This window comes from Cicer arietinum, chromosome 6 (genome assembly GCF_000331145.2).
Source record: "Cicer arietinum cultivar CDC Frontier isolate Library 1 chromosome 6, Cicar.CDCFrontier_v2.0, whole genome shotgun sequence".
NCBI classification, from domain to species: Eukaryota; Viridiplantae; Streptophyta; class Magnoliopsida; order Fabales; family Fabaceae; genus Cicer; species Cicer arietinum.
This window is the reverse complement of record NC_021165.2, coordinates 51,216,443-51,288,531: the sequence shown is the minus strand read 5'-3', so window position 1 is coordinate 51,288,531 and position 72,089 is coordinate 51,216,443. Positions and strand designations below refer to the sequence as shown.

The window sequence follows — 72,089 nt, the reverse complement described above, 5'->3', positions numbered from 1 at the left end:
AATAGCACACATGTCTATTAAAATTCAATATGGACAAACAGTTTGTTAAAGTTAAGTAATAGTTATATTGTGCCTTTTTAACTTTTTTCTCATCTATAAAAGGAACATCAAAGATAAGGCAACATCAAAATTTTTTAAGGCAATCATTCCATGATTAAACCATCATACTCAAGCAAAACTCCAGCTCTCACTTACTACATTCAATTATCTCTTTATTAAGTTATTGACAATTGATCTTAAACAAGTGTTGATTAGATTTTGATTCTAAACTATTTTATCATACACATCATTTGAAACTCAAGTCTATATCTTAAGATAGTTTGAGTATGTTGTAAAAATCTTTTTTGAACCGAAAAGTAACTGTAAAAATTATTTCGAGGTTGAAAGGTAATTCTGAAACTGATCAAGTGTGATCAAGAAAGATAGTGTGAAAGCATTAACGTTTTTGTGTTAAGCACATTCGTGGAAAAACTCACAGATTGTGAGGATTGGACGTAGCCCACCTTTGATCTACTAGGATGCATCATTGTGTGATCTTCTTATCCTTATCCTTATTTATTTATAACTCACTGATTACATATCACTTAGAAATAATCTGATTTATTTATTTTTAACTCACTCAGAACGTTCATAACCTTTTTGTTTAAAATTAAGATTGATCTTGAGTTAATTTAAATTAATTTCAGGAATTAAGATTTTAAAAATGGATCACAATTCAATAGATATTGTTACTTCATGTGCTCTTAAAGTTCCAATCAGTTCATCTAATTCAAGTGTCTCAAGGGTTTTAGATTTTTATAACCATATATTTTATTTGTATCTCAACCTAGAAATTGATTTAGTATATTCTTGTTAATAAAATTTGTATGTGATATATCACTATTGCTTCAATAGTTAATTTTCAATCTATAACTTATGAAAATTAGAGTTGTGTGGGGCTCATTAATAATGAAAAAATGGCAAAGTGGTCCAATTTTTTAAAAATTATTTACTGTTAAGCAAAAAATAAATTGCCCATAAAGTGACCAAAATGTTGGGGCAAAAATATTAAATGGCCCAAAAAATACCAACATGTATGAAACTGCCAGTTTTACCTGAATCCTTGAAAGGGTGGAAATGGACTTATATTATTCATTCGCGAATTGAGCCGATTGAATATTTTGGACTCGAGATTATCCTACTCGACCCGCTGTCCACCCCTGTGTGGAGGTGATGTAGTGGAACGGTGCAATAGTTGGTGGGAAAGTAGAAAGATTTTATTAGTTTATTTATTAAACAATTATATGTTAATTAAATGAGTTTAATGAACCTATACTATCACTATAAATTCTTTTATTTACATATAAACAAATAATATTCGTTCATTTAAATCAAAAGAGTACATCAATCAAGAACAACACAAATATGAATTTAGTAAAATTGAAAAGGATGAATATGTAAACAAGCTCACAATACCTAGGTTAGCAGCATGAAACGGCAATATGTCTACAAATTTGACGAAATTAAAGTTATCAGAATATTCATGTATTCGAATATGCAACGTTAATGATGCTGAAATCATTGATTAAATTTGTATATACTAGATCAAAGTACATCTGTCAATCTAAACAAAATAAACAACGCAATAATACGAAAAAGAAAATGATTTATGTGAAAATAACTTATTTAGGTAAAACTGATAGAGAAATCGATGTAGAAGATTGATTTCAAACCAAATGTGATAATAAATCACTCATCTTCAATGATAAAGAAGATGAAGACAAAAGAGAAATTATAGCTTAATAGTTACGATATTACAACAGTTATTTCTTTTCTCTTTCAACTATACGAAATAATACATGAATTCTACTATATTTCTTACTTATTTCTCTCTTCTCACCCTCTTTTCCGTGTCTTTTTCTCTTATCAATTTCTCTTTGCAACCAAATAAACCCTTTGAGATTCGACGATAAAACATTTCATGTGACCTTTCCTTTGAGATTTGACAATAAAACCATTTCATGTAACCTTCCATTGACCACGTCTGCATATTTTGGACATACTTTGTGAAAATATTTTCTATTTTAATTTTTAAATTGTGTTTATTTTAATTTGTCAATAGAAGATGTGAGACTCTTAAGGTTTGTTTGCAGGTTGGTTTTTTGAGGGTTTTGGGAGAAATGATTTTGAGGGATAAGCTTATATTTTGATATATATTTGATAGTTTAAATAAAATAAAATACAAATATGATATCATATGCTCATTTATCATATTGTTCTTTCAAAAAATTTAAAATATCAAATATATATTAAAATATAAGTTTAACCCTACAAAATCCAACTCACAAACAGACCCTTAGGATATATATGTTTGAAAGTTTAGAAGAGAAGAGAGAAGGGTTTTATAAAAAGAAGGATTTTAGGAAGGGAAGATTTTAGGGGAATATATATTAAAATATAAGTTTAACCCTCCAAAATCCAACTCACAAACAGATCTTTAGGATATATATGTTTGAGAGTTTAGAAGAGGAGAGAGAAGGATTTTGAAAAAAAAAAAAAAGAATTTTAGAAAGGGAAGATTTTGTGGGTTTATTTCTCTCCGTAATTCAAGATCTCCATAATTTAGAAAAACCTAAAAGTTACATTGGAGGAGAATTTTGAACAGGAAGGTTTTGATAAATTTTCAAATCCAATCTATTTGCAATAAAACTTTCTCAGCAAAGAAATCCTTGTTGCTGCCACTGAGTTCATCTTTCTTGTTCCATCTTTTATTTCATCCCCCAAGAAGTTGATTTAAAGTCAATTATTGGATCAAAATCATCTCTCTATATTATTTTTTTTCTCTTTATATTAATCTAAATAAGTGATTTCTACACATTTAGTTTTTGTTTTTTTATGTTCTTGTCTTGTTGTAACGCTTTTCAATCTCTCACTTTTTGCGGTGTTTGTTTGATTCAAATTGAGATATCAGCTTCGATCAATTTAGTGAAAATTCAATCAATTACTTTGGCGTCTTTAAACTCTAGAGACATGGGTATTCAGACATTTCAATTTTGTCATATTTGTATGTTTTGTAATATTTTTAGATATTTTATGGTTTTATGTCATTAACTTGGACATTGTGAGTATGTTCTCATATTTATCTTTTTTATTTTTAGAGACTTTGAATTGTATTGTTTTCGAATGTAAATTCTTTTTTTTTCTCTACTCCCATCTCCCCAAAGTCATTATCTCCCCTCTCTTGCTCATAAACAAAGTCTTAGAGTATGTTTATGATTTTCCGAGGAGGGGAGTAGAGAAGGGCTTTCAATAAAAATAGGGATGAAATAAAAAAGAATGGAGAACTTTAAAAGGGAGAGGAATTTGGGTGTTTATTTTATTTTATGAAACAAAATCTTCTTAATTTAGGAAAATTCAAGAATGACATTGAAGAAGAATTTTGGATGGCTTTCATAAATTTTTCAAATTCAATCTATATATATTGTCATAAAACTCTCAATATTAAAAATATATTAATCATAAGTATTTATTTATCATTCTCTATAAAAATAAAAATTAAAAAAAAAAAATCCCTTCTACCACCCTCCTCCAAAGTCTTCTCCTCTAGGCAAAGCCTTAAAGTAAACTACGGTGAACATAAAAATTTTAGTTAGAGATTATATATTTTAGAAACAAAAAAAAATTCAATTATTTTGATATTTTCATTGTTTACACAAATTAACAATTGTTTACTTTACGAACACATTTTATTTTTTATTTCTTAAAATTTGTGTTAATTTTATTCATTGACGAAAAAGTAAGAGGCTTTTGAAATCGAACAATTATTTTCATTATTTTTAGAAATGCATCTTCATTAACTACTAGCGTTTCATTTTATCTCTATAACAATAATTTACTTCAAGAGTTTTTCATCAAATTAAAATGAACACACATTAATGTGGTTTAAATTGGATCAATTTTCAATTGAATCAATTAATGTGATTTAAATTGGATTAATTTTCGATGACAACTAGAAAAAAAAAAATTGATTGGATCCAAATTAACATGGTTTAAATTGAATCAATTTTTGATTAATTCAAGTTACAATTTATATAATATTATTTTAATACTAATATTATAAAATTATATCAAAGTAAAAAGTTTGATGCAAACTAATACATTATAAAATAACATTAATTATGTTTAAATTATTTAAAATAATAATAAAAATATATCAAATTAAACAAATAAATATTATTAAAAATTAATTAAGACTAAAATAATAATTTAATACAATATCTCATACTAATAAAAAAAATATATATTAAAATTTTTAATATAATTTAATTCAGTTTTTAAAAATCAATTCAAAATTCAATCAAACGAGTTTTACAAAAGATCTAAATACATTTAATATTATTCAACTTTGTTCAACTTTTTATTCTTAGTTTTTTAATTGTTTGAATGTAAAACACCTTTACCTCTCTCAATAACTCCCATTAATTCTTTAAAAAATATTAAAGGAAAAGAAAAACTAAGAATAAAAACTTAATGAGATAGAGTGGAGAGGAGTATTTGGTGTACAAGATCCAATTAGATAAAAACACTATTAACCCAAAAAAACAAAAACTGCAACAAAACACATCAAACTGAAGATAAATAATAATAGCTTTGAATCCCAATTTCTCGCAATCTAAGTGAAACTTTACAATAACCAGCATTTCATATACGCCTTCAAATATAACATGATTATATGTTCACGTCCTAAACTAGGACTACAAAACTTTTCATGGTTTAGATAACGAGAAAAAAGAATGATACAACAATTACTCTCATCATACACTAAGATTGGAACCAACATTTATGACACATAAATAACCTGAGCCCCAATCAATGGGAATTTAAGTATAAGACCATCTCAAATAATCACTCAAAAGTGAGTAGATAGATATCAACAGAGTAATATGTATATGTTTATATCTGTTTGTAGAAAAGAACATATGCTTGATCATGCAGCACCTTATTTGCTCCAATAGCAAAGACAGATGCATCGTCGAATCGTAGCCACCGACCGTTGGGGTACTGAGCATCAGCTGTGTAGTGTCCTTTTGAAGACTCCCTTCCATGATGAGTAATTGTAGCAACAAGTTCATATTTTCGACCCTGCAGAAGTATAAAGATCAGTTAGCCATAATGTACTTTTCTAATCCAATTATTTTATAATCATTAAGGCTCCAGAGTCCTGTTAAAATATACTATTCTGAAGGACAATCAAAGATATCATTATCATATATTGGTTTCACCAACATTTTATATTTTTTTTACAAAAGTTTGAAAAGAAAAACTAACTAGTCATTATTTTCTTTCTAGTCTTAGATCCTTTGGTATCTGAAAGCTGCATTGGCTTTTGACCTATGTAGCATCGACACTTCTGATTGAAAGTGTCATGATGTCTAACAAGACACCGACACATTCATTGCATTCAATTAATTCATTTGCTCAAATTATTATCATGGCAACTACTTCACCATGGCCAGTTTAGTTTCAATTAATGCGCTGCAAAGTTCTTAAAATACGAAAAGAGAAATGCACTCTGAAAAGAGCCATCCATTCACACTGTATTTTTAATGGGACCTTTCAGAGTGATGAGGGGAGTACTAAAACGTGGTCTGCCATAAGCAATGATCACAATGATATGTCACATTATTCAAAATAAAGGTTATCCTAATTTATTTGTGAAGCACTAAAATCAATCTTAATAAAATAAAAGAAAGAATAGATCTTAAAAGTATGAAAAGGAAATTTATAACATAAGTTTAGATAACTCGATTCCTGTAAAGTTGATTCGCGCAAAACAAAATTAGACTGCAACAAGAAAGGGAGCCAGCATTTATCATCACAGTCATAGAGAAGGCTATTTTATTTGTGTTCAAAATGTAGGGACTGGAGTATTGAGACACACTTACCTCGATAGATGGTGAATCAAGCAGGTCACGGCCCAATACCAACTCAAGAGGAAAGCGCACGGGCTTCAGCAACTTGGTGCTTCCCTGGCTTCCATAACCAAAACGCATCAGGTGCAATATCATTACTTTAGGAAGTGTCTGTATCTTTACAGATTTTCTCGCAGTCACAAGCCCAGCCTGAAAAAAGAAATTAAAATTAAAATTTTAGTAGCAGTAATAGAAAGAATTTCCCAGCGCAACCAAGCAGTTATATCAATCAATGACTATGATGTATTGTAGACTTCCTATGCTTCAAAAAATACTAATGGGAGGAGCATAGTAACATAATTCATTACACTATCCCAGGAACCGTGAATTGGTTAGTGGTACTTTCGCGAATTGGTTCATAAAAACTCGTATGAAATGGTGTACCAGAATGGCACCATCCCAGTTTAATTGAAACAAATATTGATCTATTGCACTAGGCGTTGGGAAATGTAATTCACTTTATAACAGTGAAATACCATGTGGCCCATAGTGCCTCACACCTTGACGTAAGCTTGCATGCAGTATAGTTAGCTCTCTATGTTTACCAAGTAACCGATGTGGGACTAAAGCTGGCTCAGGCCTTCTATGTTTGACTAGGGGTAGCAAAACAGGCCGAACACGCCGGGCCAGGCCGTTTAACCCACCATTTTAAACCGATTGGGCTAAAGGTTTGAACTAGACTACCTAAGTTGGTTCATCCCATTTAACCCGCTGAAAAAATGGGGCGGTCACGGGTTGACCTGTCAGGCCAGATTAAAAAAAAAAACTACTATTTTATTTTGTTCTGATTTAATTGATATTTTTTTCAGCTTTTTTTTTATCACCAAAACTAAAAGACTAATATTGGTCCATTAATCAGACCCAATTAATAATCCTTATGAAAATTGTAAGTGATATGTATACAAAAAATAAAATAAAAGGGCAAATACCTTTCCACTGACTGAAGCTCGGTACCCTTCAAGAGTTTCTGGGGCAGAAAACAAGTGCAGGGCATCCTCAATGGTGTGAACAGCATCCGGATAAATGTCAAGATGGAGCAAACGATATGGTTGAACAGTTGCAGAACCTTTATTTCCTGAAGGAAAAAAAATCGTTGTTTTCTTTACATTTTGTTTGTTATAATAGATTTAGAGGAGAGCCAAGAGCCAGAGAGTGAGAAGAGAAATAGATTCTCTACAGTTTTGGTTTGCCAACAAATCAGAAAGAGCAAATTATGAGGTTTATCACTTTTTCTAATAGTCTAAAAGCAGCATTAATTTTTTTTTTATGATTTTGCATATTTGTCATTTAAAAAATAATAACATTTCTCGCTTCCCACTTTGTATCCAACCAAACAGAGAGAAACATGACATAACACACTTCTTTCGCCTCTATTTCTTCTCACTTTCTCTTATATATCAAACACTACATATTTACTTTCTCTCATATTTCTCTCTTCTTGTACTCTTTCTTAAATCTTTTCTCTTCTCTAAACCAAACCAAACACACCCTTAGTTTATTTTTCCTTTTGCTCCCTGATGTTCTGATATTAAAAATGGAAATGAATGTGACTTGCAGACCCAGAAAATAAAAAATGAAAGTTCAAAACATAATGCAACAGGAGTGACAGACAGAGCAGATTAAATTCCACAACAATTTTTTATAGACAAATGTTAGTGGTTTGTTTAGGGGAAAGAAAAATGTTAGTAACAACCTAAACAAACAACTGGGCTAATCTTTCGGGGACAAATTCCACAATATCTTGATAAAGAAAAAAAATCTTTCACTAAGCGCCATATAAGAGTTATTATATCTTGTACCTTTAGCTTTCACCAGACTTCTGAGTTGTCCTCCGAAAATACCACTTAACTCTGAGGGAACAAAGCTTTGAGTCCTTGTAACTGCAGATTTATTCTTTGGCCCCACTGTTTCCCATTCATCATCCTCCACAGAAGAAATTAGAGAAGATTTGCTACCATTAAGACTTGAAGACTGTCCTTCAAGCTTCAGTAATTCATCGTGCATTTGATCCATTACAAAGCTCAGAAATTCCTGAGCATCTTCCTGCCTGAAAGTGGCACATTGGTACCACGTTAATATGATTGCATTGCGCACTTACAAAATGCCAGATAACTTACTGAATAGGGTGTATAAATTCCAGGCATGATGGTTCCTTAATATAATTATATACTTGTATAAATAATGGGAAAATAAGTGGACGACGACGATGAGCATTGAAAGGCTAAGCTATCAAACGTTTGATCTATAAATGCAAACTCCTAATAATCGGGCTTCTATCCATGTATAGCAAACTACATTCCCTATATATATAGGTCTGCTGAAGGTTATATATAAACGTAACCATTTCTTAATTACTTTCAGCAAGAGAAACTATGCTTTTAATATATGATTACAGTTTAAAACAGACACATATATGTCTATAGAAAATTAAACATTTCGCATGCACATAAGATTTCATGATATGACCAGAAATATGCTGATTGTAATCAGCAAATTCAATGATTCAACTAAATTACTGGTTAGGGAATAAATATATTTGAAAATTCTTCTTCTAGGAAAGGGAAGAATGACATTACAATAAAGTTAGAATTAAAAATCAAATTGTCACCAACCTTGGTCTTCCTGAAATGCCATTTGGCACATCTGGAGTAAAATTTTTCAGAACATCTTCAAAGATAACAGGGCAAAATGCACGTCCAAACTCAAAAGAATCGGTATCTTTCGTCTTCAATTTTATTCCGCTTGGCATGTCGAATTGAGTTATGAACTCAGCAAATGCTTTCAGCGTGGGATAGCCAACCTAAACAGATTACACAGTAATAAGCATGCAATATCAGTTGTTGTTTATTTCTGATTAAAAGGGAACTCTAACACACAATGATTAAATTTCTATGGAAATTTATATGTCAACATAACTTTTCAATTCAGCTTTTATATGTGTTTATTAATTATCATGCCACCCATGAGTTAAGCTAAATCTCTAACTCAGCAGTATTAGCTGATATATGCAGCAGCAAACAAACTAACCTTAGGAATGTTGCGAGTTCTTAATTCCTGCAAAAGCTGAACAAAAGGAGAACAAGCCAAGAGAGCTTGCATGGTTGCATTAAGAAAGCATAAATTCCCAGAGTTAATAAGGCCTCGAGGCTGCAGATCCTTAACATGCGTAACAGCATGCCCATTAGGTGCCTTTCTTAAGTCTTTGTTAAACAACTTCGATGAAGAATCATCACCACTGCCAATTTTGAACTCGCTCTTCAAACTTTCAGCCTCAGACGCGTCCAGGCTCAAATTTGTAAACTGGTTCTCAGTACCATTTTCATTAATTGATGTAACGGAACACACACTATTTTCTTTAACTTGGTTTGCACTAGTGATACTTGCGGGACTAGGCAAAAAGTTAGCAATGCTGCCATTCTGTTTTAGAATTGCTGATTCTTCAGGTAAATTAGCACTGACACCGTTTTCTCCATTAAGTTTCCGAGAATCAGGGAGAGGAGCACTATCTGGTGCTTTTGGTGATTTTGGCAGGTTGCTTGACTCGACAGTAACAGAATTAAGAGAACCAAACTGCAGCTGATTCTTCTGCACGGGCTTTTCGTTTTTCCCAGATGACTTCTTCACCCGCAATGATTTTGTTTCATCTTCAGTAAATGAGCCAAATAGTAGCACCTGCTCACAAACCCAAAAACAAAAATTAGCATTTCAACATAGTAATAATGTTCTTAAAGATGTATGAAATTTAAACATAAGTAAAACAAATCAACAATAATAACAAAAAATTAAAAGGAGAAACAAAAACAAAACATTACATTCAAATATAACAACAATAATAACAAAACCCTAGTTATATAATCCTGTATTCATCACAAGTCACAACTAATATAAACATCAATTCACACCACCAACTGAAACATGATATCCCAAACTATCACGCTTAAACCAAAGGAACACAAAACAAACAAAATCAACCACAAGTGTAAAACTTTTTCACTACTCTGTCACACACAAAAAACAGCTATTACCAAAACAACCTTGACAAATTGTATGCAATACAATCACTTTGTCTTTGTTTCAACTTTCAACTAACCAAATCAATTTCTAAATTATTTTTCATAGTTTCCATCTCTCAGGAAACCAAATGCACCAAAAAAATTATCTCAGAAACTAAAATAAAAAGTAAAAATAAAAAAGCGAAATTTACAATGGTTAAAGCAAAAATCGAACCTTAGAATCACTCATGTTGCTGAAGAGATCGAAGTGAAAGACCCAATAAGCTAAAATTGAATATGAATTTAGAAGTATGAAAAAGAGGAGAAGGGTTAGGTATAGAGAAATCAAAAAGTAGGGTTTTTGGAGACCCTGAAAGAGGAGAGGCAGTAATTGAAGACATGAAAGGGGAAAAGGGTTTGAAGAAGAAGAAGAGAGAGAGCATTTAACAAAGGAACCCTCCCTGTTTGAGCTTTTGTATCACCAAAACGGAGCATCGACAATAAGAAGAAGAAGCAGAGAAAAAAACTGTGTTTGATGATGAGACAGTTTTGGTTTGGGGTTAGGGTTCCGAAAAGATGAATAGGTAATGTGGGCAATGAGAGCAATGTTTTTTGTTTTGAACTAAGGTGGTGTGGTGTTGGTTGTGATATTTTTTATTTAAATATATTTTTGATCTTTTGTAATTTTAACATTTTTACTTGGACTGTGTTTGGAACAAGTGAAAAATAGAGGAATGATAGGGCCACGAAAGAAAGTTTAAAATCCAAAAGTTTTTTTTCACTGTTTGGTTTTCTACAAAAGAAGATGGAAATAAAGCTTTTTGGTGGGTCCTATGGACAAAAGCTATCTCACCAATTTGAGAAGGAAATTGGAAGAAAGGGCATCAAAGTGGGTCCTCCATCATAGTATCTTTTTTAAATATACTGTTAATTATTTAAATTTAGTTTAATTTTTGTTTTAAATATTTTTATTTTTTTTAATTTAATTTTTAAGTTACATTCGTTTGAATAATTAATTTTTAACATATATCCAACATTGTGCATTTCTTTAAGTTTGAATTTTTTTTTGAATTTTATTGCAATGAAAATGTTAAAATCTAATCAAAATATTGCAACAAGTTTAGTGTAAGCTATTTTGCATGTGAAGTAAGTTAAAGATGTTGATTGTGTGGATAAACTTTTATTACATTGTTTTTAAAACTATATGTGTCTTAAAATTGTTGTAGAGAAAATCAAGATTTGATAAATGTTTTATGAATGATTAGTATGAAAGATATATTGTTACAGCATAATGGGCATTAATTGAACTAATTATTGTCGAAATTGAGATAAAGTACTAAATATGCAAACAAAATGCAACTTAATAGACTAAATCGGGATGAAATAAACTTAAAGAACTAAAAAGGGGGATTTGAGTTAAACTTAAAGGACTATATATGTATTTTTGTCTTCTTTTTTCTTAGGACTTTTAGGGTGGTTTTTGTTTTTATTTCTGAAATTTTTTAAAAATTATAATTAGTTTTAGTTTTTTGATTCAGTTTTAGTTTTTACGTTTTAGTTTCAATTTTAGTTTTTTAATTTTTGATAAAAACACATCTATAGTGTTTTAAGTTTAACTCAATTTTCGCTTAGACCTTTAAATTTATTTTCTCTTTATTTAGTCGTTTAAGTTACATTATGTAACATCCTAAAATCAAAGGATTAAAAATATTTTGAAATTTAAAATTTAAAATATTTTAATTTATAAATTATTATGATTATATTATTATTAATCTAATTGTTATTGATAATCAATTTGCTTAAAATAAGATAACACAGTATTAAATTGTTTTGTTTGTTAGAGACTTAAAAGGTAATAATAGGAAGTTTGTTTTATTTGTTAAATGTTTATGTGCAGTAGATAATAACAATAGTTTTCGTTTCAATTTCCGTTTTTTAATTTTTGACAAAAATACATCTATATTTTTTTAAGTTTAACTTAATTTCTAGTTAGACCTTTAAGTTTACTTTCTCTCTATTTAGTCATTTAAATTACATTATGTAACATCCTAAAATCAAAAAAATTAAAATAATTTGAATTTCAAATTTTAAAATATTATAGTTTATAGATTATTATGATTATATTATTATTATTATTATTATTATTATTATTATTATTATTATTATTATTAACTTAACTGTTATCAATAACCAATTTTCTTAAAACAAAGTAATAGTAGTAAGTTGTTTTGTTTGTTAGAGAGATAATAATAGGAAGTTTGTTTTATACGTGCAATAAATAATATAAAAGACAAAGCTATTATAACAACCTTATTAAAGAGTCAAACAAAATTAGACCAAAATAAAGAGGAACAAAACTATCTTACGATTGTCTGCAGCTGCAATTAATCTATATGGAACTTTTATCAACTAACGCTTCAATATGAATTGATTTATTTATTATTTTATTCGTTGAATTGTTGTTTTTTATGATTATGAAACATGTATTGTGTAAAAGATTATTTTATTACGTGCTCTTGAATTATTGTTGTTATGGTATATATAAATAATATATTATATTATAAATATGATTTTATGAAGATGATTATTAAAAATAAATTATTTTTTATTGTATGTGTTTGAGATGAATTTATGCTCTATATGGATGGGTCTTGTACCCTACAATTATTTACCCCGAGGAGTTATGCGTTGAAGTAAAAACATTTTTATTTATGTTTTAATGACAACAAATCTTATGAAATAAATGATTAAGTTTTATGAATGGTGATCTAATAATGATTGCACATGAGTTTTATTTAAGGAACATGAATTGCATAAGTGAACAAGTAAAAAGCCATTCACATCATCAAAGTGCATAAGTACTTACTCAACAATGAAAGAATCTCAAAAAGAATATATCATATATCACTCATTCAAGAGAATAATTATTACATCTTCAAGATAGCATTTTCATGTAGAAGTTGATCAAATACATTCATACAACAATGAATTATCACACCATGTTATAAATCAAAGCAAATCATGTCTTAACTAAATTGGGAAAAAGAAGATTATGTTGGTTTATCAAAAAATAGCAGTCTAAAAAACGAAGATTATTATGGTTTGTTAAAAACAGAAATATCATAAAGCAAGCATGTTCTGGTTATTAAACTGAAGAAACGAATCATTCTGGTTTCCACGACATTCAATCCAAGAACATTTTGGATAAAGATTTCATTAATCAAGACCGTTGTAGGTTGTGAAAATATATCAACATTCATTACAAATAAACCAATTTTCAAAATGAAAGAACATAATTATACAACAAGATTGCTTTGGAAAATTCAATCAACAAAAAGCAAAGTATCAAGAACAAAAAGTAAGATCAATCTTCAGATTGATGGCTAAGATAAGCAAATTCAACGTAGATAGAAATGATAAAATCACTGCATCACCGAAACACGTACAAAGTAGAAAAACTTGGCACACAACAACTGTCAAAGGTTCAAAATCCAGCAAATCACTCAAAATAAAAACGAAGGTCGTTCTAGTTTTCACAACTTTAATCCAAGAACGTTCTAGTTTACAAAGAACAAAATCTGCTGTAATTTAAGATCAATCTGGACTATGAAAGTACATCTATCTACACTTCAAATCATCAGTATTCATTATAGAGGAATTTAATAATCTACTCAAGATCATTTTAGATCGATTCTTCAAAAGAATCAACAAAGTCAAAGCAATGCACAAAAAGTAAATTGCAAGATTAATCTTCAAAATTGATGGCTTATATAAGCAAGTACATTCTTGGAAAAATGAGGCACTGCATCATTCACACAAGTACATAATATCATGATTTACAAACAGCTGTCAAAGTGACAAATGTTGAGACAAAATCTCAATTTAATGTTTTGATGAAAACAAACAAAAAGTTAATTAATAATGTTAATTATGATTCTAAATGTTATGTTAATTTAACTTGTGCTTTAAAGAATAAATCGGCATGAAAAACAAAAATCTAAACAAACAAGAACATAAAATATTCTTGACAAAATCTGGAAAATGGAGAATATTCTCCAGGTCCAAGAATGATCAAGTCAACTTCAAGAACAATCAATCTCCACTAGTTAAATGAAGTTTTAGCCTCTGGATTTTACATCTATATCATCAATATTTGGCAAGGAACACACTGAGATGACCAGATTCAAATAATCTACTCGAATCACAAAGAGAGAAGATCACGAATTAGAAAGACCAGACAAATATGGACATTCTTTACATCATTCTAATCATTCTGAACAGTAGTGTAACATCAGTCTCCAGATTCATAAACATTCTCCAGCTTGTTACATTTGATCTTCAACAACAAACATCTTTCTCTAGAATGATTAACAATTATCTCCAGAATGATCAACATCATTCTCCAAGTATGATGACACCAGTCCAAATGATACGAACATTCTCCAGCTTACTGATCATCATTCTCCAGCTTTGTTACATCATTCTCCAACCTTATTTCATCATTCTTCAGCTTGTTTTGCATGATTCAAAAGGAAGTCTTAATCTGAATCGATTAAGCACATATTTGAGATGTTTGTGTGCATAAACAAATGATCATCTCAGTAAAGAATGAAGACATCCAGACTAGTCAAACAGAACTCAAAAGTGTTCAAAGACATGAACATTTTTTAATCATAAAATATGGTCTTTGGTCAAACCTAAACGTGACAATAGAGCACTTCCAACGACTCTTTTTGACTGTCATTAAACATCCTAAAGCCTATTAAAGGAAGGTCAAGCTCAAGGAAAAATTAGGGCTTCAAGTACTAAGAAAATTCACTACTCATTTTAATCATACTTGAATTTCTCTCACTCACATATATTGAGAAGTTCTACTTCATTTTAGAAGAGCAATTTCCTTATATTAGGCTAATAGATCAAGAATAACTAGACATAATATCTACATCATATTTTTATTTCAGAATTAGTTATTAAATGTCCAGTTTTGAATATTTTGATTATGAAAGATTTTTTGATTGTAAGAATTTATTTTAAAGATTTCATAACATTATTTATTTCGGACAATTTATTATTTATTATAGTACCTTATTTTATTATATAATATGAAAAATTTTCGTTATTACCTCAATTGCTATACCCATGTAACTAGGCATTAAACATTAAGTTTATACCGTTAGTTTTTGTTGGAACATAAGTATGTTATAGTATGAATTTAAAAATGTGTTGAAGTCCTACATTGGAAAGAAATATTTTTTTTGTAAATTTAAGTGGAAAGAGACTTCTTTTTTTTTTTTTTAAATTCAAGTCCCACATTGGAAATAAATAATTTTTGAAATCCCACTTTGGAAAACTATCATATTTTATGTAGTTTCAATTCTATACATACTAAAATCCCACATTGTTTAGAAAACATATGTGACTTTTCTTCCATCACTATATAATGAGTTTCAAGCTATTGTGAAAAACACACCAAAGTTGGATGCTTTTCCCAACTTTCTCTTTTCTCCCTCTTATATTCTGCTCGCCTAATTTTCGAGCCACTTCTCCCATTTCTTTCTGTCCCTTCGGTTTTAGAGCGGTTATTATGCCGCAGTCTTTTCGGTTTTTTAGAGCGGTTATTATGCCGCAGTCCCTTCGGTTTTAGAGCGGTTATTATGCCTCAGTCCCTTCGATTTTTTAGAGCGGTTATTATGCTGCAGTACCTTCGGTTTTTTGAGCGGTTGTTATGCCGTAGTCCTTTCGGTTTTTTGAGCGGTTGTTATGTCGTAGTCCTTTTGTTTTTAGAGCGGTTGCTATGACGTAGTCACTTTGTTTTTAGAGCGGTTATTATGTCGTAGTCCATTCGTTTTTGTCTTTTTGAGCGGTTATTATGTCGTAGTTATGAATGGTCATAGTACCATATTGAGAGTGACTTTAATTGTCATATTGAGAGTGGCTTAAACTGCCATATTGATGGTGTAATTCTAGAACGGTTTTCTACGGTGCAGTAGAACTCCGATACAGTGAATCTGAGCTGTTTTATCCTGGGGACTTCGTGGTTGATAGTCTGCCTTGCACAATTTGGGCAGTGCCGCGAAACGTCTTAAAGAGAGCGACCTAGTCCGCGACTCAACCTAGTAATATCTTTGGTGGCATAAATTGTGATTCTTAAATAGTTTTTGAAACTCAAAATCCAACAATTTCTGCCATGCCAACCGAAGAGATTACTAGATTTGGTTATGTTGCCTCTGATTTCGATAAACTGTTTCAGTTTGAAGCAAATAGAAAAGGATAAAACAGTTGGAGAATTAACCCATGGGAGAATAATGATAAGAATTATATTCTTAATCGACTTGTTGATGATCTGTATAACTATTATAGTTCTAGCAATATTGCGAGATATGCTTGTGATACTCTGAATAAGTAAGTTGTGACTGCTACCTAGAGTATCAGATGTCCGATGACAGATACGTGGAGGCTGACAGGACAAATTCGTAGAGGCACATGGAGGCTGGCAGATTCGTGGAGGTGGAGGCACACTCCCGTAAAATTCAGAAGATAATTCATGAGATCAGCTATTAAGGTACGTCATTCATGACATATTTAAATTAAATATTGAAAATTGATATGTCTCTTTTGTTTGAATGTTGAAATCAATAAAATGTCTATTTATGCTTACATGTTGTGTGATTTTAATTTTGACATGCTAGACTATGTGATGTGAACACATCTGATTTCAAAATTAAGTAACTTAGTTTTAATTCTAAAGTTATTGTTAAATGATTTTGAAAAATGTGATTTTTATAGTCACTCTAAAATAACAAAGAGTTCACATAAATATGTAGTTAGAGAATCTGAGTCTTTAGATTTATTACACTTTGATATATGTGAACTTGATGAGACGTTAACAAGAAATAAAAGTGAAACGATTGACATGTTAAGGATCTTTATAGCTGAAATTGAAAATCAATTTAGTATAAAGATTAAGAGGTTCCAAGTATGATTCTATTTTTAATGAGTTTTATAAATTGTCTGGAATTATACATGGAACAACTGCGCCATAATTATTTGAAGTGAATGGTAAATTTGAAAGAAAAAAAGGGGAATAGAACTCTTATTGAACTAGTTGTTGCTAGTATGTTTAACTCTAGTACTACATCTCATTGGTGTGAAGAAAATATATTGTTTATTTGGTATGTTTTGAATAGAGTTCTTAAATCTAAAAACAAAACATCTCCTAATGAGATAGTGAAGAAAGACAATTAAACTTGTCTTATTTTCAAACATGGGGTGGTCTGGCTTATGTCAGAATCCCAATCTCGAGCGAATTAAACTCGCCAGTAGAGCCTATGAATGAGAATTCATTGGATACGCGGTAAAGAACAAAGCGTATAAGTTTTATGACCTAAATGCAAAAGTGGTCATATAGTCAAATGATGTTGACTTCTATGAAAATAAATTCCTTGTAAAATGGAGAAATAGTGGGGGCAGCGAACCAAGTTACGTTCCTATTACAAGAAACACTGAAAGCAGCAAACAAGGTAAAACAGAAACTCGAAGAAGTAAGAGAGTCAGAGTTGCTAAAGATTATGGACTAGAATATATGGTCTATAATTTAGAAGAGGATCCTGCAAATCTTAAAGAAGTTTTGTCATCATTGGATGCAAATTTATGACAAGAAGCTATAAACGCTGAAATGGATTCTCTAGAGTCTAACAAGACCTAGCATTTAGTAGACTTGTCTCTTGGTTGCAAACCAATAGGTTGTAAATGGATTTTGTAAAAGAAACTAAAACCCGATGGATTTATTGATAAGTACAAGGCACGCCTTGTAGCCAAAGGTTTTAGACAAAGAGAAAATATTGATTTCTTCGACACTTTCTCACCAGTCACTAAACTAACATCCATTAGGGTGCTTATATCACTTATGGCTATTCATAACCTGGTGATATACCAGATGGATGTTAAAACTGTTTTTTTAATTGGTGACCTAGAAGAAGAAATTTATATGGTACAACCTAAAGGTTTTGTAATTCATGGACAAAAAGACAAGGTCTGTAAGTTAGATAAATCTCTATATGGTCTTAAACAAGCTCCAAAGAAATAGCATGAAAAGATTGATAACTTGATTAAATCAAATGAGTTTAAAGTGAATGAAAGTGACAAATGTATTTACTACAAATTTGAAAATGGCATTTGCACCATCATATGTCTCTATGTAGACGACATACTCATATTTGATTCAAACATTCATGCTGTAAATATTTTGAAATCATTGTTGTGTAACAACTTTGATATGAAAGACCTCGGAGAAGCAAATGTAATCCTCGGGATCAAGATTACTAGGTCAGAAAAGGGAATTTCTTTGGATCAATTTCACTATGTTGAAAATATCCTAAAGAAATATAATTACTTTGATTGTAAACCTGCTTGCGCACCATACGATCCAAGTGTGAAACTTTTCAAGAACACTGGTGAAGGTGTTAGACAAGCTGAATATGCGAGCATCATTGGCAGCCTCAGGTATGCCACTGATTGTACTAGACCCGACATAGCCTACGTCATGGGATTGTTGTGCAGGTTTACTAGTAGACCTAGTATGGAGCATTGGCACGCTATCGAAAGGTTCATGAGATACCTTAAAAGGACCATGAGTCTCAGATTACATTATCGAAGGTTTCCTGCCGTCCTTGAAGGATACAATGATGCTGATTGGAACGTCTTATCTGATGACTCCAAAACAATCGATGACTATATTTTAATATAGTGGGTGGTGTTGTATCTTGGAAATCGAAGAACAGACAATATTGTCTCAGTCCACTATGGAGTCTGAAATGATAGCACTAGCTACTACTAGTGAAAAATCGAGTTGGTTGAGATGCTTGCTAGTTGAGATCCCTATATGGGAAAAACCTACGACATATGTGTTGATCCACTGCGATAGTACCGCGGCTATTGCAAAGATTGAGAATCGTTATTACAACGATAAGAGACGACAAATTCGTTGTAAGCACAACACTTTTAGAAAGTTATTTTTTAAATGAGTTGTTATAGTGGATCATGTATGCACTGATAAGAATCTAGAAAATCCTTTGATGAAAGGATTAGCTACAGAGAAAGTCATAAATACATCCAAAAGGATGAGACTAATGCCTATAGAGTCACTCATGATGGTAACCCGACCTAAAAGACTGAAGATCCCAAGAATTAGGTTCAATGGGTAATAACAAGTCGTGAAGTGATATGAGATGAACATGCTATTATAAATAAGAGAAGCATGATTCCTGATGCGATGATAGGATGAGGTAATAGAAACTCTTAATGAGATCTATACTCTATGTGGAGGGAGTACCTAGCTACAAGAGTACTCTTGATAGACTCACATATGTGAATGTGGAAGTGGGGCCGCTTCCTATGGAATTTCGAGGCAGAATTCCTAGAGCGTTCACTATATTGGGATACACGTGCAGGGTCATTAATGCACGGGCTTTTGAGAATACACCCTATGAAAAGGTTGTGTGTGAGTTTGATGTCAGAGATAGAGTTCAAGACTATGAGTCATTCTTGTTGAATCTGAATCCTACTTACTATGCAAAGGTTCAAGTCAAGAGACACATTTGTTTATGCACGATCTTATAGAAGCATTTGATGCTATTTCACAAACACTTTTTTTAAATTCAAGTGGGGGATTGTTGGAACATAAGTATGTTATAGTATGAATTTAAAAATGTGTTGAAGTCCCACATTGGAAAGAAATATTTCTTTTGTAAATTTAAGTGGAAAGAGACTTCTGTTTTTTTTTTTTTTAAATTCAAGTCCCACATTGAAAAGAAATAATTTTTGAAATCCCACTTTGGAAAACTATCATATTTTGTGTAGTTTCAATTTTATACATACTAAAGTCCTACATTGTTTAGAAAACATATGTGACTTTGCTTCCATCACTATATAATGAGTTTCAAGCTATTGTGAAAAACACACCAAAGTTGGATGCTTTTTCCAACTTTCTCTTTTCTCCCTCTTATATTCTGCTCGCCTAATTTTCGAGCCACTTCTCCCATTTCTTTCTGTCCCTTCGGTTTTAGAGCGGTTATTATGCTGCAATCCCTTTGGTTTTTTAGAGCGGTTATTATGCCGCAGTCCCTTCGGTTTTAGAGCGGTTATTATGCCTCAGTCCCTTCGATTTTTTAGAGCGGTTATTATGCCTCAGTCCCTTCGATTTTTTAGAGCGGTTATTATGCCGCAGTCCCTTCGGTTTTTTGAGCGGTTGTTATGCCGTAGTCCTTTCGGTTTTTTGAGCGGTTGTTATACTGTAGTCCTTTTGTTTTTAGAGCGGTTGCTATGACGTAATCACTTTGTTTTTAGAGCAGTTATTATGCCGTAGTCCATTCGTTTTTGTCTTTTTGAGCGGTTATTATGCCGTAGTTATGAATGATCATAATACCATATTGAGAGTGACTTTAATTGTCATATTGAGAGTGACTTTAGTTGTCATATTGAGAGTGGCTTAAACTGCCATATTGAGGGTGTAATTCTAGAACGGTTTTCTACGGTGCAGTGGAACTCCGATACAGTGAATCTGGGCTATTTTATCCTGGGGACTTCGTGGTTGATAGTCTGCTTTGCACAATTTGGGCAGTGCCGCAGAACGTCTTAAAGAGAGCGACCTAGTCCGCGACTCAACCTAGTAATATCTTTGGTGGCATAAATTGTGATTTTTAAATAGTTTATGAAACTCAAAATCCAACAGTTTTTTATATCAATTTCGACAACGATAAATTCAATTAAAAGCTTCTGATAATTAAAAACTCTATCAAATACTACAACAATATGTCTCTCATAATAATCCTTCAAAAAATATTCATCAAATCTTTTAAATTGTCTATAATTCTTATTTTCTCTACAACAATTTAAACACATGTATAGCCTTAAAAATAAGATAATAAATGTCTATCCACATAATCAATATCTTTAATTTACTTCACGTGAAAAGTAGTTAGGGCAATCAACTTGTTGTGACGTTTCAATTAGATCTTAACATTTCATGACTGTAATTCAAGAAAATTTTCAAAACACCAAGGACCACATGCAAAATTTAATATATCTTAAAGACTAATAGTGCAAACTGAATGTAACTTAAAGAACCGATTTGGGGAAATAAACTTAAATGACCTAAAAGAAATTGAGTTACACATAAAGGACTAAAGGTGTATTTTTATTTTGATTTTTTTGAATTAAATTGCTCTTTTTACCTCGTCTTATTTTAAATTCACCAAATATAAAAAAATATTGTTATGTAAAAAATAAAAATTAAAAAATATATTAAAATTTTGATTATTTTAAAACCAATCAAAATTATAAATAAATTAGTTATAATAATTTTGATAATAGGGGTTGAAAGTGGTACTTGTCAAAGGTAGCTATCGTAGTTGTGGTCGAACATCGAATATGGCTACAATGATCGAAAGAGGTGGTCGACAGTCGGAGTGTGATCAGCAATGGTTGGAGTGTGACAAACAGTGGTCAAAGTGGTGGTCAACAATTGTTAGAAGTAGGTGGTCATTTGTAGTGGCGGTGACCAGAGATGGATGATCGATTGTCGTAAATGGTGGTCAAAGGTGGTGGTTGGCGGTTGTCAGATGTAGGCAGTCAGTGGTGAAGGTTGTAGTCGCATATGGATAGTCGGTGATCGGAGATGGTGATTGTGGTTGATACTTGTTGGAGTTGTGTTGACATCTATTGATTGGTCACATGTAAATTTTAAAACAAAAATAAGAATTATAAAATCTATTTGGTTTGAGTTTTGGGAAAATATTGTTTCGAAATTAAGTAAAAATTAACTTAACCTCATTTCACCTGAATGAGTTTTGATTTTGAAATTAACTTTCAAAATAAAAAATAAAAGACTTACTACCACCTCAAACGGACCTTAATTTGACTTTTCATATTAACTTATTATTTTATTTAATAAAGAGATAACCCTATGTTAAAATTAACCATTATAAAATAATTAGTATAAATTATTGGTTTTCTTTCCTTTCATTTTCACTCCTACCAAACAACCAAAACATAATATTTCTTTTCACTAACAATCTTTCTTGTTAATTTATTTCCTTTAATTTTCTTTTGTGATCCAAATATACCATAGTGGTATAATAGTGTGATTTATTTTTAATTATTTATAAAATAAAATAAAAATTAATTTTGATGCAAAAATATTCAAATATTTCACCACTTAAATGTTTATGTTGTTTTTACGAAAAATATGTTTATGCTGATTTTCATGAACTAAAATAAAGTGGTATTCAGGAGAAAAAAAAATAACAAAATGGTTCATTAGTGATTTGCTTGAAATTGTAAATCCATAAATATGAATTTTATTTTTAAGATTTGACGCTACCGTTAACTAATAGCATACAAGTAGTATTTATTCAGTTTATTCGAGATTTGAGTATTCTCCATATATATTGCTCTTCAGGCTCATAAAGTATTTTCTGTCTTTCTAGGCCTACAAATTCTTTACTAGTCTCACCAATCTCAACATGTATATAAAGTATTTTCTGTCTTTCTAGGCCTACAAATTCTTTACTAGTCTCACCAATCTCAACATGTATGCTCTATGCTTCACCCGACCCAAGTATTCTTTACTAGGATTTCCAAGCTTTGGATATTCTCTCCTCGAAGACTTTTTTTCTCATACTATATGTAGAACGATTTATTTAACACAAGAGTATTACTCCACCTATTTCAATAGAAAGCACCTCATAGTACATTCAAGTATGTGTGGCAAAAGAAAATTCTATTTGTAATAATCTATCTTTTTATGTTATGAATGAACAATCTATTTGTAATAAATGCGAGCTTAATAATAACATTCAAACCATTGACAATGAGTGAATTCAAAATTTCTTTACAACTTTCATCCTATAATTCAAAATAAACAAACCTTACTCACTTGGTATCAATCTGATAATGCCAATTTGATTTGCTTAATTTGTTGATCAAACAGTGAAAACTCAAAACCAATTTCGCTAAATGTAGAACTAAGAGCAAAAACTAAAGCATGTTTTGAAGCAAACTAAAAGCACCATGTCCATATAACATTGCTTAATAAACTTGATACTAATTGGATCTAAAAGGACACTTATATTTTTTCATTGGCCATAACTAGATGATGAATCTAATTTTGATAGCTCATTTGTCTCATAATATGATTAATTTTTATAATGACTTCATCATAATCTTAATTTTAATCAAGTAACTTTGTTATCTTTAAAACAATAAAAAAAAAGGTTTTGTCTCAACAATAATTACTTGTGCAAGTAAATATACAATGAATAATATATTTAGTGAATCATACCAACTCATCCCTCTTCCTTGCGAGCGTCTTAGAGTCTAGCGTATGATGGATTGTCAGCCTTTCTTGATTGACAACATTTTCATTAGCCTTTTCCTGTTGTATTGATAGCACATGACATTAGAAAATAGAACAATAGAAAACGCAAAAACAACTTAGTTGAAACAGAGTAGAAAACACATAAACAACTCAATAGGAATCAACACAATAAAAAGACGTAGCAAAAAAATACAGAAACAACACAACAGAAAACACATACATTAATATATGGTAGCTAGAGATAGTAGATATCTGTTTAAAAACAATTAATCGTATTAATGAATTAGGAAAGTGATTAGTCAATCATTTTAAGTGAGTTAATCGATTAATGTGTGACCTACGTCAGACGGTCATGTTTTTACTCGATTAATCAATTAATTTATTTTTGTTAATTGATTAATATCATACCAAAACTAAAAAATAATAGATTTTTTTAATCTCATTTAGCCAATTACGCATCTTATCTTTCACTTACCACGTAATCAGATAACCTAGTTATTTAAGAGTACAATAACTTTAGAAATTCACAGGTTTTTAGATTGGTAAGTTTAGTTTCTAAAAGATTCTAATTTCGTTTGTTGTCGTGCATTCAAATATTCAAGGAGTCTTAAACCATACAATTTCATTCATTGATCATAATCATTCTCGTTTGGTAATGTGACATCAAACCTTATGTTTTATTCTTCTTGTTTTATAGAAAAATCAATCTTTTGAGTATTAATTGTATTCAATTAAAATATTTGTGTTATGAATAGCAAATAGTCATACCAATTACAATCTGAAACAATGATATGTGAAATCGTTGGTTAAAGTACAAAGTGAGTTTAACTTTTGATATATATTAAATAAATTGAGTAGGTCTACCCATGATCTTTAGGTTTGCACCAACCATCTTAATTGTGTAGAACCATTGTGGGGACAGTTGAATAGGCCATATGATCTATGTTTGAACCATCTCCTATGACACGTCAAATTTTAATTAAAATTATGATATTTGATGATGATTTGTTTTGTCTATTGATTGTCATGATTGATGTTATGTATGATTTGATGCTATAAGTTGATGAAATTCGTAAATTTATGTATTTTGAGTTATGTTGATGATATGTGTTGATAATTGAGAATTAGAAAAGATTGTGTTAGAAAATGATATTTGTTTTATTTTTTGTTAATCAATTACTATTTAGATAAGTTAAAGAATATATGATTAACAGGATAAGATTAATCGATTATTGAGTTACCTATATCCAAAAAAGGCGTAAGTTGAAGAATAACTGATTAGGAGGACCTTAATAATCGATTATAATGGAAAATTAGGATCTGGTATGTCATGAATTATAATTAAATAATCGATTAGGTTGAAAATTAGAAGTAGAAAATGGTTAAGTTATAGGTTAATTGATTGTGATGAATGCACTAACCGATTTAGTTAATACTAATCAATTAGAGTCTTAGTATTAATTGATTAGAATACGTTAGAATGATTAATTAGATTAGTAGTTAACTAGTAATGAGAATTAGATATATTAGTTAGACCATATTAATCTAGAATTAAGTTAATGTGAGTGATATTGTTAATATTGTTCATATGATGATAAAGTTAATCTGTTGTATCATACCTAATTACATGAGTTTAATATTGTTAGATAGTGATTATTGATATATATATTAGACCATTAAAAGCTACGGGTCATATTGGTGAGTGTTCAAGGTAAGACTCACTGAAAGTAAGTTAAAAACTAAGTTCTACCATAAGTAAAAACTCATGACGATTTTTAAATTCTAATTGGCATTATAGTAGACCGCTTAAAAAGATAATTGAAAAGGGTTAAATTTGCTTCAAAGTCACACATTGTCAAGGTTCTCAGACTATTAGACACACACACACACACACACATATATATATATATATACACACCATTATTTCCACTAAACTTTTGAGAGTGAAATCCAAACAAAATTAGACCCAAGACTCGCATCCCACATAGCAAAGTTGTCAAGCATGTATATGATATTGAAGCCTTGAACACTGATGTTTTGAACTAACTTCTGGAAGTGAGATCCAAACATAACCGAGTTTTCGCATTATAGACCTTATAATCTTTGATGATAGTCATTATCACTACTGGACTATAATGTGGGCAAAAGATTACAAGCGCATCCAACTTTGCAAAGTGCAAGAATCAATTTATACTTTTCTAATTCTTGCCACGACTTTCAGGAATGTGAAGCATACAGCAATTGATAACTCAACTTGCTTAAACATGCCAATTTCATCTTGCATATAAAAAGTCTAAAGATATCTCCTTGGTAGTATCTTTCACATTGGCCATCCATACCATCATCGTACGAGAACTAGAAATTCAAAAGATTTAGTTGCTTTCTTCTACGTAAGTAAAACTATGAATCTAGTCAGATGTTCAAAATAGTTTACATGTACAAAACCAAAAAAATTACAGAACAGAGAGCTTATATGAATTTTGGACAACACTAGGATATGGTATTCTATGATAAATGCAGGCACTCAATGATGGGTGTCCTTTTCATCATGCTCAATCTCTTCTGCATCCTCGAATCGTTGATCATTGATTTGAAGCTGCAATCAATTAGACCAAAACTAAATACATGCGAGCATAGGGGAAAAGGTTATCATACAAACAGGTATAAAACACAGTTTTCCCATTGGTTTAGAGATGATCATAAGAAAATGCAAAACAAAGTAAATTCAAGGCATGAATTCATTTAAACCTAAAAAATCACAATATATATGATAGGAATACTGCCAACACAGGTTGTACAAGTATCATGAATATGTGGATCAACAAAATCCAAAAATTTATATATATATATATATATATATATATATATAGGCATATCAAGTGAGAAAACTTATGTTATGTGAACGTGGGAGGAATCAATCTCAACCATTGGATCAAAATGTATGTTTGAGATTAAAACCCATGTGAAAAATAGTCACATGACTCTCTTCTTTTCCCCCTTTGTCACACGAAGCCGCGACCTTACTTTTCATGGAGATGCAAATAAATGGACTTGGGATAGAGTGGTAGTCTAGTACTTGGATTTTGAAATCATCAAGTATGGAAGTTGACAGAGGTAGTGCATTTTTTAAAAACCAAACCATGGGTCTTGGGTCATATATGAATTCCACTTACTCACATAAAAAATTCTTGTCACTAGATAAGTCCTCTATATATATATATATATATTAGTGTAAAATAGTTTTACATTGACACTTCAATGATATTCCACAAACTCACTCCACTTCAATGGTATAACACGAAAAATGAGATAATTTCCATTGGATGTCAGTGTAAAACTAATTTACACCGAAAACATATATCCATTAAACTATATATTTCATGCTAGGTAGTTAATCCCAGATAGTGGTGCGTCGCGGCCAACCCCAAAAGTGGGATAGCGCGTTCTGGGATAGGCGGGATAATTGCTATTTTTTTAAACAAATTACATGAATAATATTATATAAACCTATATTTAATGCAAAATTAACAAATGACTGAAACTCTGAAACATTCATAATAAGTAATAAGAATCTACAAGTCTTACTCTTAGTCAAAACATACATTGAAATACTAACAAAAGTCAAGGAAATAAAGATGATGCATATTGAAGTCTTTAACACAGAGTAATAAAATAACTAAATATTAAAACTCAAATGCATGTTCTAGCATAGGAAGTAAAAATAAGCATTATCTTCATTACATATTCTACTTCTTCTTAGGTGAAAGTAGAAAAATTAAAACAAAGAAAGAAAAAATAATAGCGGGATCTCGCTGGAAAATGTTAGGATTAACTATACTGGGATATCGGGATCTCGCCCAGATTTTGTTTCACGTTGTCGCAGACCACGCCATCGCAGTCAGGCACTGTACCGCACCGGGACAGCGGGATCTCGCCGGAAAACGCTGGGATTAACTACCTAGATTACATGATAAAATATACGCTTCAACTAAGTGAGAGAAATAATTAAAATGAGAGATGAGAGGGACAATTAATATCCATTAGATTAATTTAGATTGAATAAGTGGTTCTGATTTAATTACTACGATCGGCTCATCTTTCGGTAGTTACGCACTTCTCGCATTCTCTCATTTGTGTCATTCAAAACACTCCGCCATTGTTTTCCTGGTTTGTTAAAACTCAACAACAAAATTCATAAAAATATAATGGAAACGCATATACAATACTACTATGTTTGTCTATTAAAGTTAAAGGTGATTCAATTTTCAAAAGAAAATAAATACAGTATAATTCAATAGGATAAAAGAAAAGTTTGTAACTATTTCTCAAAACATGGGTGTTTTTTTTTTGAAATTATTTCTCAAACCTTGTTCAAGTTTATCTTCATAATCTTGCCAAGTTAAATTTTTTTTTTTCAACCTTTGTTAGTCTGAAATTAAATCAAGTATATTTTCCATTAAATCTTTTCTTAAATTAAAATTATATCAAACAGCTTATGTCTGTTTGCTCTAGTGTGGAAGAAGACAATTTTGGAACAGGGATATCATTGTGTGTAGAAGTCAAGCGAGCAATCGAGTATGCAATAAAAGAGAGGCGGTTGGATTGACAAAAAACAACGCGGGTACAGTTTTTAAATGAAAATCAAACCCCACCATTTAAACCATAATCACAGTCGTGTATTTATTCTAATGGATATTAATTGTCCCTCTCATCTCTCATTATAATTGGAGTCTAATGACCATAAACTGACGCTGTAAAATAATTTTACACCATCTCCAATGGAAACCAATCATGTTGCCATGTATGCATGTTTAATAACCAACTTCTAAAAATAACTACCCTTTCCTCAAATCTTATTGGAGGACAATGTAAAACTAGTTTACACTAACGGTGTATTTCCTTTTTTCTCTTATAATGATCCCTCTCACTTGACATGTCCCCTATATATATATTTCTTCAACACAGAAGGTGCTTTACAGAACCACCTTCTCTTAATATATTTTTTTCGTCAATTAACTAACTCAGAAAATAATATTCTAGTTTGGGGATTTCTGAAATCTTAGGTGCATCACTTACTAATCATAGATCTTGAAAAAACTTAAAAAAAGTAAAATATAATAAATAGAATTACACACTATCTTGTGTTCCATCAGAAGACATTCAAATTAATCATAAATTGGATCTTATAAAATAAGCATTATATTGGCAGAAAGATATGGGGATGATAAGTGATAATGGAACCATATCCTCTCCTCCAACACACACTACACCCAAGCACAAACAATTACAACAAGGTGGCTTGTGAAGATCTTATATGGGATCATCTTATAACTACTTGTGTAGGTTTTTTCCTTTACATAAGTGTTTTTATAGAGCTCATGAAATTAGATCATGATAAGTTCATAGGAGTTTCTGCTTAAGATAGCTTATACGGAGCATATGTGGAATCATTCTCTCTTTGATTGTAAAAACGGCTTTTAGATAAGCAGGTATACAATAAACACTCATTTAATAAACGCTTAATTGTGTTGTTTACATTTGTGCAGTAAAAACTTATAGAATGTCCCCTTAAAACCCATAGGAAATATCTGGCTATCTTGTTTTTATGCCCATGCCAATCAGCACAGATGGAATCATGGAAAAAAATTTTTTGCAGAACTCAATGGGATCAACAGATCAAGACAAATGAAATAAAATTATAAAAGCAAAAAACTATCAAACTTACAAAAGAGCACAACAAAGAACTAGTTTAGAGAAATAAACCAGGCAAACACATAGGGACACATACCATAATAATGAACATTTTCAAAGCGGTCTCAAGGAATATGCAGAAAATTAAACAGCACAAACTTACAAAAGAATATGCAGAAAGTTAAGCAGCACAAAAGCGCATTAAGGTAAAACATAAGACTGTCCAGATACATCCAGGTTTTATTGCATTCAGCAAATCAGAACCATTAGAAAAAGATTAGACAGCTCACATTACAAGTTCCAACCTCAACTAAACAGATTCAAAACACAAACTTGGAATTTGAGCCATCCAATCTTTCATTTAATCGATTCTTATTTACTAACGGCAATGAATTCCCCATTTTTTGGTTAAATCCAGGCTCGTAAATAGATACCAGATATTTAATTACAAGGTAGAACAGCATACCTCAAGTATGGTACGAGCAAGGTCATGATGTCCATTTGAATGACCAAGAGTGTTGGTTGGATTATGAGACATATAATCTTCTTCCTCTGAAAAAAGATTAGATTTAACAAGAATATACTAACAAAAACAGACCATAAAAAGAACAATCCAATGAATGATTAGGAAATTAAACTAAAGCCTAAAATCACACATGCCTGCTTCTTCATCTTCCATTTGATCAGCGCTGAAAATCCAATCATGTTCTTCTTCTTGCTCCTCTAAAAGAACAAAACCGGCGTAAATAACTCATAAAGATTAGGGAAAACAAAGAGAGTATTCGTATGAAAACGAAAAAAAAAACACTGACCAGCATTTGGATCTGGATTAAGCTCTGCGCACTCACAGAATACTTGAAACAGAGTATCCACTGGAAAACAATGAGAACAGATGGTGAACAGCATGTTATAAAATCATGTGTACAGCAATAGCTTTCTATCCCATTCAGTTGGGTTTCTGATTAGTCAGTGATTTGCTAGTCAGTCACTGTTAGTTTTGTATAAATAATAACTCTTGTATTGTATCCTCTAATTTCAGTATTTTTAATATAAAAACCTCGCTCCAATAGGGTTTATCTCACACACACATGGACTCTTTGGCTTTCAATCCTCATACCTGACATCATGTACATAATTGTGGAATAAAAATAAGAACAAGAATATCATACACTGCATTGGATCAGATGGAATGAGCCTCATCTCTCTGATATTGGATAAATCATGAACATAATTAGATTCTGAATCCGAGTTGTCCGAATTGATTTCGTCATCTGCCTCTGTTTCAATCTAAACCAAGTAATAGGATGATAAAATTGAAAGAGAAAGCTAGAGGGAGTAAATACACAAATTGTTCCACACAAAAAACACATAGATCTATTGATTTTTTAGAATAGTCCCTTAAATTTCAAATCAACGTCAAATTAGCATTTTTACTTTTTAGGATAATAATATTAAGAATAAACCATCATCTTGGTCCCTGAACTATCACTCTCTCTCCAATTTGGTCCCTAAACTTTAGAAATATAATAAATAGTCCCTAAACTATTATTGCTCATCACTTTAGTCCATCAGTTGCTTTAAAAGTATCATAGAGAATTATAGGTCAGGACTAATGAATTAATAATAGTTCAGGGACTACTTATTATTTTTCTATAGTTCAGGGACTAAATTAGAGAGAGAATGGACCAAATTGATGGTTTATTCTCATAGTTGTAAACATTTCAAAACTAACTATTTTGGCAAGAAATCCACACAACAAACTCAGCAGTGCTCAACCAAGTGAGCCACACTAATTCACATTTTAAGACTAATTTAACCTAACCAACATTCCAGATTTTTAAGTAGCACATTGATAATTTTCATTTTGTCAAACACTAAACAGGTCTCCATGTTTTTTGTCACATCAATAATCAGTGTTGTGTGCTGAGTCTCTGTCAGTATTGTACCTGAGTATAGAGACAAGGAGTGGGGTAAGCCTCGGGGTCTCTGGAAACGGCATGGAGAGAAATAGATAAGAAATCAACGGCGTATCCTTTAGATTTGTCCACATCACTAACCCATATCACTTGCCTGTAAGATCAATATCAATATAAATAATAAAGTAAGAAACTGCAAGAGAATGATGATATTGTAAGTAAGAATGAATGTATAATAATAATCATATACTTGGTAGTGATATAAAGAGTGCCAGGGGACTCGCGAGGAAGATTGGAGAGAGCTATGTCGACACCAGGTTGGACGCGCATCAATTCTTCACCATTCTCACTGTCAATTACTGGCTCTCCGCTAATCTCTCTTAACCCTAATGCCATTTTCTTCTCTTTCTCTTGCTTTCTGTTTCTTCAAAATCTATACTTCGGGTAGGACTACTGTTTCTTCTAGTCTAGGGTTTTTCGGGGGTTTTGATTTGGAGGGTTGAAATTGTGATCTTTCAAATGGAAAAGGAAATGAAGGAGATTTTTTTAGTTATAACTACTTTATCAAATGACTAAATTGTCCTTATAACTTAATCAAATTTATAAACTGATCATAATCACATTTATTCTCTTACTTCTGCTGTTTTCTCCTTTCATCCTCTTTTTCACATTTATCTCTCTCATTTAACGTGTAAATATCTAAACCGAATATTATTAGATGTTTTTAGATTTTCTTATGTAAAAATCTAATGAGAGAAAATAGTTGATGTGAAAATGTCTATTCCTTTGAAACTTCTTTTATAAAAATTGAATATTATTGAACATGTTTGAATCTTTTTTTGATGTATTTTTAGAAAAGAATATCCAAATATATCGAACAATATTCAATTTTGTACGGTTTTTGATTTAGGATTTTTTTTATCAGTTTGAATATGAACACCCATCTTTAATCATAAAGGTGACCTTTGCAAGGAGAACAAAAACTTGATTAGGGTAAATGTATTTACCCTTTTTTAACTCACTTGATTAGGGTAAATGTTGATTTACCCGATTTTTTAGCATCCATTTTCCCTAATCGTCACCCTAATGCCTCACCAACCTCCATCGTCCATCACATTTTGGAACCATTAGGGCAAATTTTTTGAGCTTTGGATCGAAGAAGAAGACCTTGCATTGTGAGTTGAAGCTAAAGCAATTACTGTTAGTATTTTGGCTTGTATTTATTCTTTTTTCTTCACCATTGTTACATTAAATTCAGTTTGTAATGATATATTTAATGTTAGTTTTTATAGTTATGTTGATATACCAGCTCAATATGAGCTAAAAACATATATATAGTTAAATAACCATGATGTTTTAAATGAAGTTTATAGGTAAATATTTTCATAGTGATATTTTCAATTTCATTTAGGTTGGGCTCAATTTGATTGGAAGATGTGTATTGAGGCTTTGAGATAACTCATGAAGTATATTTTGCATCAAGTTTGTAAGTCTCTCAACATGCAAGGTGGTATGTAAGCAATGTTCCACTTAGAGGAGTAGGGATCATATTAATCATTACCCGATCTCATAGTAATCCCAATAATTTCTTGTTCATAAGTCTTGACTATCATGCCCCACCAAGTCACAATATTGACAAGGATGAGAAGTAAATGTCTTTAACTATCTTTTAAGAGCTTCTAATATAGTCTCTAATATATGTTCACTATTTATTTTCCTCTTATGTGTGATTTATTTTTGGTTACCCAATATGTAATCTCATAGTTTTCCTCTTGGCTATATTTATTTTTTCTACAAAAGAGGATCAACTACAAAAGGCTACAAGGAGCGGATGAGCATGCACAGATAACAAAAACAAAAATATAAAACTAATAACAACTAAATATTTAAATAAACAATTTTTATTTTTATCTTTAATAAAATAAAGTGCAAAAAAAAAATTGAAGTGATAATAATAACAAAGAAAAAAGAGATATTTTAAAATAAAAAATTAATAATAGTAACAAAGAAAATTAAAAAAAAATACATTTTTTTTTTTATTTTGAATAAAATAATTAAAGTTAAACTAAAAAAATGTCTAAAGTAATAAAAGTATTTTTCGCTTAATATTGTTAAATTAATCTTCGATCGTCAAAAACTTATTGCGTTAAAAACATACTCAGAGCAAGTGTATTCTATCACATAAATAGTATAAAAAGATAATTGTATCCACATGGATTAATTAATAAATACCAAACTAATTAAAATTATTTATTATTTAGACCGACAATAATGTTTGAGTTGTTGTGGAAATGAAATAAGTAATATCAAAAAATTACTAATTAAAGTGTAAAGTTGGAGATCAATAGTGAGAAGCATAGAGTCATAGTTCCAGTTATAACTTTGATTATCCCGGCTTATAGTTCTATTCGAATTTCTTTCTTTTGATTCAATTATCAGTCCTTTTACTAGGATTATTAACTCATTTGGTAATTCGAAATTAGTATATTTTTTCTTAAATTAACCATTTGTTTGGTCATGTAAAGAATTTAAATTAAAAAAAAACATATATCATAAAAAAGTTGAATGATTTTAAGATTAAAATTAAGTTTGGTCATGCAATAATTTATGATTTCAATTATCCTATAGAATTACCAATAATTGCATTACGATCACTAACAACTAATTGATTAAGAACATGCAAAGGATGATCAATCCTAACATGTGCTTAGAGCAATAGAAATATTTAATTGAACAATAAAAATTAATTAAAATAAAACTAGAATAGATATCTAAGACTTAGTAAAATGTATCTTAATTACAAAATTAACCAACGACCTTAAAAGAAGAGAGTTTAGTTATTATTATTTATAAATAAAAAAGTAATGGTGTTCATCAAATTAAATAGAAAAATAAAAACTATTGAATAGAATAATTTTTCCTTACTATAATTTGAGACGCTCTACTCCAACTTTAAGCCTTCAAAATCTCTTTTTGCTTTCTCCTTTTTTCCTAGGTGCGTTTCACAATTCATAATAATATATTAATATGTAATAAATGTAATATAATATAATATTATATTATAGTATGCATTCTTTTCATTTCTTCATCTTCTCTGCATAATCAAGAGTAAATTAATTTAGAAATTGACCTCATCGAGAAGAGGTTGAAGACACGCATTAAAAGAAGACCTTGATTGAATCATATTTACCACCACTGCATAATCTAATTCAAATATAACCGATTCAAGATTATGGAGTTTCACTAGTTTTGTTCTAAGTCTAAGATCCCAAAGCTTAGTTCAAACAACATAACATGAATCAAGTCTACTATAACACCCTTTAATAAATCTTCTATCTGGACCCATAAATAATTCCCTCGCAAGCAGAGTTATCAGTGGAAGATTTAAATGAGCCATAGGTTAACTTTAAATCAACTATTCAGAGGATGAGTCCAAGCAATCACAATTTCATCATAACTAGCTAATCGAGAATGAGAAATTTCCTAAAGATTAATTGTATCAATGGAATGAGTTGGGTTAATGATTTGAAATCATAAGAAAATTCCAACCGCAGAGGAACGAGAAAACACCATACTACTCTGGTCTTTCAAAATATCATACACCTCCACACCAAAAAAAGAAAAGGTTCAATTCACTTGAATGTTCCAAATGTTTTATTTAAAAAGAAAAAACTTTTAATTTAGAAACTAAGATGTTACATCACTCACTAACTTGAATGTTGGAGTGCATGCAACAGGTACCCCACTGTGCCGGAGATCCAATTAAAGATGCCGTACACCTCCGGCATCTAGAATGATTTAATATCAGATCTATTACATTAAAAGGAATCAATTTTCGTTTTTGCATCCGGGTTCAATATATGATTATTCTAGGATTCACTTCAGAATTCTAACCATACATTCTATGCCTCTAATTTATTTAAGCTCACAACTGGGATGTCATTGTACTCAATTATAACACAAATAATTTGGTGGACTAACATAACATATTACTTATCAGGGATCGGTACTTAAAATATCTGAAACTCTAACGACGAGACAATGATTAATTTGGTGTATGTTTAACGATTTCAACTTTGAGGGACATATTATTTTCCCTTATTTGTCTAAAATGATTACAAGCTTTGAATCACGTGTGCTGTAGGTCTGTTTGAAGGTACAATGACAATGTCCTTTTACAGCCTGTTAGTTGTACTTGCACTTACTTGACTTGGAGAATTAATTTTATGAAGCAAAATGTTGAGGCTTCGAATTCTGGAATAACTCTTGCTTAGATTGATCCTAGTATATCTCTGATGAAGATAAGGAATGGATAACACTTCTTGGATCTAATCTTTTACATAAAAATCTGATCATTCTTGTTTATAGCAGATGTGGAGAATGTTCTTCGTTTTCCAGAAATCTGTCAAGAACGTTCTTCGTTTTACTGATTTTGCTTTCTTGATTTTAACAATATCTGCTTTGTAATGCTTGATATTTATCTTGTTTTAACACACTCAAATACACATGTTAAATACCAAAACACTTAGAATCATAATTAGAAGTCTTAATTAACCTTTTGTTTAATTATCATTAAAACTTTCATTTGAGAGTTTGTCTCAACAATCTCCCCTTTTTGATGATGACAAAACATGTTAATTTAGATTTTAATTTTGATTCTAATGATAATTCAAAGAGATTTTTAGTAAAAATTGAAGTAACAATGTTAGTTATAAGGAATGAGAGTTTGAATTATAATTGTCCCTTTTAAAAATTCATTTTAAAAAACTGAAAGTTTTAACTCAAGATTGATATTGGTTATAAATGAAGAACGTTCTTGGTTAGTGAAAAAACAACAATATTAATTTATCAATATAAAAACTGATTGTAAGACAAATAATAAATAGAGATAGGGATAGAGAGATCACACAAGCATATATTCTGATTCACCCAACACGGGTTACATCCAGTCCTCACAAATGTGAGATTTTCCACTAAGTACTTCAAAGCAAGATCGTTCTTGGTTTTCACACTATTTCCACATATCAGTCTTGATGTATTACAAGGTTATACCTTTCTACCTATAAAGGATTTCCACATGTTACCTTAAACTGTTTCAGAAAGGATTTTACAAATTACATTTTAAATCATAAAAGGATTTCAACTACTCAAGATATGTTAATAATATAGCCTTGAGTTACAAAGTAATGATTTTGAGAATGTCAGAATATGGGTATTGCTCAACTCTTATTTGAGAAATAGATTCTATATATTAGAACTCAGTAATCATTGATTCTAATATCACACTAAGAAATGGAACTGCAACTTAGAATGATTTGAGAAGCTCGAGTATGATTTGAATGAGTGATTTTTTGGTTGGCACTTTGAGTTCTGATTTGTTCTTCATCATGATTTGTTATGATGTTTTGCTTATGACAACTCATTTAACCGTTTGAAGTAGGCAAACTGTCATGAGTAAGTGAATGGATAAAATCAACCATAAAGTAGGATTTTTCATGCTGAAACCAGGAATGTTCTTCGAATTGGTTTGAGACGAGTTGACTTGTATTTGTGATCTTGACAGTTGTCTGGAATGATTACAATCTTTGAGTCACATGTGTAAGTCTGTTTTGAATGTACAACAGCAGTGTCCTTTACAACCTGTCAATTGTACTTGCATTTGCTTAACTTGGAGAATAATCTTGCTTTATGCTTTTTATAAAGTAAGGTGTTGAGTCCTCAAATTCTGGAATGATTCTTGCTTAGATTGATGCTTTTATATTTCTGATGAAGATATGAAATGGATAACACTTCCTGGATCTAATCTTTTACATAGAAATCTGATCATTCTTGTTTATGGCAGATGTGGAGAACGTTCTTCATTTTCCAGAAATCTGTCAAGAACGTTCTTCGTTTTACTGATTTTGCTTTCTTTGATTTTAATACGATTTTCTTTGTAATGCTTTGTACCGATCTTGTTTTAACACACTTAAATACACATGTTAAATACCAAAACACTTAGAATCATAATTAGAAGTCTTTATTAACTTTTTATTTAATTATCAACAAAACATTAATTTGGGATTTTGTCTCAACAATCTCCCCCTTTTTTAGGATGACAAAACATGTTAATTTAGATTTTTAATTTTGATACTAATAATAATTCAGAGAGCTTTTTAGTAACACCTCCCCCTCAATATGTGCTAATCATTTGAACCAAATAATAATATTTCATTCATATAACAATAAAGATCAAGATCAAGATCATTACAAGATGGTTCAAAACAAAACAAAAATACAGAAGTAGTAAGTAGTCATACAAAAAGAACTTCTGATTCTTAAAATCTAAATAACTTATCCCCCTTTGTCATGGCAAAAAGAATTAGGATAGTTAATCTAAAGCTAAATCAGAAAGACAGTGAAGGTGAAGACCCTTCAGTTGATGGAGATAGTGACGGCTGAGGTATGTGAGGAAAAATTGGAGGAGGATTAGGCATTGGAGGCTCAAGTCCGAGCTTGGGAGCAAGTTGAGTAGCCATCCAGTTCCGCATAATAGCCTGCTCTTTGTCCTGATGAGCTTGCCTTGCTATTATGGTTTGAAGGGCAGCACATATTTTGGGGATTTCCTTAAATGTTTTGGATGTTTCCTTTTCCATTTCGGTTCTTTTAGAAGGACACTGTTCATCATCAATTAGAGTGGTGAGAGGAGTATCTTGATATGGAACACTAGTGGTGCAAAATGTAGATAAGGTGGCAAATGAAGTATTAATGGGAGGAAGAGAGTTTGTAGGAGCAGAATGATGAGACACAGATGGACCAGCTATGTCTGAATCTGGAAAGACCAAATATTGACTTATTCCAAAGATAGAGGAAGATTTTTTCTGTGGGGACACAAAGGCTGGTGACATCATAGAGGTGCGCTGAATTTAAAGTGAAGGGCATAGATTACCTAAAGAGAATGGATTGGTGAAGGGTAGAGTAGTAGACGTTGGAGGAAAAACTTTATCAAGGATATGATTCAGATTTTGTGGAATAGGTGGAGATGGAGAACGTTCTTCAGCATGTTGGAGAGGGGAATAACGTTATTGAGGTGAGCAATGTTCAATGTTGTCAAAAAAAGGTTGAAGTTGTTGGTTTGTGAAGAAGGATGAACTTTCTTGAGATGAATGCAGTTGATTTAAGAGTGGAGAGAGTGACAGGCGGGGCATGCGTAGCCGTTACCTTTTGAAAAGTTAGCAGACGTTTCAGTTCAAAAGCTGATTTTGAAAGTTTTTCATGATGAAAAACGAAGACCGTTCTTGAGCAAACAAGCTCAAAACGGAGAATGTTCTCCGTTATGACCAAAACGTTCTGGTTTCATTTTTAGCGATCTTGTGCATGATTTTTGATGATTTTTAATCGTTCTTAGATAGAATTGAAGCTTTCTTCAACAAGAGGTTTTAAAAAAAATGTCAGCTAACTGATTCTTTGTATCAACAAAGATTAATTCAATATCTTTTTTGTTCACATGATCCCTAATAAAATGATTTTTTATTTCAATATGTTTGGATCTTGAATGCTGAATAGGATTCTTAGATAGATTAATGACACTAGTATTATCACAATATATTGAAATGTGAGAGTATCTTACTGAAAAATCTTCAAGTTGATTTTTGATCCATAAGACTTGAGAGCAACAATTTGCTGTTGAAACGTATTCAATTTAAGTGGTGGATAAGGCAATTGTGTTTTGCTTTTTACATGACTAGCTTATCAACGCTTTTCTCCTAAGAAATGACATGCACCACTTGGGCTTTTTCTTTCGATCTTATCACCAGCATAATCGGCATCACATTAAGCTACAAAATCAAAATGAGAACCTTTGCTATACCAAAGGCCAAGATCAATAGTACCAACAAGATAACGAAAAATTATTTTCACAGCAGTTAGGTGAGATTCTTTTGATGAAGATTGAAACCTAGCACATAATTTTACTACAAAATCAATGTCAGGCCTACTCACAGTTAAATAAAGTAATGAGCCAATCATATCCCTATATTCTTTTTTAAAAATTGATTGTCCATTTTCATCTTTATCTAATGAGGATGATGGATGCATGAGAGTGGCTATAATTTTGGCTTCACTCATTTTGTATTTAGTTAAAAGATCCTTGATATATTTTTCTTGACAAATGAAAATTCCATTTTTATATTGCTTTATTTGTAAACCAAGAAAATATCTCAATTCTTCCATCATACTCATTTCAATATCACTTTGCAAGAGTTTGGAAAAATCCTCACACATTTTATCATTTGTTGATCCAAAAATAATATCATCAACATACACTTGAACAATGAGAATATCATTTTTATGTGTTTTCTTAAAAAGTGTTGTGTCAATATTTCCACGAGAAAATCCATTTTTGATAAAAAAGGAACTTAATCTTTCATACCAAGCTCTATGAGCTTGCTTTAAACCATACAAGGCTTTGGTGAGTTTAAAAATTTGATTTGGCTTCTTTTGATCTTCAAAACTGAAAGGTAGATGAACATAAACTTGTTCATTTATAAAGCCATTTAAGAATGCATTTTTAACATCCATTTGAAAAAAATTGATATGTTTATAAGATGCATATGCAAGAAGAATTTGCATGGCTTCTAACCTTGCAACTGGAGCAAAAGTTTCATCATAGTCTATTCCTTCTTGTTGATTGTAATCTTGAGCAACTAACCTTGCTTTTTTTCTTAGAATCTTTCCTTCTTCAGCTAACTTGTTTCTGAAGACCCATCTTGTTCCAATAATTGTTTGATCTAGTGGATCTGGAACAAGGGTCCAGACTTCATTCTTCTCAAATTGAAGAAGTTCTTCTTTCATTGCATCAATCCAAGATTGATCAATTATAACCTCTTTGATAGATTTGGGTTCCATTTGGGATATCACTACCATGTTGCTGTTTTCACCATTTTTAAATGACATTCCTTATTCTAATGCCATCAACTCTATCTCCAATGATGTGATTATGAGGATGATCACCTATTAGTTTCCAACTTCTAGGAGGAGTTTGAAACGGAGATTGTTTATCAATCTCGTTTTCCTGGGAAACAATCTGTTGTGTTTTTCCATATTGTTCTTCCTCCTCATCATCTTTCTTTTTTAAATCAAGATCATCAAACTCATCAAATAATATGTGCATACTTATTTCAATAATTTTGGTTTTCAAATTAAAGATACAATATCCCTTACATTTTTTGAATATCCTAAAAAATATAGCTTTGTCTGATTTTGTATCAAACTTTTCCAAGTTATCTTTGTTGTTTAAGATGTAGCAATAACAACCAAAGATGTGAAAAAAAGAAATGTTTGGTTTCCTATTTTTGCAAATCTCATAGGGAGTTTTGTTTATGAATTTTCTAATTGAAACACAATTCAAAATATAGCAAGAAGTGTTTATAACTTCTGCCCATAAATACTTTTCAACATTTGATTCTTCCAAGAAAGTTTTTGCCATTTCTTGCAAAGTTCTATTTTTTCTTTCAACAACTCCATTTTGTTGAGGAGTTCTTGCAAAAGATAGATTATGAGAGATACCAAGTTCATCAAAAAATGTTTTGAAAGATGCATTAATGAATTCACCTCCATGATCACTTCTCACAGTGATTATATTGGATTCCTTTTCATTTTGAACCTTTTTACTAAAGTTTTTGAAAGCATTAAAAGCATCATCCTTTGTTTTAAAAATAGTACCCATGTGTATCTAGAGAAATCATCAACGATAACAAATCCATATTTCATACCTCTTAGACTAGTAGTTTTGATGGGACCAAAAATATCAATGTGAAGTAGTTCAAGAGGTTTTTTGGTTGATATAAAACTACTCTTAACTTGTTTTCCCTTTGCACAAGCTTCATATATTTTATCTTTTTTAAAATTTATTTTAGGAAGTCCTCTAACAATATCTAATTTTGCTAAATTTGAAATTTTTTTCATGCTTACATGTCCAGTTCTTTTATGCCATATCCATTTGTCTTTATTTATGGACATGAGGCAGAATTCAACTGGTAGTTCTTCAATGCATAAAATAAAAAGGTTTTTCTTTCTAGATGAAGAAAATATAATTTCACCAGAATTTGCCATTCTCACTTCACATATGTTTGGTTTGAAAATAACTTCAAAGTCATTATCACAAAGTTGACTAATGCTGAGAAGGTTATATTTTAATCCTTCAATGAGGATTGAGCGTAGCCTGAGTTGGGTGAACCAGGATATATCCTAGTGTGGTATCTCTCCCCTTATCTATTTACTTTCAATCTGATTGATTATCAAGTTAAATACATAAACTGAATTACTGATTTTAACTAACCAAGAACGTTCTCTATTTTCTGGTTAAAGCCAAGAACGTTATCCGTTTTCTGTTTTCACAACCAATATCAATCTTGAGTTATTTTCTTAAGTTTTTAATAGGAATTTTAAAAGGGTGAATTTACAATTCAAACCCCCATTTCTTGTAAATTAACATTGCTACTTCAAAAATGTCAGCTAACTGATTCTTTGTATCAACAAAGGTTAATTCAATTTTTTTAATTCACATGATCCCTAATAAAATGGTGTTTAGTTTCAATATGTTTGGACCTTGAATGCTGAATAGGGTTCTTAGATAAACTAACAACACTAGTATTATCACAATATATTAGAATATGAGAATATCTTACTGAGAAATCTTCAAGTTGATTTTTTGATCAATAAGACTTGGGAGCAATAATTTGCTGCTGAGACATATTCAACTTTAGTGGTTGATAAAGCAAAGACTAGCTTACCAAAGCTTCTCATAGGAACTGACATGCACCACTTGTGCTCTTTCTTTCGATCTTATCACCAACATAATCGGCATCACAATAAGCTACAAAATCAAAATGAGAACCTTTGTTATACCAAAGGCCAAGATCAGTAGTATCAACAAGACAACAAAAAGTTCTTTTTACTATAGTTAAATAAGACTCTTTTGGTGAAGATTGAAATCTAACACACAATTCTACTGCGAATACAATGTCAAGTCTACTTGCAGTTAAATAAATTAATGATCCAATCATACCCCTATATTCTTTTTAAGAGATTGATTTTCCATTTTCATCTTTACCTAATGAGGATGATGGATGCATGAGAGTGATCATAATTTTGACTTCATTCGTTTTGTATTTTGTTAAGAGATCCTTGATATATTTTTCTTGACATATTAAAATTCCATTTTTATGTTGTTTTATTTGTAAACCAAGAAAATATCTTAATTCTTCCATCATGCTCATTTCAAATTCCCTTTGCTTGAGATTGATCGCATCAATCCAAGATTGATCAACTATTGCGTCTTTGATGAATTTTGGTTCCATTTGAGATATCATTGTCATGTTGTTGTTTACATCATCTTTAAATGACATTCTTGTTCTAATGCCATCAGTTGTATCTCCAATGATGTGATTATGAGGAAGATCACCTATTAGTTTCCAACTTATAGGAGGAGTTTGAAACGAAGATTGTTTATCAATCTCGTTTTCCTGCGGAACAATCTGCTGCGTTTGCCCAGATTTTTCTTCCTCCTCATCATCTTTCTTTTTTAAATCAAGATCATCAAATAATATGTGCATACTTATTTCAACAGTTTTGGTTTTCAAATTAAAGATACGACATCCTTTAGATTCTGTTGAATATCTTAAAAATATAGCTTTGTCCGATTTTGCATCAAACTTTCCCAAGTTATATTTGTTGTTTAAGATGTAGTAGTAACAACCAAAGATGTGAAAAACATGAAATGTTTGGTTTTCCATTTTTCCAGATCTCATAGGGTGTTTTGTTTATGATTTTTCTAATTGAAACACGACTCAAAATATAACAAGAAGTGTTTATAGCTTTAGCCCAGAAATAATTTTCAACATTTTATTCTTCCAAGATCATTCTTGCCATCTCTTGCAAAGTTCTATTCTTTCTTTCAACAACTCCATTTTGTTGAGGAGTTCTTGCACAAGATAGATTATGAGAGATGCCAAGTTCATCAAAAAAACGTTTTGAAGGATGCATTAATGAATTCACCTTCACGATCACTTCTCATAGTGATTATATTGGAATCCTTTTCATTTTGAACTTTTTTTACAGAAGTTTTTGAAGGCCTCAAATGCATCATCCTTTTGTTTTATAAATAGTATTCATGTGTATCTAGAAAAGTCATCAACAATGACAAAATCATATTTCATACCTCTTAGACTAGTGGTTTTGTTGGGACCAAAAAGATCAATGTGAAGTAGTTCAAGAGGTTTTTTAGTCGATATAAATTCTTTTAAGTGAAAACTACTCTTAACTTGTTTTCCCTTTGCACAAGCTTCACATATTTTATCTTTTTTAAAGTTTATTTTAGGAAGTCCTCTAACACGACATAATTTTGATAAATTTGAAATTGTTTTCATACTTACATGTCTCGTTCTTTTATGCCATATCCATTTGTATTTATTTATGGACATAAGGCAAGATTTGACTGATAATTCTTCGATGTATAAAACATAAAGGTTTTACTTCCTAGATGCAGAAAGTATAATTTCACCAGAATTTGTCATTCTTACTTCACATATGTTTGGTTTAAAAATAACTTCAAAGCCATTATCACAGAGTTGACTAATGCTTAGAAGGTCATGTTTTAATCATTCAGTATATTGAACATCATTGATTTTGGCAGAATTTACTTTACCTATGGTACCTTTGCCTTTGATTTTTGCTTAATCATTGTTCCCAAATGTTACGGACCCTCCATCCTTTTTGATAAAAGGATATGAAACAATTGTTGTCATCTGTCATATGTCTTGAACAACCACTGTCCAAGAACCATAGTTTTTTCTTGATATTTGGAAAACCATCCTGCATGATTTGTTCCATTAACTTTTTAATGTTATATGTTGTCTCATAGTGGCCAATCTTGGACCAGGAGGAATATCTAGTGGTTTATTTTGAAAAAGGTTTAGACAACTGAGTTGCAACTGATTTTGGTAAAGCTCCAAAATGTTCTTCGTTTGGTACATTTTCTGTAGAATGTTATTTTTTTTTTAGATTTTGATAAAATTTAGTTTTCGTTTCAAAATGTTCACCTTTTTTGAAGATATTTTTGTTCTTGATTTTTTCATCTTTTTTTATTTTTTTATTTTTTATTTATAAAAATAGCACGCAAATTCCAAATGTTCAATTTTGTTGCAATATAAACATTTAATTTTGCATTTTTCTTCTTTCTTTTCAGGAACAAAAAAGTTTTCATACATTTTGATTTTTTGAGTTTTATCAAAACCAAGACCAACTTTGTAACATCCTATTTATTTATTTATTTATTTATTTTTATTTTTATTTTTATTTTTTTTAAAATAAAATATATAATTTCCCATGTAATTTCAAACAAACAAACAAATAATCCATTATTAATTTAAAATCCATGAGTATCACAATTAGATACTTAATACTCAAATTATAAGGTTCAGAAATGTAGTACTAAAATGATAATTGACATAGCCTAGAGTTCAACATAAATAAATTTCCAAAAGCTGTTCACTAACCCTAGAATTAAACAAGAGGTTCCATCTACTCTTCTTAAAACTTCTTCGGATGTGCAAGTAGATTAGGAATATCATCTGTCCAAAAGTAAGGGCCATCTCCAAAATACTTACCAATAATAATAAATAAATAACAATAAAATAAAACAATACAATGTTTACATAATTAATAACATTAATTCACCCAAACGACCAACAACAGGTACAGGTACAATGATAATACACATATAACATTACGATATCTACATAATTAATAACATTACTTCATCCATCCAAACGACCAACAACAGATACAGTGACAATGACAATACAAATATAACACTAAGATATCTACATAATTAATAACATTAATTCATTCATCCAAGCGACCAACAACAGGTACAGTAACAATACAAATATAACGTTACGGTATCTACATAATTAATAACATTAATTCATCCATCCAAACGATCAAGAGGTACAATAACGATAAGATATAAGAGTACTATATCACATATTTGACCAGTAGATACAATGTATCAATTATCTTTATAAAACACTTCGATTGATGCATATACAACATACCTCAGACCTTATTACTTAATCTATATGCCAATGTAATGATTCCGGAATATCGCCTCCTCCGCAAGGGGTTCGTGGGTCCTTCCAAGCAACACCACTAACTCAAAATCTTCGCAAGGATACGTGGGCTCCAACCAATTATGGACGTACCACCACACGACTATGAACGAATGTATGAATGTGAACACTTTAATAAATCATTAATATAATACGAGGCTGACTCATTAACGACATTTTACATAACTTTTATCCTTCACACTTTGAATATGTTCAACACAACCATTATAACAACATATCACATAACATTTATTCTTCACATTTTGGTACTGTTCAACACAACAATTATAAAAACATATCACATAATATTTATTCTTCACACTTTGAATATGTTCAACACAACCATTATAACAACATATCACACCATATTTATTTTCCAACATTTGATAAAAGCTTTTCAACACAGTATATATTTAATCTCACAAATTCTAAAATAAATACAATCATACATAGATATAATTGGAGTGATGCCCTTACTGATATAAGTGTCGTCATTAAATTCTCACGCATCGGTCTTTTTGCTCCAATTGTACTACACTTGATGTGATGAATTGCCATCTCTTTCTTGAATTCCTTCTTTTTTCTCTCCTAAACTCTTTCACAGCGTTTTTGAATAGAAGACATCCGTTTTGTTTTGTTTTTTTCTTTTAATACAGAAGTGAGGAATGTTAAGCCATAAGTGGGGAACATTAAGATAGGAATGGGGAATGTGGCATTTCCATCCAAGCCACGGAACTTGTTTTTTAATGGTTGCATGCTTTTATTATTATTATTATTATTATTATTATTATTATTATTATTATTATTATTATTATTATTATTATTATTATTAATATTATTACCAAAAATTAAAATAATATCGTCAACACTTATTTCGACTCCCAAAGTAAAATATAAAAATAAAATAAAATGACTAGGCGTTATAAACTTTATCAAATATTCCTACTTGAGATCCCATGATTCTTTGAAAGGTTTTAGTAGCTTTAATGAAATTTGACAAATCATTATTAAGAATTTCAACTTCAGCTTTAAGGAGAACGTTTTTCTTTTGAGGTGAAGATCGTTCTTGACTTTTTGAAATTTCAGTTTCTAAGTTTTTTAGTTAACACTCTTTAAGATTTTTAATGATCTTTAAGTTTCTCATTTATGGCCTAAGTTTTCTCTTTCTTTTCTTTTTCTTTGTGAAATTTTTCTTCAAAAGAACTACACTTTTGGATAAGAAAGTTTGAATCATTTAGCAAATTATCAAATTCTTTTTCCATATGTTCACATAAAAGACAAGGTTCATAATTTGTTACCTCTATATCTTCAGTGTTTGCCATCAGACATAGGTTGGCTTCTTCAGGCTCATTTGTTTTTGTTTCATTAGAATCATTCCAGGTTTCCATCATTGACTTCTTCTTGAAGGGGAATTTCTTTGGTACTCTTTTGTTCAATGAACATTCAGTTTTATAATGTCCTTGTTTGTTGCATCCGAAACAAGTGATTTTACTTTTATCTACTTCAGTCTTGAAGTCCTTTTTATCTAGAGATCCTTTTTTGATCTGATCTCTTCTCCTCATCATTCTTTGTATCTTTCTTGTGAGGAGAGCAATCTCTTCATCAATATCTTCTTGGCTATCTTCTGAGTTACTTTTCTCATTTGTTTGTTGAATACTTGGTGAATTTTGAGATGCTTTTAAAGCTATTATTTTGCCTTTCTTTACAGGTTTATCTTCTTGTAACAGTAATTCATGCGCCCTTAGAGTTCCAATAAGTTCTTCCAAGCCTAGTACCTCAAGATTCTTGGCTTTACTTATAGTTTTCACCATTGGTATCCACATGATTGGAAGACATCTCATGATCTTTCTTACTCTGTCTTGCACTGAATTGGCTTTGCCAAGAGAACACATTTCGTTCACTATGATTGTAAATCTTGAGTACATTTCATCGATTGTTTCTCCTTCGTTCATTTCAAATAATTCAAACTTTCGAATGCCAATGTCAATTCTTGTTTCCTTAACATGGCTTGTTCCTTCATGGTGAGTTTGCAATTTGTTCCATACTTTCTTTGTCGTATCACATTCATCTACTCTTTCACTTTCTTCCATGCTTAAAGCACATGATAAAAATAATTGAGTTTTTGAGTTTAGAAGTACCTTAGATTTTTCATTTGCTGTCTAATCTGCTTATTTCTTTTCAGAAGATGTTGAATCGGCTTGATCTACTCTTGGTATGAAGTCTCCATCTATGAAGATTCACCACATACTAGTGTCTTGTGACTTTAGGAACAATTGCATTTTGCTTTTCCATAAATAATAATCTGAGCCATCAAAGTATGGTGGTCTGTTTGATGACCCTCCTTCAACAATGTATTTAACTTTTGACATTATCTTCCTGAATCTTTTGCTCTAACACTTTTTGGGTGTTTAATCTTAGAGACTGACTCTAATGCCAAATGAAGTAACAATGTCAATTATAAGGAAGGGAGTTTGGATTACAATTGATTCTTTTTTAAAATTCATGTTTAAAAACTAAAATGTTTAACTCAAGATTGATCTTGGTTACAAACGAAGAACGTTCTTGGTTAGTGGAAAAACAACAATATCAATTTATCAATATAAAAATTGATTGTAAGACAAATAATAAATAAAGATAGGGATAGAGAGGTCACACAAGCATATATCCTAGTTCACCCAACACGGGTTACCTCCAGTCTTCACAAATGCGAGATTCTCCACTAAGTGCTCAAAGCAAGAATGTTCTTGGTTTTTACACAGTTTTTTACAGATCAGTCGTGACCTATTACACAGTTCTACGTTTCAACCTAGAAAGGATTTCCACAAGTTACCTTACACTATTTCAGAAAGGATTTTACAAGCTACCTTTTAAATCGTAAAAGGATTTTTCACACTACTCAAGCTATGTTAACAATATAGCCTTGAGTTACAAAGTAATGATTTTGAAAATGTTAGAATCTGGATATTGCTCAACTCTTGTTTGAGAAATAGATTCTATATTTTAGAACTCAGTAATCATTGATTCTAATATCACACTAAAAACTGGAACTGCAACTTAGAATGATTTTGAGAAGCTCGAGTATGATTGAATGAGTGATGTTTTGCTTGACACTTTGAGTTCTGGTTTGTTCTTCATCGTGAAGCTTTATTTATAGGCTTTCAAGGGTGCTTATGATAGCTCATTTAATCGTTGGAAGTAGGCCAACTGTCATGAGTAAGTGAATGGATAAGATCAGTCATAAAACAAATTGTTCTTGTTGAAACTAAGAATGTTCTTGAGATCCAAGAACGTTCTGCGAATTGGTCTGAGATGAGCTAACTTATATTTGTGATCTTGATAGTTGTCTGAAATGATTACAAGGTTTGAATCATGTGTGCAGGTCTGTTTAAAGGTACAACAGTAGTGTCGTTTTACAGTCTGTCAGTTGTACTTGCACTTGCTTGACTTGGAGAATGATCTTGCTTTATGCATTTTATGAAGCAAAGTGTTGAGCCTTCGAATTCTGGAATAATTCTTGCTTAGATTGACCCTTGTGTATTTCCGATGAAGATATGAAATGGATAACCCTTCCTGGATCTAATCTTTTACATAAAAATCTGATCATTCTGGTTTATGGTAGATGTGGAGAACGTTATTTGTTTTTCAGAAATCTATCAAAAACGTTCTTCGTTTTACTGATTTTACTTTCTTGATTTTAATAAGATATGTTTTGTAATACTTGGTACTTATCTTATTTTAACACACTCAATTACACATGTTAAATACCAAAACACTTAGAATCATAATTAGAAGTCTTAATTAACTTTTGTTTAATCATCATCAAAACATTAATTTAGAATTTTGTTTCAACACTAAACACAAATCACTTTATTTTAAATTCAATTTTAACCAAATCAATCTAGACACAAGTCTAATTGAAATGCTAATAAACTCAATAATACATATGTAGGACAAGATTATATTTGAAATCATGTGTAATGTTAATCTTCTTCCTCATGATGTAAAGTTCCGCAGTTATACCGTGAATGGCAGTCTGGATCTCTAAATAGAACAAACATGATTGCAAGGAATACAGCTCTGACCATCAATGATTTTGTATCAAGTTTCTTCCCAACAAGGAAAGTATGTAAAGAGAGCCAAAAGATTCTCATTTTTCTTTCTTTAACATATTTGTCAAATGCTTCTTCAATAACATTGTGGTCTATTATCACCTTTGTTGAATTGTGCATCTTTTGTGCTAGACATCTAGCAAGAACAATTGCATCTTCAATGGAAGCTGAGCCACCCTGTGCAATGAATGGACCAGTGGCATGCATTGCATCACCAGCAACTACAATTGTACCTTTTTTGAAGTTGTTAAGTAGCAAATCCCATGGTGGTCGATACTTCAAGTCATATGTGAGATGCAAAGAGTTCAACTTGCAACTACGTATCATGTCTATTGTAAGTATTGGGAAACCCTCCATTGATTCTACTAATGATTGTCTAATAAGAGGTAGATCTTTTGAAATTATTGAATCTGCTTTTGTAGGTTGAACATCAGTTCCCAAATATTAAATATTTAGTAAAAGTGTAATAACTAACTACAATTATATAGTATAACAGATTTCATAGTCCCTCCATTTCAAATATTTGGTAACTTTAGCATTTTATGTTTGTTTCAAAATAACATATGCTTTAGAAATTCAGTATATAATGATAGAGCGCAATATAACAAACACTAGACGTGCATCCACTTGAAGGTATGTGAGGTAGCTTTTAGTTTGACATTGGTTTTCACCGTGGAAATAAGAGTTTCCAAACATATGTTTAGAAACTTTTAATATATATGACATTTAATATAAAAAATGTAAACTATAATAATTAATTAAAATATAAATATTCTACACTAGTTTATGAGGTTTACTTAACCACAAATTGAGACATTTAAAAATGAGATGCATAGGGTAGTTTTTTATATCTCTAATCATTGCTGATAACTTAATTTTTCTTAGTATATACGGGCTCGACCCATAGTCTCCGTAGGTTAGGCCACAACATATGACCTAAAAATATTAATTATATATTGTCTAACATTTACAAATTATTATATATGTTCTAATAATTAACAATAAAATGTGATGTTTTGACGCATAAAATTTTGGAATCGATTCTAAAAAGTCGCATTTTCTATGTAAAAAAATAGTGATAGTGATTCATTTTGAATTTTTGATGTCATTGACCAAACTCTTTTTTATGTTATTTACTAAGATGTCTCTTTTTAATCTTATTGTAATGTTATTTACATTTTTTATATAATATTTACGATTTAATTAAATGATGATTCTTTTTAAATTTTTAATATTTCTTTTATTAGAGATTCAATTTTTAATATTAAAATATAATCTTGTTTAAAAAGTAGTTGAGTATATATTAATAAGTGAAATATGATTAAGTATATGTAGAAAGTGAGTTTACTAGATTGGAGTGGGGAGTTGAAATTAATAACCTTGAGAAGTGGTGGGTCTCGTTAGAAACCAGTAAACAAGGTTGTGAGTGACTGGGATCCTTCCGAGTTGGATTTGACCTCTACTAATCAGAGCAAACTCACTAGCAAATTGATGACCATTTGGGTACTTTGTGAAGCCACGAGCAACACATGTAGAGAAACGCAATAGCTTCGTTTGGTGTAGCCCAACCATATTTGCAATGGTAGAATTCACTCCATCACATCCAATTACAACCTGATATATCAACTAACGTAGATTTTATTAATTGCAGTGACATCGATTTCCTTTGAATAAACCTTTATTTTAGTTGTGGAATGTGTCATGATAATAATCTATAAATATATGAAAATGCTAAAGTGTTTTTGAGACACTTACAAAGAAACTAAATGTGAAATTATTTTTTTTGAAATTGTGTATTCAATACCTTCAAATTTATAAAATTATTTTTTCTAGGTAAAACTTCTTTTTTGATCTTTTATCGCATCACTCAATTGTAAATATATTTATAATACCTCTTTTGTCAATCATTTTAAAGACCGAATTTATCAACAAAAAATATATTTGAGATTAAATTAAGTTTAATTTTTATGTTGTGTAAAATATTGTACATAGTTTATACATCATGATCAATCATGTGCATGACTTTAGAAATAGTTATATAAGTTAGTTTATTTGAAATTAAACTAACTGTGATATTGCTTTACACATTTAGGATTAAGCTGTTTAGTCATTTACTTATTATAATTATTATAAAGATGGAATTAGGAAAGATACATACATACCTTGGCTTGAAGGATAGTTCCATTGCTAAGCATAAGGTGTGGATACCTTGTTACTGGATCTAATTCTATGGAAAGTACTTCACAACCAGTCCTTATAGTTTCCATAGGCAAACAATTGGCTATGGCTTTGATCAAATCAGTGCGCTTTAAGCACCGAAATTCTTGATTAATCCTATTTAATTAACCAAATCATGTCTACATGTTTTCTATTCTAGTTAACTTAATAGAGAGGTTAATGTGCTATGCAAACTCACCCAAATGCTAATTCCTTTGGCTCCTTCTCGCTAAGTGATGTGAACATTCCTCTGAATTAAGTTCATTCAGTTATCATCACCCAAATATAAGATGATGATGATGATATTGAAATTTATTTATCCTTTACCAACCATTGTTAATGTAAGACTGATTTAATTACAGTTTTGGTCTTTTTATTTTAGTTGAATAATGAAAATAGTACCTTCATTTATTTCTCTCTAGTTTTGGTTCCCAAATAGAATTTTATGGAGTCATATTTTTTTTAAGACACACCACATCATTTATTATTATCATAGATCTCATGTACAATTGTTGTACCACGAGATCTTAAGTCATGATATGGTTTAAATAAGCGCAAAAAAATGACATTTCATCAAGTTTTAAATTAAAGTTCTATTTGAAGACCAAAACAAAGGAAAAATAAAATGAAGGAACTATTTTCGTGATTCAACTAAAATATGGAGACAAAAATTGCAATTAAGCCATAAGACTTTCTAATATTTTCAAAAGTGGTCTATTTCCACCTTATTGTGTTACCTTTGTATTGCAATGGCAGTTTGTCTAAGTGTTGAACCAATACCAAGCTGATCAAGGGCATGCCAACCATTAGCTTGAACAATTATAGCTGCTCCTGTAGCACGTAACTTCTCTGATTTTTCTAACACCAAACTTCTAATTCTCTTCCTGCAAGTTAATGAAAATTGAGTCTCATTTTTATGACATCAAAGTTTTATATATAAATTTGGATTGCATAAAACCTATGAAGGGCGAGGGCTGTTGCAAGGCCGCATATACCACCTCCAACAATCACAACCTCATTTTCTACCGTTCTCTTCATATTCTTCGTGTTTTCAAGCCGGTGGAAATTAAATATTTTCAAGAAAATAAAATGTGTATATTCTATTGACTTCTATGGTTCAAAATCCCAAAATTGAATCAAATGTATTTATAAGAAATAAGAAATTCATCTCAACAACCAACCGTGTTCTTTGCATGATCTTTGATAAATAGAATAATAAATCATTAATTCAATTTTTAACTCATCATTTTTTCATTAGTTTTTGAGTTGTTAGAGCATACTTTACATGCAAGTTATCGAACCGTTAAATGCATATACTTATCACAAAAAATGTTAAATGAAAGTGTTTAATACGTTCAGTTTTTTTACTTTTTTATTATATAAGAAACCATATTCATTCGTTAAATTTAAAAGAATATCAAAACAACAAAGATTTAAATTTGTTAAAAGAAACGATGAATCAACGAAAGTTCATGTCATTCAAATAAAATTTCTATAAATCTTACATAATTAAGATAACGTCTTAATATCCATAGCTATATAGAATCTCATTTCTTTCATATCTCTCCACGTCATTACTCACGTATCTTTGCTATTCTCCTTCTCTTTTGCTCTCTTACTATATCACAAATAAGATTATTGTATTTTTATCACTTCTTATTTTTTACGGATTTATGTTTTTATATATTCTTAACACAAGTTCAATTTGAAATCTCTAAATATTAATGCATAAGTATGCTAAAACAAAATTACTATATTTTTTAATCAAATTCATCAACTTTATTTAATTCTAATTTAACATTTTACGACTCGATAGTAAGAACCATGAAAAAGATCTTTTAACGACCTAAACCAACACACCCATTTGTGGAATTTCTACGATACACATGTCATACTCTTTTTATTTTATTTTTTTACTTTTTTTAATTTTTTAATTTTTTAATTTTTTTTAATTTTTTAATTTTTTAATTTTTTTTAATTTTTTAATTTTTTAATTTTTTTTAATTTGACCACTTATCTCTTCATATTTTGTCGACAGGTTATCAATTCATCATATTTTGCAACTAATTCCCTTTAATCTTTTGTTAGCAATTTTATTTATAAATAAAATTAATATCTCTCTACTATTTTGTATTTTGCAACTAAAAAATAACATGTTCATATTATTTGTGTAAATAATATATTCAAATTTTTCTTCTTATCAGATAAAACAAACGGAGATGTATTCATTTGTATTATAAATAAAATAGACGTTAGAAATAAAATACAGACCTTCTATATTAGAAGATACTTTATATATTTTATTTTCAACATCTATTTTATTTATAATATAAATAAATGCATTTTTTTTAAAAGAAGCAAAATTTAAGTATATAGACACATAGAAGATAAAATGCAAATTTTTTTTGATCATGTTACATTGTTCAAACAAACAATTCTAATTTATATTTTAATAAATAAAATTGACCAGAAAATAAAAGAAAATAAGAGGGAGTAATGTTAGAACTTCTTAACTTTATAAACTTTCTATTTTCAACGGTTAATTATTATTTAGTAATTAAGTATTACGGTTAGTAAATTTAAAGGAGTGTTTGTTAGGTCTCCAAATTATGCTATATAAAGTGTCATTATTTCTCCTTTTATTTAGTAAAAAATCATTATGTAAAATAGATTTCATCTTTTCGAGGACGAGTAATAAACAAAAGGAGTATTCAGTTTAATGTATTAGAAAAAAATGAACATAGAAACTCCATTGTTGAATCTGTTTCTTTTCCTTGTTTTTCTTCTATATGGCCTTCGACTACGAACAATCTTCTTCGTTCTCCATGGATACATCAGAACATCAAGAACCTTCACCTCCTAAACCTAATCCGACTCTGAATCGTAGCTATCAACATGATACGTTAGATCTTTATTTCATGCATCCCAGTGACAATCCAAGCATTGCCCTTGTTTCTCCGCCGCTCTCTGCAACCAACTACCATTCTTGGTCGCGCTCCATGATCTTCTTTCAATTGTGTGGGATCGTTGCAACACTATGCTTATCTCTTGGATCACCAATTCATTGAAACGTGAAATTGCCTAAAGTGTCATGTGGATAGAGTCTATTTCTGAAATCTAGGCTGAACTTCGTGAAAGGTATCATCAAGGTGATGCTTTTAGGATTTTCGATTTCCAAGAAGAAATTTATAGTCTTTGTCAAGGTGATTCTTCAATTACTTCTTACTATACCAAACTAAAGCAATTATGGCAAGAGCTAGAAAAATTTTCGTCCTTTACCTTCTTATTCTTGTACTGTGAAATGTTCATGTGCCCTAATTCCCAAGACTCGTGAATATCTTGATGGGGATTATGTAATTCGTTTTCTCAAAGGTCTTAACGAGCAATACTCTGCAGTTTGATCTCAAGTGAGGTTAATGGATCCTATTCTCAACATAAACAAGGTATTTTCTATGTTAGTACAACAAGAAATACATCTTTTTCCTAATCCTGAGGAGTCTCCTACCATTGTTGCCATTTCTAATCCTAGTGGTGGTTTACCCAAGAGTCGTGGTCGTTGTTCTCGCTATTGTACTCACTGTAATCATCATGGCCATACTATGGATGTCTGTTTCTAAAAACATGGATTTCCCCCTCATTTTCACAAGAATGGTAACAACTCTACTAAGGTTTGTGCTGCTAATTCTGTTAACATTGATAATGATCAAAAGTTACAATCTCTCGATGAGCCTTCAAGTGATTTACATTCTGGTTTCACACAAAAACAACAAAATGATATTCTTGCTTTGCTTCACCCTTCTTCAAGTGTCAACCATTTAGTAAATTCTGCACAATCAGGTTCTTTTTCTTTTCCTCGTGTCTTTAATATCAATAATGCCACTTCTTGGATATTAGACTTTGGAGCCACAAAAATATGTTTGTTTTATTGCTTCTTTTTTTAATCCCTCAAAATATTAATTTTGTTCACATTAAATTGCCTAATGGATGTACCATAATCACTGAACTTGCTGGAATTGTTTATTTTACGACTGATTTTTATCTGTGTGATGTTCTCTTTATTCTTGAGTTTTCTTGTAATCTTATCTCTATTACATGCTTGACAACTTCTCTTAATTGTAACTTTTTTTTTAGGCTCATAAGTGTTGGATACAAGACAATCTTACTTAGAAGAGGATTGGTACAAATGATCTTATTCATTGATTATACTTGTTGTCTGGCCCTTGTTTTCCTATTGCTGATTCATCTCCCAATACTTGTAATTTTGGTAATTGTTTAGCAAATGTCATAGGTTTTGTTTGTAATATTTGGCACCACCGCATTGGTCACCCATCTATTGATACTTTGACTCATATTAATAAAAGTTTCTCTTTTGTTAAACTCCTTAAGCATCATTCTCCTTGTGATGTTTGTTTCAATGCAATGCTAAGCATATGAGGTTACCTTTTCCCAATAGTTATATTGTTGCTGATTTTTGTTTTGATTTAATTCATATGGATATCTGGGGTGCTTTTTTTGTGCCATCTATTTTTGGTTTCAAGTATTTTATATCGTTTGTTGATGATAAGTCTCGTTTTTGTTGGATTTATCTCATGAAATTGAAGTATGAAACCTCTTCTTTAGTTCAATCCTTTGTTTCTATGGTCAAAACTCAGTTTGGTAAAACTGTGAAATGCATACGTTCTGACAATGGAAACAAATTTTCTCTTAAAGACTTTTATCAATTTCATGGGATTATCTATCAGACTTCGTGTGTAGAAACGCCTCAACAAAATGGCATTGTTGAGTGTAAGCATCAATACATCTTAACTGTTGCATGTGGGCATCATGTTTCAATCACATTTGTCTATTAAATTTTAGGTTCATTCTATCATTCATTCAGTTTTTTAATCAATAGGTTGCCATCCTCATTTCTTAAGTTTCACTCTTCATATCATGTTTTGTTTGATCGTTTACCTGATATTTCTGAGTTGAGAGTATTTGGTTGCTTGTGTTATACTTCTACTTTAAAGTATAATGGAAAGAAAATTGACTACCGTTCTCGCAATTGCATTAATCTAAGACATAAACCTGGTACAAAAGGCCATGTTCTTTTTTATTTAAACAATAATGAGATTTTTGTTTCACGTGATGTTATATTCTTTGAAAATGTTTTTCCTTTTCTTCTTGTCAAACAAAATAAACAAGACATTGTTTTTCCTACAACTAATCCTACATCACATGACTTCACCTTTGACATTGACACCTATGATAGTAATGATATGCTCGCTCAATCTCCTATGTCTACTTCAGCTGATTCACCAACCATAAGGCCTCATTCGGACAATCTCATACCATCCTCTAGCCCAACCATTTTGCTCAGTTCTGGTGTTTCCACCAACCATATTACTCATGTCCCCCACTAGCCTTTCCTATCTATAATACCAACTAGAAAATATGGTATGACAATTAACCCACCTTCATATCTCGAAGACTATCATTGTGAGTTATTAACATGTACAACCCCTAAAATTGTTGGTTCTTTCATGCAACAATCAGATACTATCTATCCTATTTCTAATTACATATCTTATGGTCATTTGTTCTTACCTCATAGAATTTTTCTTTAACAATTTCCACAATTAAAGATCCTTCTTGTCATTCTACTGCTATTAAAGACAAAAATTGGAGGTTGGCTATACAATCTGAGTCTGATGCTCTCAATTCCAATGACACTTGGGAATTAACTACATTCCCTCCCAATAAGTCTGCCATTGGTTGTAAATGAATTTTTAAGTTAAAATTTACACTTATGGGTTTATCGAGTGTTATAAAGCTCGAGTTGTGGCTAAAGGCTTCCGTCAAACTGAAGGTCTTGATTATTTAGAAACTTTTAGTCTTGTGGTAAAAATGACTACTTTACGTCTGTTGTTATTTTTTGTTGCTTCTAACAACTAGTTTTTATTTCAATTAGACATTAACACTGCTTTTTTCCATGGAAATTTGGTTGAGGATGTTTACATGAAAATACCTCCTGGTCTTCATGTTTTGAATAGAAATATGGTTTGTAAACTCAAACGATCCCTTTATCAGTTGAAACAAGCAAGTCGTCAATGGAACTCTAAACTTTACAACACTTTGATTGAGCTTGACTTTATTCAATCCAAAGTTGATTATTCATTGTTTACAAAACAGACAACTATTGATTTTACTATTATATTAATTTATGTGGATGATCTCCTACTTGCAGGTGATGATATGAGTGAAATCACACGTCTCAAATTTGTCCTGTATTCCAAATTTACTATTAAATATTTGGGTGTTCTTAAATATTTTATAGGCTTTGAGATTGCAAGGAACTCCAAAGGCATCTCACTTTGCCAACACAAATACTCTATAGATTTGTTGGAGGACACGGGTCTCTTAGCTTGCAAGCCTTCATCCACACCCATGGATCCTACTCTCAAACACAACTTTTGGTGATTATCTTTCTGACGCTACTCTATTTCGTCGTTTAATTGGTGAATTGCTTTATTTAACTCATACGCACCTTGATACTTCTTTTGTTGTTTGCAAGTTTAGCCAATTTATCTCCTCTCCTACTACTTTTCACTTGCAAGCAGCTTACAAGATCTTGCATTATATCAAGACCGGTCCTGGCCGCGATTTATTTTACAATAGTTCCTTTTCTTTAAGTCTGAAAGGGTTTTGCGATTCCGATTGGGGATCGTGTTTGGATACTAAGAGATCTACTTTTGGGTTCTGTTTTTACATTGGGTCCTCTTTAATTTTATGGAAAAGAAAGAAACAATCCACTACATCTTGTTCATCCTCTGAAGCAGAGTATCGCGCCCTTATGTTAGATGTGAAGCACAATGGATATTATATCTCCTTCATGATTTTCGTATTGATCATTCCACTCCTGTCCAGATTTTTTGTGACAATCAATCTGCTATGCACATTGCCTCCAACCTTGTTCTTCACGAACGCACTAAGCATATTGAGATGGATTGTTACATCGTTAGAGATAAGTTACAAGCTGGTGTCGTTCATTAGCTTCATATTCCTACGACTAATCAGATTGCAGATTTATTTACTAAACCTTTGCATTTTGGTCCTTTCATTTTCTTTACTTCCAAACTAGGATTACTTGATGTAACATCCCGCTTTTTCGGGACATTAACTAACGGAATTCTAACGTAAAAATACAAATTCGCTTTTATTTATTTATAATTATTTTAAATACTCATTTATCCTAAAATCAATTAATAATATTTTTAGTTATATTTTAAAAAATAAAGGATCAAAATATTTACAAACACTAAAAATAAATTTAATACGTTAAACAAAAGAGACTCCTATAGCCAAAACTATTGATATTTTACTACCCAGGCATAAATGCTAGTTGGTCATAATTTTGGACTTGTGGTAAACTAACCCAACAAGTCTAACGAAGGCACAAAAGTATCTCAAAGCCTCCAACTGCATGCTACTGTACTTCAACGCATTTCTCCTATTACATTGACCGTAACATTATTCGCTCAATTAACACTATATGTAACGTCCTGTCAAATGTAAGGGTCGTCTCCAAATAACAGACACATAGCAAATATGCAAGCATATATAGTTGTTACAACAAAAATATAAATAAATAATGTACTTCATTTAACAATTAAAAATCACAACGCATTAAATGTACAATAATAATGAAAATAATAAAAGTACAATGTTTGCGTAATTAATAACATTAATTCACTCAAACGACCAACAACAAGTACAGTGACAATACAAATATAACATTACGATATCTAAATAATTAATAACATTAATTCATCCATCCAAATAACAATACAAATATAACATTACAATATCTACATAATTAATAATATTAATTCATCCATCCAAATGACCAAGAGATACAATAACAATAACATATAATAGAAGTACAATATCACATATTTAATAACGTAAATTCATCATCCAAAACCAGGAGATACAGTGTATCAGTTATCTTTATAAAACACTAGTCACACTTTAATTAGTGCATATCCAACACACCTTATTACTTAATCTATATGTCAATGTAATGATTCCGGAATATCGCCTCCCCCACAAGGGGTTCGTGGGTCCTTCCAAGCAACACCACTAACTCAAGATCGTGGGTCCTTCCAAGCAACACCACTAACTCAACTCAACATCCCCGCAAGGATATGTGGGCTCCAACCAATTATGGACGCACCACTACACAACTATGAATGAATGCATGAATGTGGACAACGATACTAACTTATTAACGACTTATTACATAACATTTATTCTTTACACTTTGAATACGTTCAACATAACCATTATAACAACACGTCACATAACATGTATTCTTCACACTTTGAATATGTTCAACACAACTATTATAACAACATATCACATAACATTTATTTTCCACATTTTGAACATGTCAAGCACAACAATTATTAATATTCATTTTGAATATAACACAAACAAAACCAATAAACAACATTACAATACATTTATATCACATATAATTCAAATAGGAAAGCGGATGGAGTGATGCCCTTACTGATATAAGTGTCGTTATTAAAATTCTCACACAGTGGTCTTTGCTTCAAATGTGCTACACTCGAGGGATGAATCAGTAACTCATTCAGTTCTTGAATTTCTTTCTTTTTTTTCTCCTAAACCCGTTTTTGTTTTATTTCTTTTTATCAGTTTTGTTTTATTCCTTTTTATCATTAGAAGTGGGGAACGTCTGTTATTAAATGGGGGACGTGGCATTAAACGGACGTGGGGAACGTGTTATTTCAGTTTAAACCATTAAATTTGTTTTTAACGGTTCCTTTTATTATTATTATTATTATTATTATTATTATTATTATTATTATTATTATTATTAAAATAACACAATACAATAGTAATTATCATCAACAATTCACAGGATAATTATATCAACTCATAATAAGGTAAGATATAAAAATAAAATAAAATGTTACATTTTATCTACTTTAAATAGTTTCGTCCTCGATACTGACGAAAAAAATAAGGGTCTTACACTTGACATCCATTCTAGTTTGAGGGTTTTGTTTTTAATAGTTAGTTATTATTTAGTAATTAAGCATTACCGTTGGTAAGTTTAGAGGAAAGTTTGTTAAGTCTCCAAACTTTGTTATATAAAATGCCTTTCTTTCTCCTTTTATTTAGGAATAAATCATTATATAAAATAGATTTCATCTTTTTGATGATGAGCAATATACAAAAGGAGTATTCAGTTTAACAAGTAAGCTGCAAAATAGAATAGAGTTGCTAATTTTACTTATAAATAAAATTGGCAGCAAAATAGCAGGGAATTCGTTGCAACACAGGGTAGAGTTGCTAATTTATTTGTCATAGACGACAAAATAGAAGAAAGTTGTTAAAGTATTATAGCATGTTCTTTTCTTTTGTTTGACATATCTCATCAAACGCATTAACTTTGATGTATTTTTTTTCTTCATATTTTGTTTGATTTTATTAATATAATTTTTTATTATATTTTATTTATAAATTTAACATTTACTAAAAAATAAAAAATAAAGAAAATGACCATCCCATTTGCGACCTCCAACAAACAAATAAGATTTTTTTTCGGACACTATTTTTGGTATATCAAATTAAACCCTCTATTATCGAATCAATAAATCAACCATTTTAAAAGAATTGAGTTCCTAAAGTAAGTAAATCATAACACTCTACTATCACGATTCATAATAAAGATTTTGGGGCCTCCTTATTTGGAACCTATAGAAATTTTCTGTTGAAAATAATTGTAGTAAATTTCAAATTTCCGATATTGAAATGTAATTATAGAAAATTTCAAAGAAATTCAGAGAAATTCCTGTTAGAGAAATTCAGAGAAAAAATAATTACTTTTTCTAAAATTTCGAAATGTGGGGTATGATAAAGATATGTAAATTTGTTTTAATTTTACTATTCACTTATATTTTAATAAGTTAAAGGTTTGCCCAATTTTTTATACCTAATGTAGAAATAGTTATTATACTCATTTTATAAACTTTGAATATATGGTCCATTTATACATGTTTGATATTTTTCTATTGATAAACCATTCAGATTATCCTGTACAATTTGATCATTATATATAAGCCTATCTACACACTTAAATTTTCACATGTTACGTACTAATATTAGTGTACACAACTGATCAATAGTTTAAAAACAACGAATAATATGACATACAAATTCTAATAGAGATATTTAACAATATAAATATTGAGACACAATATCAAATCAAAGCCGATTCAATATGTTATGATACCTAAAGTAAAACTATTTAAATTATTAATATTTTATTTAATAATTATAGAAATTTTACATCCATTTTCTCTATATTTCTAAAAAATGAAATAAGACCTTTCAAATGTTGTAAAATAACATCAAAAACTTAGATAGAATTTTATCTTTTTCTTGAAGAAGAAAATAATGTATATATAACTGATCATGATTTGTGTTGTGATTTCTTAATTTATTATTAATATTTGTATTAATGTGCTCCTTATCTCATGATTTTTTTTCCTTCAATTTATAACTAATATTTCTCTAAACCCTACTACATTCTTTGGCCAATTTAAGATAAAATTTATGGTAAATAATAACTCGCCGTCCCGCAAAATTAAATTTTGAAATTTACGTAGTTAATTTTATTTTACGGCACATTTCATAGTTTAAAATTTGCGATAAGTAATTTCTTTTTTTTTTCTAGATTTTATTTTATTTTAATTGAAAATAGTTTTTGTAAATGAATTTCACTGTTGAAATAATTCATTTAAATACTGTTTTTTTTTTTCCGAACACTTTTAAGTCTATCAAATTAAACCCTCCAACATCAGTAAATTAGTACATTAACCATTTTAAACGAATTGAGTTGCTAAAATCTGTAAAATCACAGCACTATAATATCACGATTTATAAAAAAAAATTGGGGCCTCCCTAATTGGAAAATGTCGACTCTTCAATTGGAATTTTGAATTTTTCTATTGAAAAAAACTTCCGGAAACTTCAAATTTTCAATTGAAAATATTAAAATATAATTAACAAAAATTTCAAAAATATAATTTTCGATTAGAGAAATTCAGCAAAAAATAATTATTCTTTCGAAAATTTGGAAATACAGAGTATGATGAAGATATTCAAATTTGTTTTAATTTTACTATTATTTTAATAAGTTGATAAAAATTATAAACGAGGGTTAGAGGTCTAATGGTAGAATATAAAATCTAGTTTTCTCAGTTTAAATCAATGATTGGCCACGCAGAATCTTTTGATCCAATTACGGTTTTATTTTTATTTTGTTGGCTTTTATTTTTATTTTTATAATTGGCCCAAATTCTTTTTACCTATTCTAGATGACGTTATTATACTCATTTTATAAACTTTGAATTTGTGGTCCATTTTTACATGTTTGGTATTTTTCTATTGATGAACTATTCAGAGTTATCCTGTTAAATTTGGTCACCTATTGTTTAACTTTAAACCAGCTGATTCAATACGTCATGAGACCTAAAGTAAAATTATATGGCGGCTTTGTCATAAAATCATGAAATTTTTAAATTCATTTTCTTTATATTTTAAAAAAAATGAAATTAGACATTTTAAATATTGTAAAGCAACATAAAAAAACTTAAGTAGAATTTTATCTTTTAGTTTTATTTTTATTTTTATGTCTAATTTTTGCTCCAATTTTTTTTTTTTACCTATTTTGGAGGCAATTATTATACTCATTTTATAAACTTTGTAGTTATCGTGTCCAATTTGGTCATTATAGTTGTACACTTAAATTTTCATATGTCACAAAATAATATTAGTATGTACACAACTGATCAAAAGCTTCAAAACAAATCCAATAATATGACATACAAGTTCTAATACAATATGAATGTTGAGACACAATATCAAATCAAGTTATAAAAATTATGCAGTAACAGATTGTTAAGTTTAAGTCAGAGCTGATTCAATACGTTGTGAGACCTAAAGCAAAATTATGTGGTGGGTCTTTTCAAAATTAATAAATAAATTATTAATATTTTATCAATAAACTTTAGAAATTTCTTTGTCATAAATCATGAAATTTTTAAATTTATTTTCTTTATATTCTTCAAAAAATGAAAGAAGACCTTTTAGCTGTTGACAACAACATGAAGAACTCAATTAGAATTTTATCTTTTAGTTGAAGAAGAAAATGTGTATATATGTTGTACCAATCCAAAAACTCATGTTAGCAACTCATTAATTGTCTTATAACTTCTCAATTTATAACTAATATTTCTCATGTTAATGTGCTCAGTATTTGTCTCATGATGTTTCTATTTATAACTAATGTTTCTCAAAACCCTACTACACCCCTTAGCCAATTTACTTGTACGTACTATGAAAAGCATTAAATAATTTGTTGCAACGAAATCAAAATGCTTTATCCAAATCTTGAGAAGAAACCAACCATCTTCTCTTTCTTGTTTCTCCGTTAGACAACTTTTGAATGGAAAGTGATAGAAAAATCTATATCAATAAGTTTAACATGTGGCTGGTTCAAAAACTGAGTGCAGGAATAAAGTGGCACAAATAATGTATCCTTGTTCACAACTAACTTCTCTATATTCCGTCCCTTCATTCAAAAGGATTTAATCCACTAATTTCACAACTTGAATTACAAAGCACCTGACCCTTCAAGACAATGCTCTCGAACATCCTAATAACCCCAAACTTTTGAGGAACACACACATTGACTCTACCCGTAAAGTCTTCCTTCCTATTGCTTGCTTTGACCTGGGTGGGAACATAATGTTGGACCGGTTCTTGAACTTTCACAAGTAGGAATATGACTAAGTTCAATTCAGTATTTTGTCCTTTGTCAAAATCTAAATCATATCTTTGTAAACAATAAATGTATCTTCTTGTGAGTCTTTCTTCTTGTAAATAATTCTTGATCATATCTTCTTTTAAATAATTCATATATTCTTGTAGATAAATCTTGGTCAAATATTATTTTAAATAATTCATATCCTCTTGTGATAAATCTTGATCAAATCTTATTGTAACTCACACTGATTGTTTCAAATGAATGACACTGATTGTTTCAAATGAATCTATTATAATTGTCATCAAGTTGTGATCTTTGCTGCACAACATGAGAAATCGATAACAAATGTAAGTCAATTTAAATTATTACTAATAATGAGAATAAAAAATGACATTAAACAAGCTACACATAATCATCTTACTTTTCTCCTCCATGCTCAATGAAATGACTTGGGATTGAACCTATTTTAAACAAAAATCCAAGGTTTAAGTAAAAAACAAATGAGGGAATAAATTAGAGAAAACACATCAATGAAGAGTAAACAGAAAAGTTCATCATTCTTACCTCATCAATGAGAAATCAATAATAATAATGGTACCTCAAGCCACAAGACAATGAAGATAAATATGAATTGGAAACACCTAACACGAATTAACACCATAAACCAAATTATATTTGCTTGATTGAATATTTACTACGTAACAAGTATTTACTAAATGTACCTAACTATTATAAAACTTAATTTTAAGCAACATAAAATTTAAAATAACAGTTTATTATGTGTATACATGTAATGTATTGGATCAGGTTTGCAAAGTGCTCTTCTTTTGCTCACAATAATGAGTCTAGAATCTGAATGCAGAAAATGTATGTCTCTAACTCTCTACATATCAACAAAATAATTAATAAAATGACTCAAGTATCTAACAAAAACACTAAGACAACACCAACATTAGAATTTGACACTAAATTGAAATAAAATTAAAATAATTTTTGATTTACCATCATACACAAATTTGGCACCATCACACTAAAATAGCAACATCATTAATAATCTGAAAAGAAAAAAAAAATTGGAACATAAAATAAACGTAAAGAATACTGGTAAATATGATGTCGACACTATCAATATGTCATAGAGTCAAACACAGTAAGTCAAAATTGTGATTCCAAAAAATTAAAAAAAAGTCAGATCTGAAACAATTGGAACTAAATTAAATAGTACAAATACAAAAATTGAGTCACCATTTTGAAAACTTCAAATTAGTAACAAGTAAAGAGATGGGAAAGACATACATCGATATTAATCAAACACAACTAGATGGTTGTACCTGTGGTTGTGATGATGAGCCATTTGCAGTTGCATTTCCTAGTGACATTCGTTGAAACTCTATAAAATAAAGAACGTCATAATTTATTAGAAATATACATTTTTATGAATTGAAGCTAATTAAATATACATTATTAAGTTTACATGCTATAATTTATTTAGAAAGCTCGACCTCTTCCATGAGATTCAAGTCTTTGAAATAAGTGATCGAAGGTTTCAATTAATTTTGAGTACAAATTAATGCCTCTTCCATTTCTGGCTTTAGAGGGCTTCTAAAGGTTTCTATTACTCTACCCCAATGCTGAAAATACTTTCACACGCAACTGGAGACAATCGTATGGCTATAATATCTTTAGCTATTAAGGATAAAATTGGATACGTAGTTGAATTATGTTTCTACCAAGCTAGGATGTCAAATTTATCACTCATTTCTGCATACAATGAAAGACTGTGGATCTTGCATTATTTTTTACTACTGACCATATAAGGAAGAAACTAGTTTGATCGTTAGAATTAAGATTTTGGTTTGAATATTTTTCATTAACTTCTGAAATCTTTATGTGTATTGTTGGCGTGTTTTTTATTTTTTATTTTTATAATTAGTTTTAATATCAACATATAGATGAGGAATGTCCAATATCATGATGAATTTGCTCGTACTTTTCTTATTTGCTTTTGAATAAAGTTAATTTATCTATGAAAGAAGATAATATATTGTAAAAATCATTTTAAGAAAAATCTTAAACAAATGAACCAATTATCACACTTATAATCAACTAACAACTTAAGATTACAGAAAAAAAATCAAATTGCAAGAAATGAACTTAAAATTTCAAACTTCTAAAAAACTTCAAGAACATAAAGTAAACCTAAAACATAAATTAAAGACTGATATAACCACTTGGTGACAAACTCTCAATATCAAATGATGTATATTTGAGTTCTTCCACATGACCACATGAGATAGAAGATCTAACTAAGTGGTTTCATGAAATAAGGTAGCAAAATTAAAAGAAAAAGAAAGAAAACAATCACGGATTAGATTGAGAAGATGGAGAAGGAAGGCGCCACATTGTAAAAGATTAATTGATAAGCCAACGAGACATCGTCACAATGGTAAGGAAGTTATTGATAAGATTCGAGCAAGTTCTAATCCAAGAACTATAAGAGAAAATTTAGCTCACTCATCATTCTCATGAAAGAAATTCCAATTCATTTCAAACTTGTCTCAAACGAGGTTACAAACTCTGCTCAAAGCATAGAACCCCAAAATCATCATAACCGCATACCATTCTCTAGATCCATATTGAGCTTACGTCACATTTTCTAAAACAGACTAAATTCGATGAAGCAAAACACTAGATTTTAGTTTGGTATAGTTAGTTTCTCTATATATATAGAACTTTTTGTATCCATTTTATCATCCTTTATTCAACATGGAACCTTATGAATTTTATTTTCCATCAAATCCCATTGATTATATGTTTATGAGATTAATCTCTTTTATTATGTGATTCTTAACCTTCGTTGTTAAATTTAATTATCCTTTTGTTCCTTTTATATTCAGCTATTCAATGAATTAATCCTCATATTTTAAAATTTCTCTGTTTTGATATCTCATTCGAAAATTTGAATTATAAAATGCTTATGTGACATATTTTAAATGACATAACATATACTATGATAATGTGGAATGATCACATGTGATACTACAAGAAAACCCTCTAAAAACTTTATTTTACACTTTAGAATTAATTAATTTTGATAATTTAACTAATGACATGTAAATAATTAGTCAAACTAAAGGATTCTACATCATCAGATCGTGTGTCAAATCATTTAAAATATATCACATTACTATTTTAGTATTCATAAATTTGAAGTAGAAACTAAAATTGGAGACTTTTTAAATGAAGAGTCAATCACGTAAACTGATGGAATTAGAGAGAACAAAATTACAATTAAGTTTAATTATTATATTCGTAGCCAACTAACGGATGAAAAGTCACACTTCTAAAAAAAGTGTTAGTAAATTTCATATTCAATGGATAACATTTATGAAAATACCTCTATATTGATTACAATAAATATTTCTTACAAATAAAATAGGGGTTCTCTCTTTTTATATGAGATTTCCCCAAGAGAAGATGTAACTAACAAACTACTAAAACATAAAGCATGATAAAAAGGGAATAAGGAAAACTAACTCTATCCTAATTATAACTCAAATAAATTGGTTAACATAGGTAGTCAAATGCATTAAGTATGTTCAATAGCCCCCCCTCAAACTAGAATGGATGTCTAACATTCCAAGTTTGGATAAAAGACGAAAATAAGGAAAATTATGTAAAACTTTGGTGAATAAATCAACTATCTGATCAACAATAGATATAGGCATAAGATGTAGAACTCCTTCTTGAATTTTATCTTGGACAATATGACAATCCATTTCAATATATTTTGTTTGCTCATGAAATATGGGATTGGATGCAATATGAAGGGCTGACTTGTTTGTCCCAGTAGATAACAACTGGTTTTGGATGAACAATGTGCAAATCACACAGTAGAAACAAGAGCCATTGGGCTTCACAAGTTGCTTGTGCGATGAATAACAAGAAATAGTTGGCTGATTTTTAGTCTTCCAAGAAATTAAGGATGAACCAAGAAAGAAACCAAATCTAGTAGTAGAAAGTCTAGTGTATGAGCAAGCACCCTAATCCGAGTCATAAAAACCCTTGATGCTGAAAGAAGAATTAGCTGGGGGGAAAATACCTTTTGCAGGACTATTTTTGAGAAATCTGACAATTTGAAAGGTAACATTCAGATGCATATCAGTTAGAGTTGACTAAAATTGACTTAACATGTTAACCAAAAAAGAAATATCAGGGAGAGTATTTTAAGATACAATAGCTTGCCAATCAATTGGTGAAAAATAGTAACATTGCTTAGAGCATGATTTTGAACCTCGCAAACCTGTATGTTCAAGAAGATCCATAGAGTATTTTCTTTGACATAAGGAAATGCCCCTTATATTGTGTGCTATTTCGAAACCAAGAAAATCCTTAAGAACACCAAGGTCCTTAACACTGAAAGCAGTTTCTAAAGAAATCTTAACATAGTGTATTTCAACCAAGGTATCACCAGCAAGGAGCAAATCATCAACATAAACAAGGATGATAGTGAAACCAACAAAAGTAGATTTTGTAGACATGGAATAGTTAGATTTAGATTGGTGTAAACCAAACTGTTTTAAAGAAGAAAATAATTTCATATTCCACTGCATAGTAGCCTGTTTTAATTCATAAAGGGATTGTTTAAATTTGAAAAATAGAGATTTATGTTGAACATGAAGGCTAAGAGGAACCTTCATGTAGACATCCTCAATTAAAAAGCTATGTTTATGTCAAGTTGAAAAAGAAACCAATTGTTTATGGCAACAATTGAAAGAAGTAATCTAATGGTTGTCATTTTAACCAAAAGAGTGAAAGTGTCAAGATAATCAAGACCTTCAGTTTGGTTAAAACCTTTAGCTACAAGGCGTGCCTTGTATCGCTCCATATTACCATTGGCATGAAATTTTAATTTAAAAACCCACTTGCAGCTAATCATTTTCTTATTGGCAGGTAAAGTAGTTAACTCCCTTGTGTTATTGCTTAAAAGTGATTGAAGTTTAGAGTCTATAACAAGTCTCCAATTAGAGTCTTTAATGGCCTCTTAATAGCAAGAAGCTTCTTCCTTTCAATTAGAAATAGGAATAGTTAACAATTTATGAGCAGAAGATAAATTCTCATAAGAAATAAAAGTGGATAAAGGATACGAAGTACCTTTAAATTGATTAACAACTAAAATGTTGGTGTTTATACTACTTTGCAAGAGAGAACAATGGAAATCAGTAAGATATGGGGGATGCTTAATATTTCTGCCACTGCGTCTAGGAATGAATATAGGCAATTGATTAGTAGAAGAAGTAGAATCAGAAGTGGGCGAATCAAAGACATGAATTGTGTTGAAATGAGTGTCCTTCGTATGTGTTAGTGCTGCTATTTCAGTAGATTCATCAGGAGAGGAAGTATCATATGAAGTAGAACCTACAACATCTTGCAAAACACTTGCATGAAAAACTCATTGTCATTATCGGTACTAATACATTTAATTTTCTGATCAAACTGGGTATGAATAAGGGAAACAAAAGATTTAATAAGAGCAGTTGTTTAAGATTTAAGTTTCATAAGGAAGATCCAACAAAATCTACTATTGTCATCAACAATTGTTAGAAAATATCTTAAACCAAACATAGAGGGAGCTGAAAAGGGTCCCCAAATATCCATGTGGATTAAATCAAAACAAGCAACAAAAACAGATGAACTATGCAGAAAAGACATTCATTTTTGTTTAGCAAACAACCATATATCACAAGGAACAACATTTTTATCAATAGTAACAAAGGAAAACTCTTTATTAAGATGTTGCAAAGTAACAAGTGGTGGATGTCAAAATCGAAAATGCCAAAGATTACAATTGGAACCTAAAACATGGTGTAAACTAGATTGCAAAATAGAACTAGGAATACAAGTATTAATCTGAACAAAAGTATAATTAAAATGAGGAAAATTCAAGCAAGTATAAGCCATGATGAATACAAGTTGTACCAATCATCTTCAGGGAGATGTTGTCCTGTATCAAACAATTAGTAGCATAAAATACAAGATGACAATGAAGAGAATTGGTTAATCGAGGAACTGAAATGAGATTAGTAGAAAATTGAGGTAGATAAAGAACATCATTCAAGTAAAAACCATTGTTCAAGAAAATAGTCTCAACAAATTGAGCAATAAACAAAGAACCATTAGATAAATTAATGGAAACATGCTGAATTCTTTTAATAGATTGAAACATGTTGGCAGAAAAGCAAACATGATCAGTTGCACCTGTGTCAATGATCTAAGAATGATTAGAAACTAAATTAGAAATTTGATGGGAAAAAGAATTATCCAAATTGATAGAAGTTTAATTTTGAAGTTGATTTACATTGTTGGTAAAGGAGGATGTGGAGGCTTGAAGTAAAGCAAGAAAATCCTTTTGCTGGTCCAAAGTGAAAACTTGAGTAGCATTGCCCAAACTTGAAGAATCAGAATCATTGGAAACAAGAGCATCCTCAATATCGGGGCTGGTAGAAGAGCAATTGTTGGGAGCACCTGAATTAGATCGCAGATAGTTCGGAGGATACCCATGTTTTCTAAAACAAACATCCACCGTATGTCCTAGTTTATTGCACTGAGTGCAAATTTTGTAGCCCCGACCACAACCACCAAAATCGCGACCACTACTCGGAGACAAACCACAGCCAGAGTTGGAAACAACATCGACAATTTTAATTTCTTTGTAGGACTATAGAGTTGACGTTTTTGTTGTATAAACATTGATAAAACCTTGTTAATGGTAGGGAGAGGCTCCATTAACATGATCTGAGATCGAATTGGGGAATATTGTTCTCTGTATTCCCTAATCTTTGGTAAGAGATTGCAAGAACAAGTAGGTGTACAAGAACAAGAAGGTAAGGGGCAAAAGTTTTCCAAATATTGCCAGAGTTTCTTTAAATTGGTAGAATAAGCTGTAATAGAAGAATCATCTTACCTAAGACCATAAATTTTTTCTTGCAAGTCTGAAATCCGAAATACATCACCTTGATGATAGCGGTCATTTAGTTTGTTCCATATATCTGCAATAGAATCCATCCACATAATACTTTGAGCAATGTCTGATTCGAGCGAGTTCATAATCCAAGACATAACCATGGTGTTACACGGATCCCATGCCATCGAAAGTTGATATGTATCTTTAGGGTGAGAGATAGTACCAAGAACAAAACCAGATTTGTTCTTCGAACGAAGGGAAACGAGCATCGCACGAGACTATATGTGAAAGTTGGTGTTGTTAAGAGGTGGAGACACAAGTGCAAAGCAAGACTATCATCGGGATGATAACTTCGATTGGAATTTGGGAATTTCTTGATATTTTGTTGAATGGTGGATTGATCATTGGGCGATGAAGAATAAGAGGCATCATGATCAGAATCCATTGTGAATTTCATAAAAAGAAAAAACAAAGATAAATGAGAAATTACTAGAGCGATTGTTACCATGTTAGTAAATTTCATATTCAATAGAGAGCATTTCTAGAAATACCTCTATATTGTTTACAATAAATCTTTCTTACAAATAAAATAGGAGTTTTCTCTTTTTTATATGAGATTAAACTCAAGAGAAGATGTAACTAACAAACTACTAAATCAGAAAACCTAATAAAAAGGGAATAAGAAAAATTAACTATATCCTAATTATAATTCAAATAAATTAGTTAACAAAGGTAGTAAAATGCATTAAGTATGTCCAATAAAAGGTAAAGAAAAATGAAAGGCTTAAATGTAGTTTTAATTCTTATATTTATACTGATTTTCATGGAATTGATCCTCATATTTTAAAAGTCGACATTTTTTGTTTCTCTTTTATATTTT

At 30.4% G+C, this 72,089-nt stretch overlaps 3 protein-coding genes across 4 annotated transcripts; all 3 read right to left on the bottom strand.

The window, feature by feature from the left end:
- Nucleotides 1-4,608: 4,608 nt before the first annotated feature.
- Nucleotides 4,609-10,587, bottom strand: LOC101504402 (ubiquitin carboxyl-terminal hydrolase 24). The gene is made up of 7 exons (XM_004506299.4): nucleotides 10,179-10,587; nucleotides 8,979-9,623; nucleotides 8,564-8,751; nucleotides 7,751-7,998; nucleotides 6,881-7,026; nucleotides 5,925-6,101; nucleotides 4,609-5,121 (listed from the first exon to the last, which is right to left on the bottom strand). The coding sequence occupies exons 1-7, from the start codon at nucleotides 10,191-10,193 to the stop codon at nucleotides 4,933-4,935; spliced, it is 1,608 nt and encodes a 535-aa protein (XP_004506356.1). The 5' UTR covers nucleotides 10,194-10,587; the 3' UTR covers nucleotides 4,609-4,932.
- Nucleotides 10,588-25,559: 14,972 nt separating this feature from the next.
- On the bottom strand, nucleotides 25,560-31,458 carry LOC101504720 (chloride conductance regulatory protein ICln). The gene is made up of 7 exons (XM_004506301.4): nucleotides 31,176-31,458; nucleotides 30,956-31,079; nucleotides 30,179-30,296; nucleotides 29,822-29,881; nucleotides 29,670-29,732; nucleotides 29,476-29,561; nucleotides 25,560-25,914 (listed from the first exon to the last, which is right to left on the bottom strand). Exons 1-7 carry the CDS (start codon nucleotides 31,319-31,321, stop codon nucleotides 25,843-25,845), a joined length of 669 nt encoding a protein of 222 aa, XP_004506358.1. The 5' UTR covers nucleotides 31,322-31,458; the 3' UTR covers nucleotides 25,560-25,842.
- A 17,469-nt stretch (nucleotides 31,459-48,927) lies between these two features.
- On the bottom strand, nucleotides 48,928-52,499 carry LOC101505253 (monooxygenase 1-like). Of its 2 annotated transcripts, none has more exons than XM_073369991.1 (6): nucleotides 52,360-52,499; nucleotides 52,139-52,285; nucleotides 51,601-51,651; nucleotides 51,347-51,518; nucleotides 50,564-50,810; nucleotides 48,928-49,594 (listed from the first exon to the last, which is right to left on the bottom strand). In XM_073369991.1, the coding sequence occupies exons 1-6, from the start codon at nucleotides 52,437-52,439 to the stop codon at nucleotides 49,056-49,058; spliced, it is 1,236 nt and encodes a 411-aa protein (XP_073226092.1). In that variant the 5' UTR covers nucleotides 52,440-52,499; the 3' UTR covers nucleotides 48,928-49,055. The 2 variants fall into 2 exon arrangements, with proteins under 2 accessions (XP_073226092.1, XP_073226093.1); XM_073369992.1 differs by having other exon boundaries at nucleotides 50,564-50,798.
- Nucleotides 52,500-72,089: the final 19,590 nt, after the last annotated feature.

What these genes read in the sequence shown, in the direction of transcription:
- LOC101505253 (XM_073369991.1), bottom strand. Translation starts at nt 52,439, where the DNA reads ATGAAGAGAACGGTAGAAAATGAGGTTGTGATTGTTGGAGGTGGTATA. An exon ending in GAACTATCCTTCAAGCCAAG is followed by an intron (nt 50,811 to 51,346) that starts GTATGTATGTAT and finishes AATCTACGTTAG; the next exon opens with TTGATATATCAGGTTGTAAT. An exon ending in GAGACCCACCACTTCTCAAG is followed by an intron (nt 49,595 to 50,563) that starts GTTATTAATTTC and finishes CTACAAAAGCAG; the next exon opens with ATTCAATAATTTCAAAAGAT.
- LOC101504402 (XM_004506299.4), bottom strand. An exon ending in GAACTCGCAACATTCCTAAG is followed by an intron (nt 8,752 to 8,978) that starts GTTAGTTTGTTT and finishes TAATCTGTTTAG; the next exon opens with GTTGGCTATCCCACGCTGAA. An exon ending in AAGTCTGGTGAAAGCTAAAG is followed by an intron (nt 7,027 to 7,750) that starts GTACAAGATATA and finishes TTTTTCCTTCAG; the next exon opens with GAAATAAAGGTTCTGCAACT.
- LOC101504720 (XM_004506301.4), bottom strand. Translation starts at nt 31,321, where the DNA reads ATGGCATTAGGGTTAAGAGAGATTAGCGGAGAGCCAGTAATTGACAGT. An exon ending in TCCATCTGATCCAATGCAGT is followed by an intron (nt 29,882 to 30,178) that starts GTATGATATTCT and finishes ATTGTTTTCCAG; the next exon opens with TGGATACTCTGTTTCAAGTA. An exon ending in TTGCTCGTACCATACTTGAG is followed by an intron (nt 25,915 to 29,475) that starts GTATGCTGTTCT and finishes AATTGATTGCAG; the next exon opens with CTTCAAATCAATGATCAACG.